Source organism: Saimiri boliviensis, chromosome 16 (assembly GCF_048565385.1).
Source record: "Saimiri boliviensis isolate mSaiBol1 chromosome 16, mSaiBol1.pri, whole genome shotgun sequence".
Classification (NCBI taxonomy): Eukaryota; Metazoa; Chordata; class Mammalia; order Primates; family Cebidae; genus Saimiri; species Saimiri boliviensis.
This window is the reverse complement of record NC_133464.1, coordinates 34,100,029-34,172,117: the sequence shown is the minus strand read 5'-3', so window position 1 is coordinate 34,172,117 and position 72,089 is coordinate 34,100,029. Positions and strand designations below refer to the sequence as shown.

General features: G+C 37.7%; 1 long non-coding RNA gene across 7 annotated transcripts; it reads right to left on the bottom strand.

Annotated features, from left to right (window-relative positions):
* Positions 1 to 33,548: 33,548 nt before the first annotated feature.
* LOC141581609 (uncharacterized) lies at positions 33,549 to 67,312 on the bottom strand. 7 transcript variants are annotated; one of them, XR_012514334.1, is made up of 8 exons: positions 66,969 to 67,312; positions 59,219 to 59,402; positions 54,634 to 54,754; positions 52,609 to 52,700; positions 49,515 to 49,579; positions 41,950 to 42,030; positions 35,937 to 36,181; positions 33,549 to 35,605 (listed from the first exon to the last, which is right to left on the bottom strand). It is a non-coding gene; the product is annotated as an uncharacterized LOC141581609 (long non-coding RNA). The 7 variants fall into 7 exon arrangements; XR_012514335.1 differs by lacking the exon at positions 54,634 to 54,754; XR_012514338.1 differs by lacking the exon at positions 59,219 to 59,402.
* Positions 67,313 to 72,089: the final 4,777 nt, after the last annotated feature.

Here is a 72,089-nt window from a genome sequence, read left to right as displayed (position 1 = left end):
ATACCCTTAGACTTGAACTTCACCATATTCAGTTTAAAAAAAAAATCAATTCCTTTGAGGGCATTCAGAAGACTATTTTCCTATGGATTCTCCTTTCATTTGGTTAAGATGTCTCAACCCTACTCCAGGCACTGGCTGGAGGAGTTAGCCTCTGGTCCTTTGGACTTTTTGTTTTGACTCTCCTGGTGTGGAATGCTACCCAGAGATTGAGTTCACGTCAGGAAAATTGAAACCTCGATATTCTTGCCAGCCATGCACAGAGTAGATACTCGATCCTTAGTGGGAGCTCAGGGGAGGCAGATAGCCACCAACTCTTTGGCAACATGCATCTGTAATATATTCTCTTCAAGGAGTTGGAGAGAATGAAAAATGTTGGTGGCCTCCCCCTTCCAATAAATATGACAACTCTTGATCAGAAATTGAAAAGAGGAGCTCATCTTTTTGACAACTTGGATTGAAGTTTCTGTTAGGCTGAGCTTAGGGTAAAGAGGAGTGTAGAAAGTGGCTCAAATGTTACAGACTCTCATTGTTCTGAGTTTTATTAGATCTTCTTGAATAGATGTTTCTTCATTTGCTGTATGCCATTTGGACAATTTCCACAGGCTAGATTTGGGAAAAAAAAAAAAAAAAAGTAAAACTGTTGTTCACTGGCTTTGCTTGTCTTGTTGCTGGAGAGTGGGAAACAGACCTTGTAATGATGTCATCTCAGAAGTGGAACTCTGGTCCCTTTCAAGTTTTTTTCTTGAGTATTCCTCTTTCTTGTTTGAATGCTATGAATAACTAATGCCGAAGCCAATGGCAAAGAAAATTTGGTGTTTCTTTAAAGCCATTTAAGTTGCAATTAAGTTACTCTATTATTGCTATTTTATTGTTGGATAAAAACTATTACTAAAGAATTTTTTATAAATAGGTAAATAAGGAATTTGAAAAGAAAATACACATAAATAAAAATATACCCATGTAACAAATCTGCATATGTAACCCCTGAATCTAAATTCAAAAAAAAATAATTTCTAATTTTATTTTAGATTCAGGGGTTATACCTGCAGGCTTGTTAACATGCTGTAACAAACCTCTTCCTTTAATCTCTGAGAAAGAAAAAAGTGTGATCACTGCAACTATAATGGAAAGGAGCAAAATGTCAATGCTCCAGAGGGAAGTATCATGTTTGATTTTACCATGCAATGAAGAAATGGGGAGAGGAGTCAGATGGAAGTCGCTGAGGTCTGGCTTCTACTTAGACGTTCCTTCATGTGTGGGCTTCATCAGATGGCCTGAGCACAGTGTCAGAGATGTCTCAGCCTCAAGAGCAATTGTGGTCATAAGGATGATGTGGGAGACAAGAAATGACGTCTTCCACCCCTCTTTCACGTTGATGAGATAAACCCAGAAAACAAAACAATATGTTAAGCAATTTCTATTTCCCGTTACCAAGACTTCTACAAGTGCAGGTGGCCAATGTTGACGCCAATGGCAGGGGATATCAACGTGGCCTGTTCACGCTCCTCAGCCTCCTGCTTCCTGGGAGGCTGAAGGAGTCATAGCCTCAGCTCTGCCTGAGGAGTTTCCCTTTGCCTCTGCAGGATGCAGAGCAAGCTGGGCATAGGACCATGGGAGCAGCCTTAGCCAGTGGCAATGAGAGTCGGTGGGCAAACACCCAGCTTTGTCATGGGATTGAGCCTCTGTTGTCCACAGCTGTCACCTGCTGTTTAACGCGGGCTCTGCTGGCATCTTCTCCTTTCTCATTTCACTTCCCCTTTCCCTACTAGTGCTTCCTGGGATCACCTGCCAAATAAATCAGTGGCACCCAAATCCCTATCTGGGGTCACCTGGTGTGGGCAACATTAGAGGGCCTTTTCCCTCTCTACTCTTCACTAGGGGGTGGGTCCAAACATGCCCCAGAGCCATCTGTGTTCCTACTCCTGCACCTCAGCTTGGTGAGATCTGACTCTCAAAACCCTGCTCAAGTTTCTCATCTCTTTGAGACTTGCCATCTTTCCTTAGCAGGCAGTGGGAGCTCCTGCCTCTGAGTTTCTATTGCAACCACTGTAGACATGAAGTCCCAGCCACACACCCTACCTCAGGGGAGTGGAGGGAACCTATATGGCTCAGGTTGTACAGGATGTCCTCTTTGCCTATGACAAGCTTCCTTGTTCAGTGTCTTCAAGCATGCAAAGGGCTTAATACCTGCCTACATTTGTTTATTAGGAGCCTGCAATCTATTCTTTTTAGTGTCCAGTTCTAGTTTTGACAAATGTGCACTGACATGTACCCCCCCGACAGTCAAATAGAGAAGTTTCATTACCCCCCAAATTCCCACATGCCCATTGTAGTCAACCCCTGGCCCATCTGTAATCTGCAGCAACCACTGCCTTGTTCTCTGCCTTTATAGTTTTGCCTTTTCCAGAGTGTCCTGTGAATGGAATCACATAGAATGTAGCCTTTTGAGTATGACTTCACTTCTCCCTTCAGCACAGTGCCTTTGACGTTCATCCAGGTTGTTGTGTGCCTGAAGTTCGTTTTTATTGTTGAGTAGTGTGTCACAGCATGGATCCAGTGGTATGCTTCATCAGTTGAAGGACATTTCAACAACTGAAAGGTTGTTTTTACTTTGAGGTGATTATGAACAAAACTTCAATGAACCAAAGATGATATTAGTTAATTTTACCTATTAGGGCGTTGTTGTGAAGATTAGGTTAATTATATTTTATACATTAAATTTTAGCAAATCTGGAATCTTGCTCATAGTAGACATTTAATAAATGTTTCTCTTTTTAATACTCATAGTAGACATTTAATAAATGTTTTACTTTGGGGTGATTATGAATAAAACTGCTATGAACAAAAGATGATATTAGTTAATTTTGCCTATCAGGCTGTTGTGAAGATGAGGTTAAATGGTCACTAAACCACATAGATCATTCAATATGGTAATGATTTTTAAATTTCCTGTGAGGAAAATGTTTTCAATAAGAGCTTCCATGGTCTGAGACCACATCTGAGTGTTCATGATATGGGACCACATCTGAGTGTTCACCGCTGTATTTCTCAAATCCTACTCAATTTCAAGCCTACTGTGTAGTCTGGCTTTTATCATCACTGTAGCACCAAAAGTCCTCCTTTAGAAGTCACCAGTGACATGCATGTCACTAACTCCAAGTCCATGTTCTCATCCCCCTCTTACTTGATCCAGCTGGGGTACTGAGGCAGTTCACCACACCCTTAGTACTGAAACACTCTATCCTTGCCTTTCATAACCTTACACTCTTCTGGTTCTCCTCCTCCTTAACACTTTGGCCAGTTCATTTTTTTCCATGTGGCCTTAAGTAAGTTGAGATTTCTCAAAGTTTTATCTCAGGTCTTTTCTGCAATCTTTTTTCCCTAGTTAATTTCAACTATCGCCAAATCACCATGGCTTCAATCACTATCTATAACTGTGCTTTTTATGTTTACTCTAACTTTTCTCTGAGCTCCAGATCTGTAGAACCAACAGCTGTCTCCTTGTCATCAGTCTTGATGATCTCATGGGCATCCTATGCTTCACATCTTGAAACCCAAGCTCATAATATTCTTTCCACTCCTGGCTTTCCCCCAGTATTTCTGTGCATAGGGTATGGCTCAAGCCAGAAAGTTGGGAATTATCTTTGATATCTTTCCTTTATTGGGAACAGTATTCTACCAATCACCAAGACTTCTAATCTGTCTTCTAAGTATGCCTCAAATTGGCCTATTTCTCTTTATATCCATGGCTGTTCTCTCTTACATAAGCTACTTCAATATCCTTCATACTGGTCACTTACATCTGTTCTTGCACTCCTTTAATTTATGTACCTCATTGTGAACAAAATCATCTTTTAACAATGAAAGTCTGTTCATGAAATTCCTCTGCTTAACATACTTCAATGGCTTCTCTTTTAGACCAAGATAAAATCTCAGATTCTTATCATGGACCTTAAGGTCCTATATGATATGATGTCTATCTGTCTCATCAGTCATATCTAGAACCATTTAGTCCTCCGTTACTTCTACCTCTGCCACATCAGCTTCTGGTTCCTTAAATATACTTCTTTTCTTAGTGCCTTTGCCTACACTCTTCCCTTTGCCAGGAATGATCTGACCTTCAGTAAGAAGCTAACTCCTAGTAATTCACATGATGTTAATTGTTTATCTATTACCCCTGAATTTTCTGATCCTCTAAAAAATAATTGAGTTCCCCCATAACATGATTTATTAGCTCCACCATAGCACTTACTACAGCTGCAATTAGTTGGTGGTTTATTATTTGGATTCTCCACTCAAAAATATGGTTGAATGAATGACTTCAAAGGGAGTCTAGTTCTGTATCTCTGGTTCAGTCTCTCCCCTTAGGCTTTTTTTCCCTTCTTGAATATGACCTCTGAATGTGCCCACTCTTAAAACCACAATTGCAGCCAACAATAACCAACTGCATCATCATCAAAATCGGGGACAGGAGAGTCATCCCAGAGTCCTCTTTTCACCTCATCTCCATGTTTTATGAATCTCCAAGTCTTGTTGGTTTAGCTTACAAGGCAGTTTTTAGTGACTTTTTTTTCTTCAACTTTTAAGTTCTGGGGTACATGTGCAGGATATGCAGGTTTGTTACAAAGATAAACGTGTGCCATGGTTGTCTGCGGCACAGATCAACTCGTTATCTTAAGCCCAGCATTCATTAGCTATTCTTTGGGATGATCTGTTGTCCCCATCTATCCCCCTGACAGGCCCCAGTGTGTGTTGTTCCTTCCTGTGTGTCCATGTGTTCTCATCGTTCAGCTCCAACTTATAAATGAGAGTGTGTGGTATTTGATTTTCTGTTCCTGCATTAGTTTGGTGAGGATAACAGCTTCCAGCTCCATCCATGTCCCTACAAAGGACATATCTTGTCCTTTTTTTAAAAAACAACAAAATTTATTTCAAGTTCCAGAATACATGCGCATGGCATGCAGGTTTGTTACATAAGTAAATGTGTGCGGTGGTGGTTTGCCGCACCTATCAACGCATCACCTAGGTATTAAGCACCACATGCATTAGCTATTTATACTGATGCTCTCCCTTCCACCCCACAGGCCCCACTGTGTGTTGTTCCTGTCCCAGAGTGTCCATGTGTTCTCATTGTTCAGCTCCTCCTTGTAAGTAAGAACATGTGGTGTTTGGTTTTCTGTTCCTGCATTAGTTTGCTGTACCTCATTCCTTTATATGGCTGCATAGTATTCCATGGTGTGTATGTACCACATTTTCTTTATCTAGTCTATCATTGACATACATTTGGTTTGATTTTATGTCTTTGCTATAGTGCTGCAATGAACATAGGCATGGATTTATCTTTATAATAAAATGATTTATATTTCTTTGGGTATGTATCCAGTAATGGAATTGCTGGGTCAAATAGTATTTCTGCCTCTAGACCTTTGAGGAACTGCCATACTGTCTTCCACCATGATTGAACTAATTCACACTCCCACCAACAGTGTAAAAGTGTTCCTTTTTCTCTGCAACCTCTTTACAAGGCCTTTGTTATATGTGTGCTGCTGTCCACTATCTTAACAACCTTTAAGTCTTTGCTTGTCTCTTACTCATAAGTTCTTATATGTATGTTTGTTTGTTTTTCAATAAATATTTGGTTGAAATATTGACCTATCAAACCACTTATCCTTTTATATTTTGAAACGGAATCAACAAAAACAGACACTGTTTGAGCAGTTTTTATTTCCAGCTCATAATCCAAGAATTTTACTCAATGGAAAATTTTGATGCTATTTTGATGAAACTTGTGCCAAGATAATGAGTTCTTTGGGGGTAAAAACTAGTGCTTCCCTTTATAATATAAATAGTTTTAGAATTAATATCCAGAGATACGTTTCTAGTTTCCACTTAACTTTTTAATAATTTCCTGAATATTATTTTCAAATAATTAAAAAGTGAACAATAGAAATCCTGTGAGAGCCCAGTATGCAAACAGACAGTGACCAGACCATGTATAAAATAGAACATTGACCCACCACCTTGACAGCAACCAGCCTAGGAAGCCAGACCACAGCCTCTGCAGCAATCAGCCCAAAACAGTCAGCACTTGCTCGATAACAGCCAGCTCCCCTAATTTTTACCCCTGCTTTCAACTCAAGCTCAATCAGAGAAAGCCAAATGTGCCCTTAAGCTAATCATATAGGATGCTGTGTTTCTAGTTAGGTCACCTCCAGGTTCCTCATTCTGATATGGGACAAGGACAGGGAAGTGCTGGGTAGAGAAGGGTGGGGTCCCTGGTGAGGGCTCCACCTTCCAGCCTGTCCCCATGGACCTAAGTGAGAACAGGCACTCCTGTTGGCAACAAATGTTGCATTTTCCAAGACCACTCTTGCACGCTACATGCCCTATCCTGTGACCATATAAACCCAAGACCTTAGCAGGGATAGACACAAGCAACTGAACACTGGGAGGAGCAAAGGAATAGACCAACAGACAACAGCAGGCCCCAGCAGACTTGCAGACCAGCAAAGGCAGAACAACGAAGCAGAGAAAGAGTAAGAGAAGGAACGTCTGGACGCTCAGGGGCGTCAGCTGGGGGCAGTCAGAGAGGAGTCTGGCTCCTGGGTGGCCCAACTCCAGGGAAGGACCACCTTCCCACTCCATCCCTCATTCTGGCTTCCCATCCGTCTATCTGAGAGCCACCTCCACCACTCAATAAAACTTTGCACTCATCCTTTGAGCCCAAGTGTGATCCAATTTTTCTGGTACACTGGACAAGCAGTCAGGATACAGAAAGCTGTCACACTGGCCCTCTGCCCTTGCAGTAAGGCAGAGGGTCTGTTGAGCTGATTAACACAAGCCATCTGCAGCTGGCAAAGCTGAAAGAGCACACTGTAATGCAAGCTCACTTGAGCTTTAGGAGTCTCAGACACCTACCCCAGACACTGCCATAGGGCTGGAGCCCAAAATATGCTCCCCATGGCTGCTGCACCTGCCCGTCTGCATGCTTCCCTAGGGGTCAGAAGGAGTGAGCCGTGTCCCTGTCACATGTCCTGTGTCCCTGTCACATGTCCCGTGAGGTGGATAAGGGAAGTCTTCTGTTTCATTTCCAAAAACTGACCATTAGAACATACCTGAAGCCTTGTGTTTTTTTTTTGTTTTAACTGTAAAATTTTTCCACTTTCCTGCCTGCCCTCGAGTTTCTGCCAAGTGCAAGCCATGGTGCTAACTCCCCTGCTATGGCAAGCTCCCAGTGAATAGTCTCTGCTTTTTCTTATTTGGGTAGTCTTTGTTTCCAAACCTTAGTTTTTGTTTTCTTTAAGGCTAATCAAGTTCACACCTTAATAATGCAATGTTCTTAAATCTACCTAATCTACTTATGTGACTCTTATTTTAGTGATATATATATAAAATTGTAACTTCAAAAAGAAGGAGAATTTTACCTGAAACAATGAATTTTATTTAGAATCTAGATGGACTGGCTGAGGTCAAAGGGGCTGGGACCCTGAAAATCTGGCTATTTCCTAGAAGATTTGTGAGGCTTAAAGTCCCGGTGTAAATTTCCTCTTCTCTAGCCTTCTCTAATGAACTGAAGGAAACAGCCATCCTCAGATAAGGCAAGTAAATAGTCCATTGTTTGCTCAAAATTTAAGAGTATCTTAAGACCTTTTATTGGTACTCTTATCTCCTTCATATTTCTGAGATGGCTTTAAGACTGGGAAATATAAACAATGGTCATTGTGCTTCCAAAAGGGCTAAAGGAGGAGGAGTTAGGGAAAGGGCAAGCTTTATTGGGAGGTAAGATTTTTCCAGGCTTAAGAGTAAGACAGAATGCTTTTGACAGTGGAGACTTTTCCATAGTATTGGAAAAGTCTTACTCTTAAGTAATACTCTTAAAAGACTCTTAAAAGTGTTACTTTTAAGTAATACTGTTACTCTTAAGAATACTCAAGTAATACACTTAAGTATTATTTAAGAGCAAGAGAATGCTTCTGACAGTGGAGATTTTTTTTTGGCTATGGTATTGCTTTTGGCTTAAGTGAATTCAAAGATAGTATTTAATTTCTGAATGGGAGATACTGTATAATTACTAAAGTAATCCAATATATAAAGATTTCAATAGAGGCAAGTCTCAGTGTGCAACTCAGATATTAATTATGTTAGGAACATTTGAAATCCTTGCAAGACCTCCTACATTCTGATAGGTTCTGAAAACATTAAGGCTGTTCAGATTGGCAGTGTTTCTTCAGGAAAGCAGGGCAGAGTAAGTGGTAAAAGCCAGCCTCAGAGGCTGGCAGCAACTGGTGAGTCCTTGCTAAAATACTTTGTCTTCCCTTTATTCACGAATTGAGTGTAAAGTTTGTAATATGTTTTTGAACTTAAAGGGAATGGTTTTTATTGAACCCTATAAATACTCTGATTTTTTAATTGTTTTATCGTATGCCTTTGTCTTCCAATATTAGCTTTGACCTTAATATTAGCTTTGCTTTGTCACTACAGATTTTTTTAATGCTTCTTTAATCATTTGAGTTGAATAAATGTCATTTTTCTTAGACCGTTAGCTATCAAACATGTCTATTTACATACTGAAACAGACACTGAGGTATTTTGAATATATTTATGAAGAAATGCTATTTTAACATTGAACCAAAATCTTTTAGAGTGTTAATATAGCCTCAGAGCTTTAATTCTGAATTGTCAAGTAAATTCAAGACAAAACCATTCAGAGCCTATTGTGAGGAACATACTCTAGAAGGTGGGAGGGGGCATAGAGATCACTGCCTAATACATATTGCAAATAATTACAAAGTTATGCAGAGTGGTCAGTGATGTCAGAGATACATGGATGAGCTACTATGGTAACCCCACGGATGGAGATATTAATTCTGGTGAGACAAGCTCAGGGAGGGAGGATTTCCAAAAGAGATAAAACTTAAATTGGGTCTTAAGATATTGGTAAATTTTGAAAGGCAATGATGCATTATTAAGGACATCCATATGATGGCAATGCAATGCTTTCACAGAAAGGCATTGTACGTCAGAAGGAAGAGTTTGAGCCAAATAACAGTTTGGAAACATCCTGGGCAAGTTTGGATGAGAAACAGTTGTCCAGTTCTCTAGGAAACATGAACCATAAGGCCAGGGTAGTAAGTTAGGTTCTGATTATAGCTAAGATTTAACTTAAACATGTTAAGATTTAACCTTAACATGATAGACATGAAGGAAAGTCACTGAGGATTTTCATGCAGAGAAGAAACATAAAAATCTGTATCACAGAAATATTTTTCTGTGTTTTAGAAAGTTATTTTATATTAGACTAGATTTATTATGGATATGCATGATAGTTTTGATAGAGATACAGTGATTTATGAGGAGTGATAACTATGGGATCACCTGAAAATGTGGCAAATGAGGAAAAATGCAAAGCACTTTCAGGCCTTGGAGGCACACTAATTTTATTTAGTTTTTAGAACTTATCACAAGATTATTTATAGCAACTGTGCTTTTAAAAAGTAGAAGTATTTGAAATTAATCTTAGGATTTCTGCATGATCCTATTTAAGAAAGAAAACAAAGTGTAACATCTCATATTTTCTAGTTCATTTCCTGAAACATTTATGACTCTAGAGCATGTAGAGCTTTCAGTGCTCAGATTTCCTACTTCTGATGTCTTTTCACGTGCCTGAGAAGCTGAGAGAAAAAGGGAGATGTTTTCTCTTATCCAGGTAAAATGAAGAGAAAAATTGGTCTACTAATCAGTCCTATTTTAGTAATTTTAAAATCCAATGTAAGGAAGTGCTTTGAGTTGAGATTGTGGGAATATTACAAGGGGAAAAAAGCAATGAAAGGGAGTTCATATAAATAGCTACAGTGTCAATCACCAAACACCAAGGTTCTCTGATTCACCAGGGAAGGTTGTGATGACCCATGGATGGTTTATCTAGGTTTTCTCTCTGGTCAAACTAATTTCTGTTTAAGTGAAAATGGAGTCTTGGATTAAATGGATCTGTTCTCAGGTTCAGCGTCCTAAGGGAGTTATAATTAAAGGCCTCAAGCTTTTCACAGATTACTTCATTTAGGCTGCTGAGATGTCTGCTATTAGCAAGGTAGTTGGAATGTCAGAACTTCAGAATGACTTATAAAACATTTATTGAAATGTCCCTGGCTTGAATAATCTGGAGATAGTGATTCTGATGTTGGATTTTCACAGCTCTGAAGACTTTGCTTCTTTTCATTGACTTCCTCTCATGTAACTAACTCCAGGTACAGTCAGCCACATGCCTCAAACGTAGGCTAGCTACTTGATGTATTCAAACTGCTAAACAGGGTTAACTTTCCTTGGTGTGCACATAGATGAGGATGCCTCCAGCCGTTGCTGCTGTCAGTTGCATCTACTTTTACCCTTTTCTTTGCCATTTAATAAGTTTACTAAATGTAGTGCAATTATTGTACAAAAGCAACTTTGCTTTCATGTTTTTACAGTCCCAGTCTCAGTTGATAAAATTATTAATGCCAAATCTGTGTACCTTCCACTCAATTTTGCTGTGACCCTAACACTGACTGCTCTAAAAAATTAGTCTACTAAAAATTATTAACAAACATGATAGCATTTTAAATCCTCCATGTAAACAGTTTTCTTTTTATGACTTCAATGGAAATTGTCCAGTAAACTATTATTTATGGCTGTATATATAACCATATCACCATCTGTCCGGGTTGTTCTGGGAACCAGATTTTATGAACGGCATTTGTCTTGTGCAATATTTCAGTAATTAAAAGACATTTGGGCCCTCTTCAAAGATTTTTCATATCATTCAGCAATCTGAATTTTTTTCCTCCTTGTTAATGTATGGAACATCAGACCAAAAAAGTAAATGTTATTTTTAATTTTTTTATTTTTTTACTAAATATGTAGTAAGGATTTCTTAAACTGCTTGGAAAATATTAACAAAATTCAACTGCAGGCAGGAAAGTTTTACTCAAATGAGTCAAGATCTGTTGTGTTTCTAATTATATTGTTGCTGTTAATAATTATAAATATTTTTAAGATATAAAGTGCTAGGTATAACTAAACTCTGATAATGAAAAAACAGCATATTATTCATGTACCATATGTAGTAAAAAAAAGTGGGGTTGATGTATTAAAACAAAAGACACTGGATGATTTACTGACTATAGAATTGATTTTGAATGAGTTAAAAGATTTGATAAAAATAAATACAACTTAAAAGAGGAGGAACATGTGTTCTTGGTCTTGTATTTTTATTGCCTACACAAGGAAAACTCAAATAATTAGTTTATTATTAATTATATCAATTAAAATGTATAGATATCAACAAATTTGATTTCACCTTATGATCAAAAGACTACAAAAGATTTTGAAAGGTGTTGAAAGATGTTCGTCTGCTTTCTAACTTCAGTTTTTAGTTTAATCAGAAAGCGACATTGTGTCTCAAAAGCAAAAAGAAGGAAGACTTAGATGAAATATTCATTATTTCATATAAAGGCCTATTATGCTATAAAGAGATTCCATACTGTAAGATATCATAGAAGTTAGAAACTGAAAAGACACATTAGGTCATCTGGTTGGTCTCTGTACTAAGAACAGCATTGTTCGGTACAATCTACTCTTCAGTGTTTTGTAATGTCAAAGTATTCTAAAACACTAAGTTGAGGCAAAAATATCTTGTAACTCTGAAGTTGTGAAGTAAATCAAAGTGACGGGGGACTAGATTACTATTCAAAGCACCATCTATGCCCCAGAAGTCTACTAATGCTTGAAGAAGTCACTGAGAAAAGCAGTTTTTAAAAGAATAAGAAATATAAAACACTGACACCAGAGAATTGAACTGGAGAAGGCAATGTCTAAATGACCTGGAGTCCAGAGAAACTCAGATATACATACTCAAGATGTAGAAGACATCCCCTAGGAGTAAACACTATAGGTTCTTCCAAGTGATTAAAATGAAGGAGTGACACTGAAATGGGAAATGCCTTCTATAGATAGTGTATGTGGGGGAGTAATAAGAGGAGCAAAGACATCAAAAGGTCGAGGAGAAACAGCCAGGCCAAGCCATGTCCTTTCTGTCATGTCAGCTTCTGAAAAGACATAGCCTTAATGAAGCTCTACTGTGAAGATTAGAAAACTATCAGCCTCTGAGTCAACCCAGTCTAAACATAGATATACTGAACTATTTCTCACACATCATGGGTAACCCCCTTTCCCGTAATTTTTCAATTTTAATGAGAAAAAATGAAACAACACATATTGGAGACTCACACACGTAATCAATCAATCTTCACAGTAAGTTTCTGAGGAAGATTCATCCCATTTAACATGAGATAAAATTAGAGCTTCCAGACATGGAGCAATTTGGTCAAGGTAGACAGTTGCAGGTCTATTTGATTCCAAAATTATCTTATATCACTGTATTCGTCCATTCTTGCATTGCGGTAAAGAAATACCTGAGACTAGGAAATTCATAAAGAAAAGAGGTTTAACTGATTCATGATTCCACAGGCTGTTCAGGAAGCATGATGCTGGTCATCTGCTTGGCTTCTGGGGAGGCCTCAGGAAACTTACAATTATGGCAGAAGGTGAAGGGGAAACATGCTCATCTTAAATGGCCAGAGTAGGAGCAAGAGAGAGAGATGAGGGAGATGTACACTACATACTTTCAAATAGCCAGATCTCACTATAACTCACTCACATACTGTCTCAAGAATAGCACAGAGGGGATGGTGCTAAGCCATTTATTAAGGGCCACCCCCATGATCCAATCACGTGCCACCAGGCCCCACTTCCAACACTGGAGATTACAACTCGACATGAGATTCGGTGGGGATACACTGTCAAGCCATATCAATCACCAAATGCATCTACATGCCTCCTAACATGCTTTTATTATTAACTCAGGCATGTGTATCAACATCTATGCATGAAGTAGTTAAGTATTATTTTCTACTCTTGTCTGGATATTCCATGTTTTAGACTGCCTGTCTTACGTGATGACTTATTCTAAGACCTTGGCATCATCTCATATTACCTGCTGTTTCACTAGGGACATACTATCAGGCTATTAGACAGCATGTTCCTTTCCTCTATCCAACCTGTAAACATTGGAGTTCCTAAAAGGCAATGCTTAGGACTGTTTTGATTTCTCTCTAAATTATCTTCCAAGAAGATTTTGTTTGTTTCCATAGTGATATGGAATTGTAATAATCTCCAGGTGTCAAGGGTGGGACCAGGTGGAGATAGGGACTTGTGATAATCTCCATGTGTCAAGGGCAGGACCAACTGTCATGATGGCAGTTTCCCCCGTGCTGTTCTTGTGATAGTGAGTGCATACTCATGAGATCTGCTGGTTTTATGAGCAGCTTCCCTCTTCGCTTGGCTAGCATTCTCTCTCCTGCCACCCTCCAAAGAGGTGTCTTCTGTCATAATTGTGAGTTTCCTGAGGCCTCCCCAGCCATGTAGAACTGTGAGTTAAACATGTTTCTTTACATCAATTAAACCAGTTTCTTAATAAATTACCCAGTCTCGGGCATTTCTTCATAGCAGCACGAGAATGGACTAATACACATAGCTCTATATTTAATCTATAAACACATAGCTCCATATCTCATCTATAAAATAGAAAATGAAGATGAATCCCATATTTATATCTGTAGCCTAAAACAAGACACTAGACTAAATCCAGCCTGAATCTGATCCTACTATTGAATTTCAGGGCTAGTCAATAATTCCTCTAATTGTATATCTGTTTCCATTGAGTTTATCACTACATGCAACACAAAGCATACTACCACAGTTGTTTATATGAAGTCTAAAGTTACAAAAATAAAAGGGGCACTAGAAAGTGATTACATCAGTGGAGAGAATGAAGTCTGAAAATGGATCCATGTATATATGGAAATCTAGTGTGTCATCAAGGTGAATTTTTTAAAAATCTGGATAGAAAGCATGCACAATTCAATGAACAGTTTTGAAACAACGAAATTTCCACTTGAAAAATGACTTTTATTTACTGTAGCCTTATAACATAGTTTGAAGTCAGGTAGCATGATGCCTCTAGCTTTGTTCTTTTTGCTTAGGATTGTCTTGGCCATGCAGGCTATTTTTTTTTTCATATTAAATTTAAAGTAGTTTTTTCTAGTTCTAAGAAAGTCAGTGGTAGCTTAATGGGAATAGCATTAAATCTATAAATGACTTTGAGCAATATGGCAATTTTCTCAATTTGATTATTCCTATCCATGAGCATGGAATATGTTTTCATTTGTTTGCATCCTCTCTTACTTCCTTGAGTAGTGGTTTGTAGTTCTCCTTGAAGAGGTCCTTCATGTTCCTTGTAAGTTGCATTCCTAGGTATTTTATTTTTTTTTGTAGCAATTGTGAATGGGAGTTCACACATGATTTGGCTCACTGTTTGACTATTATTGGTGTATAAGAATGCTTGTAATTTTGCACACTGATTTTGTTTCCTGAGACTTTGCTGTAGTTGCTTATCAGCTTAAGGAATTTTGGGGCTAAGATGATTGGTTTTTCTAAATATGCAGTCATGTCATCTGCAAACAGAGACAATTTGACTTTCTCTTTTTTTATTTGAATACCTTTATTTCTTTCTCTTGCCTGATTGCCCTGGCCAGAACTTCCAATACTATGTTGAATAGGAGCAGTGAGAGAGGGATAGCCTTCTGCTAGTTTTCAAAGGGAGTGCTTCTAGCTTTCGCTCATTCAACAAGATACTGGCTATGGGTTTGTCACATAGCTCTTATTATTTTGAGATATTTTCCACCAACACCTAGTTTATTGAGTGTTTTTAGCATGAAGCGGTGTTGAATTTTATCAAAGGCCTTTTCTGCATCTATTGAGATAATCTTGTGGTTTTTGTCATTGGATCTGTTTATGTGATGGATTACATTTATTGGTTTGCATATGTTTAGTCAGCCTTGCATCCCAGGGATGATGCTGACTTTATCGTGGTGGGTAAGCTTTTCAATGTGCTGCTGGATTCAGTTTGCCAGGATTTTATTGAGGATCTTCATCAGAGATATTGGTGTGAAATTTTCTTTTTTTGTGGTGTGTGTGCGAGGTTTTGAAATCAGGATGATGCTGGCCTCATAAAATGAGTGCTGGAGGAGTCCTTCTTTTTCTATTGTTTGCAAGAGTTTCAGAAGCAATGGTACCAACTCCACAGATATATAGACCAATAGAACAGAACAGATGCCTGAGAAATAACATCACACATCTACAACCATCTGATCTTCGACAAAACTGGCAAAACCAGCAATGGGGAAAATATTCCAATTTAATAAATGGTGCTGGGAAAACTTGCTAGCCATATGCAGAAAACTGAAAGTAGACCCCTTCCTTATACCTTATACAAAGATTAACTCAAGATGGATTAAAGACTTCAACCTAAAACCTAAAACCATAAAAACCCTAGAAGAAAACCTTGGTAATATCATTTATTAAACTAAAGAGCTTCTGCTCAGAAAAAGAAACTATTATCAGAGTGAAAAGTCAACCTACAGAATGGGAGAAAATTTTTGCAAGCTATCCGTCTGACAAAGGTCTAATATCCATAATCTATAAGGAACTTAATCAAATTTACAAAGATAGAACAAGGAACCCCATCAAAAAGTGGGCAAGGATATGAACAGACACTTCTCAAAAGAAGACATTTATATGGCCAACAAACATATGAAAAAAAGCTCATCATCACTGGTCATTAGAGAAATGCAAATTAAAACCATAGTGAGATACCATTTCAGGCCATTTAGAATGGTGATCATTAAAAAGTTAGGAAACAATAGATGCTGGTGAGGGTGTGGAGAACCAGGAACACTTTTACACTGTTAGTGGGAGTGTAAATTAATTCAACAATTGTGAAAGAGTGTGGTGATTCCTCAGGAATCTAGAACTAGAAATACCATTTGACCCCACAAGCCCGTTGATGGGTATATGCCCAAAGAATTATAAATCATTCTACTATAAAGACACATGCACACGTATGTTTATTGCAGCTCTATTTACAATAGAAAAGACTCGGATCCAACCCAAATACCATCAGTGATAAACTGGATAAAGAAAATGTGACACACATACCCCATGGAATACCATGCAGCCATAAAAAAGGATGAGTTCATGTATTTTTCAGGGACATGGAAAAGCTGGAAACCATCATCCTCAGCAAACTAACACAGAAACAGAAAACCAACCACTGCATGTTCTCACTCATATGTGGGAGTTGAACAATGAAACATGAGAACACATGGACACAGGGAGGGGAACATCACACACCAGGGCCTGTGGGGGATGGGGACAAGGGGAGGGAGAGCATTAGGAAAAATACCTAAGGCATGTGGGGCTTAAAACCTAAATGACAAGTTGATAGGTGCAGCAACCCACCATGGCACATATATCTATGTAACAAACCCGCGCATGTATCAGAGAACTTAAAGTAAAATTTAAAAATTAATTAATTAATTAAAAAAAGAATATGACTTTTATATCCTCACTCTTCACTATTAATAAAAATACATGAAAATGGCTTAAATATCTAAATGTAAGCAGGTAAATAAACTGACAAATCTAAGAAGCAAATCTAGAAACATGTACATATTAATTGGGCTAGGGATTGCCTATTAAAATAAGAAGCAAAAAACAAAGTTACAAGGGGAGAGCCACAAAAAGGGAAAGGTAAATTTGACAATATCAAAATTTAAAGTTTTATATGGCAAAAGATACACTAAAACCGTTGAAAAGAAACAGCAACCAGCAGAATATATGAGACAAAGAATTTTCAAAATATAGATGACTTCTACAAATTTATAAGAAAAAAGTCAGTAACAGTAGAAAAAATGCTTATATAATTAAACATATAATTGGCAGAAATGAAATTATCAATGGTCAATAAAAATATAGAAAGCTAGTCAAGTTTTCTAGGAATAGGAAACTACTTAATCCAAAAGTAAGAGCACTTTTTAGCAATGAGAAATGAGCTCTTTTCATCAACACATTTAGCACTTTTCATCATTTTTCACCTTCTGGAATGGCAAAACAACAGCAATAATAATCAAGCTTTGGTCATTGTATAGGTAAGTACTCTGTTGATAAGACCATAAACGAATTCTACCTTGTGATAAATTTGACACTATCCAGTTAAATTTAAAATGCAAATAGCATATGACCTAGTAGTTATATTTGGCTGTCTCTTCTGGAGCAATACATGTGATGTTTCCAAGTAAAGAAGGAAGTATATAAAAGATGTTTATTGTAGGCTTAGCTTTAATTAAAAAAAAAGAAAAACTTTAATTGCTATCACAATGGGAATTGTTAAACAAGTTTTGATGTATTGTATTCATGCTGCAGAATGCACTGCAGCAGTTAAAAGAAATATACCATGGAATACTATGCAGCCATAAAAAACGATGAATTCATGTTCTTTGTAGGGACATGGATGAACCTGGAAACCATCATTCTCAGCAAACTGACACAAGAACAGAAAATCAAACACCGCATGTTCTCACTCACAGGCAAGTGTTGAACAATGAGAACACGTGGACACAGGGAGGGGAGCATCACACAGCAGGGTCTGTGAGGGGGAACAAGGGGAAGGACAGCCGGGGGTGGGGAGGGATAACATAGAAAGAAATGTCAGATATAGGTGATGGGGAGGAAGGCAGTAAACCACACTGCCATGTATGTACCTATGCAACAATCTTGCATGTTCTTCACATGTACCCTAATACCTAAAACACAATAAAATATATATCTTTAAAAAAATAACATAATAGCTAAAATAAGATTGCTAGATCCTATATTTGTATTTTAAATGTAATCAGACTGTGTCAAATTCATCACAAAGTATAACCAATTTATGATCTTACCAGTATTTGCCTATGTTAATTTTTCCCAGAAAGTTCCAGATGAGTTGTTAGAACTACAATGCAATTTGCAGCATGACACAGAGTAATACTTTTATATAAATATTCAAAAGAAAAAATCCACACAAGTATAAAATAAATGTAAATGTATAAAACAAAAAATAAATGCTAAATTGTACCAAGTGGACTAATATGTACAGGTAGAAAAATTTCTGAAAGGATGCACACCAAATTCTTATTTTTGGTAAATCCAGAAGAAAGACAAAGATTAGGAGAGGTGATCAGAAGGAACTGTCTAATCTGTTATATTTTTATTTTAGCTTAAAAGCAATTTCTGTGTTTCCTATAGAATTGAAATTATTAGTTTCTAAAACAATCTCTCTTGGGATTATTAACATATTTGAGCAACACTTACAGAAACTGGAAAATGGAGTAAAGAATTTGTTGTTAAAACAGGTAAAATAATATGCAGTATCCCTTACAATGTTTTGTCTTAACAAAGCTAATTCTTTTCTGGTTCTGTCATATGTTTCACTTGAGTGTTGCGGAAGCAAGTTTTGACCAAATATTAAGCCTAGCGAGAAGCAGATGGCAGAATTTTCAGGGATAGTACTCACTAACAATAACCATTTAGAGTCATTTTCTGGCAGGGATCAGGCAGAGTGCTGCCAAGGTTATAAGACCAGCCTACAAGAGGTATTTAACATCTTCTTTGGATAAGCTACTGAAACCCAAGGCTAAAAAGTTCCTGGGACAGCATTGTAAAAGAGAATACATACAAGTGTTTGATGACATCTAACTTCACTGACACTAACTTCACTTTACTTCATTTCTTGCTTCAACCTATACTTTACCTTTAGCGCTAACAAATTTTAGATTGACAGGAAGTAGGCAGTGCATCTCTACGTGTTTTGTTTTATAAATTCCTACCCCTTGTTTCCAGTGTGGACTCCAACAGTCCACTCTCCCCACAGAGTTCAAAGTGATCTTTTACTAAAGGTCACTCTAATTCCATCATAGTTGAAATAAATCCAAATTTCTGACATCGCCCTATAGTCCAACTTGAACCGACACCAGATCCACTCTCCAGTCTCATGCCTGTATACAACCCTCCACTCTACCTCATCACACAAGACTTCTTGCTTTTTCTTAAAGTGGTTGCATATTCTGCAATTATCTGTTCCTAAAATATTATTCCCCTAGCTATTCCTCTCTTTACTTCCTAAGTTCTTTCAGGACTCAGAAAAGCTTCTATTTATCACCCTACCCAAAAATATCACCTTCAACAACACTAGACTCCTTACATTGCTATATTTTCTCTCTCTTTTTTTTTTTAACATAAACTCAGGATTTTATTGTCTTCATAAAAGAAAAGATAACACTTAGAACTGGATCACTTGGCCCTTTCTCTTCTTATCTCTTCCATTTGAAAATGCTTGCATCTTTTACTAGCCAGCATTCTCTTAGATCTGCAGTTGGGCTTAACACACTCAAGCCTTAGCATAATATTCATTGTAGTTGCAGCCTTTTTCTGGAAAATTGGCTTAGTATGCCCACCATAGCCACTCTGCCTCCTGTAGTAACACCCCTTTCCCTGGGCATATGGACAATCCTTGCCCTTCTTACACTGTGTCACTTTGTGGGGTTGGTGCTTGCCACACTTCTTACAGAAAGTCTGGTGGGTTTTAGGAACGTTCACCGTGTTTGCATAAGCACTATTGGCATTAAAACTCATTGCTTTATTTTAATTTTATTTTTAAAGTGTACAGTGTGGGTTCTTTTCAAATAAAAATGGTATATTATAGTGACAGCGTAATGTTTTGAAATATGTACAATAGACATCTTGAACTTGTTCCTTCTAGCTAACTGAAATTTTGTATTTTATTTTATTTATTTTATTTATTTATTTTTATTTTTTGAGACGGAGTTTCGCTCTTGTTACCCAGGCTGGAGTGCAATGGCGCGATCTCGGCTCACCGCAACCTCCGCCTCCTGGGTTCAGGCAATTCTCCTGCCTCAGCCTCCTGAGTAGCTGAGATTACAGGCACATGCCACGATGCCCAGCTAATTTTTTGTATTTTTAGTAGTGATGGGGTTTCACCATGTTGACCAGGATGGTCTCGATCTCTTGACCTTGTGATCCACCTGCCTCGGCCTCCCAAAGTGCTGGGATTACAGGCTTGAGCCACTGTGCCTGGCTGTATTTTAAATAAACACTTCCCTAACCCTGCTCCCTCTCTTCAATCCTTGGTAACCACTATTTTACTCTCTACTTTTAGAGGTTCAACTTTTTTAGATTCTACATGTAAGTGAGATCCTACTAGTATTTGTCTTTCTATGCCTGGCTTATTTCACTTAATATAATGTTCTCCAGTTTCATCCATGCTGTCAAAAATTAGAGTATTTCTTTTATTTTGAGGCTCAATAGTATTTCATCGTGTATATATACCACATTTTATCTCCTTATTGATAGATGTACATTTAAGTTGATTACATGTCTTGGTTATTATGAATAATGCTGCAATGACATGAGAGTGAAGATTCATTTTCTTTGAATATATACCAGGTAATAGGATTTCTAGATCATATGGTAGTTCTAGTTTTAGTTTTTTGAAGAACTTCAATACCGTTTTCCATAAAGACTTTACTAATTTACATTTCCACCAACAATGCTCAAGGGTTTCCTCTTCCTCACATTTTCTCCAACACTTGTTATTTTTTGTCTTTTTGATGATAGCCATTCTAACAAGTATGAGGTGATATCTCATTGTGATTTACTTTGCATTTCTCTGATGATTAGTGATGTTTAGTATTTTTTTTAATATACCTGTTGGCCATTTGTATGTCTTCTTTTGAGAAACGTCTATTCAGATCTTTTGTCCATTTTAAAATCAGGTTATTTGCTTTATTACTATTGAGTTGTTTGAGTGTCTTAAATAATTTGGATATTTCTTGCTATGTTGCCCAGGCTAGATTACAGTGGCTATTGACAGGTGTAATCATGATGTACTAAAGCCTTAATATCTGGGCTCAAGAGATTCTCCTGCCTCATTCTCCCAAATAGCTAGAATTATAGGGATGTACCACTGTGCTTGGCTATTCCCCTGTGTTTTCATCTGGTAGTTTCTTTTAGTAGTTTCAAGACTTACATTTAATTCTGTAATCCATTTTGATTTAATTTCTGCACATTATGTAAAATAAGGATCCAATTAATTTAAGTCAAATCCATTTTGATTTGATATCTGTATATTATGTAAAATAAGAATCCAATTTCATTCTTCTACAAATGAATATCCAGTGTTTTTAATCTATTTATTAAAGAGATTTTCCTGTCCACATCACATGTTCTTGGCACCTTTGCCAAAGATTTGTCAACCATATATGCTTGGGTTTCTTTCTGGGATCTCTATTCTTTTCTATTGGTCTATGTGCCCATTTCTTTACAAAAATCATGCTGTTTTGGTTACTATAGCTTTGTAGTATATTTTGACATCAGGTCCTGTGCTTTTCTTTAGTGGGAGTCTTTTTATTACTGATTCTATCTCTTTATGCATTATTGGTCTGTCCAGGTTTCCCATTTCTTCTTGATTCAGTCTTCATAGGTCTTATGTGTCTAGGAATGTATTGATTGCTTCTAGGTTGTTCAATTTGTTGGCATGCAATTGTTTAGAGTAATTTCATGATTCTTTGTATCTCTGCGATATCAGTTGCAATATCTCCTTTTGAATTTCTGATTTGTCTTTTATTTTTTTTATTAGTCTAAAGATTTGTCAACTTTAGCTTTCTAAAAATATGACCTCTTAGTTATCCTTTCTATTGCTTTTCTAGTCTATTTAATTCATTTCTTCTCTGGTCTTTATTTTTTCCTTTCTTCTGCTAACTTTGGGCTTAGTTTGTCCTTTTTTTTCTAGTTCCTTGAGGGTGACATTACATTTGGGATGTTTTTTCTTTTTTGATGTAGGCATGTATTTTTATAAACTTCCCTTTAAGAACTGTTTTTGCTGCATCTCATAAGTTTTGGCATTCTTCTATTTTCATTTGATTGAGATATCTTAAATTTTTCTTTTAACTTCTTCATTGATCCACTGGTTGTTTAGGAACATGTTGATTTTCCTATACTGTATTTGAGAACTTTTCAAATTTCATTCTGTTATTAATTTTAAGTTTTATCTCATTGTGATTGGAAAAGATAATTCATATGATTTCAACTTTCTTAGATTTGTTAAGCTTGTTTTGTGGCCTAACATAACCCATCCTGGAGATGCCTTATGTACACTTGAGAAGAATGTATATCCTATTGTTGAATAGAATATTCTGCATATGTGTGTTAGGTTAATTTGGTCTAAATAAAATTTAAGTCCAATGTTTCACTATCTTATTTTTACTCATGAAATTTATTACAACTTTTTTTTTTTTGAGACAGAGGTTCACTCTTGTTGCCCTGGCTGGAGTGCAATGACACGATCTCAGCTCACTGCAACCTCCACCTCCCAGTTTCAAGCGATTCTCCTGTCTCAGCTTCCCAAGTAGTTGGCATTACAGGCATGCACCACCATGCCTGGCTAATTGTGTATTTTCAGTAGAAATAGGGTTTCTCCATGTTGGTCAGGCTGGTCTCAAATTCCTGACCTCAGGTGATCTGCCTGCCTTGGCCTTCCAAAGTGCTGGGATTACAGGCATGAGCCACTATGTTCAGCCTGTCACAACTTTATGTTGTATTTCTTAGCTGTCTTCCTTGTCTTTGGGTTTGTAAGCTCCAAAAGAGTAAGAACTTGTTTCTTTACTTCTCTTCTATACCGCTTAGAGCAGTCATCAGAATGTATTAAACATTCAACGAATAAATGTGTTAATCAAAGAACTAAAACTAAAAGCTTAACCCAAGGTTACAAATCCTGTGATGGCTAAAAGCAGAATTTGATCCAGTGTATTTAACTCAAACCTAGTGTTTATTCTATTATATCAGTAATGTCACAGTACTTATTTGTATAAACCTATAATATCTTTCTTGGGGAAAGGAAGCAAGTGCTTGGTTAGGGAATGGTAGAGACCCATAATCAGCAATACTATTGAGATTTGAAACCCAAAGCTGGTATGTTTCAGGTTACTGCAATGCTTATATCCTGAATGTCTATTAAATAGTGAGGTTGAAAAGGTCTGTGGGATGTGAGTATTATTTGATCCAAATAATTCTAACACATATGATTTTGGAGCTGAAGCTATAGGAACAATATCTTCTCATGCTGAGGTAACCTAAAACGGTAGTAAGCAAGTGGCACTACTAGAAGATGTCACTTGGTGGCTACTGGTTTTCAGACTTAATGCATAGGAAAGCATCTTACTTTGAAACCCCAATCCTAAATATAGAAGGCTTTTCCTGGTATTGAATAAGTTATCAAAGAATTTCCTAGTATCTAGCTTTTTATTATGAAAACGTGCCATTTATCCTGAAACAGTTGATGCTTTGCCCACATGAAAAACAAAAGCAGTAGTATCAATAACCAATACTACTCAGCCAAATAACCTGATTCCTAGAAACAATTGCTTAACACTATTGTGTACAGAGTTCTGGACATACTATAACTTTTCTTATTATCGCAGTGCACTAAAAATATATCATCTACTAATGCACTGTATAAACCCAAACATGCTTATTCCAAGGAGAACTTCTCTCTCTCCCTGATTTTACTTTGGTAGATTTATTTCCTTTTTGGGAAAACGCATTTCCTCCCTTTCCAAATATTTAGGTCAATGAACTCATTTCTGGAATTCAGAAGTCTGTCTGGAGACTTTAAGATTTGGCAGAGAAGTTTTGAGACTGTCAGTTAGATAAAATGAGTTTTGCATGTTCTAATGAAATCAAAACATAAGCTTATATATCCAGCCTTACTTCAACATTGTGTACTACCACTTAAAGAGAGAGATTTGTGTCATATCTAAGAGTCAGAAACTTTATGTTACACTGGTTTATGACTAAGCCAAATCCATATCTGCCCTCTAAATAATATATCTTATTATATCATTACTTGAGAAGGTATGAAGACCAGAAGGATGTATATCAAGTGAGTTCACTGGCATATTATAATAAAGCACACTGGCAGTTAAATAATATGTAAGAGAAAACTTTCAGAACTCATTCTGAAAAACTAATTTGCTTTTCTTTGGATAATACAGAGAAAATAGAACAATCAAAAGACAAAATATAAATTCAGCAAGTAATTCTACTGCAACTGATAGTTCTCTGTACCCAAGAAGAAAGGTAAGGCATTTGACTTTATACATATTTTATATATATAATATTTTATTTTGCTTTATATATATTTCAAAATATAATGCATATAATAATTATCACAAAACACTTATATTTTTATTGAGAACCTATTAGGTGCCAGATCCTCAGGAAACTGAGATTTAGCAGGTTAATTTGCCTAGCTAGGATATAGATCCCATGGTACATGAAGGTGACTACAGAGTGCAGAACAGTTAATATTTATTGCATGTTAGCTAATTATGAAGTACTCTACCAAGCTCTTAATCCTCAGAACTACATGAGGCAAGTACTACTGATACAAACATCTCTGCTTTGCAGATGATTAGATCCAGTCTTAAAATGTATAACAAACTGTGCCAAAAAAGCTGCACAGCCAGCCTGTTGTGGACTTCAGACAGGAGCCCAGTTCTGTCAACCAGAATCTCTGAGTTTCGGAACCCCTTTGTGTAGAGAACAGGCTATTTACTTGCAGTGGCCAAGGAAGCCTCAAAGGTTGGGAGGCGGGGGTGAGAATGGAAATGGTGGATTGTAGGCCAAGTGAGACTTCCACACAGAACTTCCTATGTGATCCCCCTGTAGCAGCTCCCTGGAATGACCTCTGATTCTTCCTAGGGAGGAGGCTTAGTTGAAAGCCTTGAATGATAATTCCTTCAAATTATCATTTTCCTTTCCTTCTCTGTCTCTCTCTCCTCCCCTCCACTTTTCCTTAAGGTGGACCTGTAAGCTTATTTTTCAATTTTATTAAAGCATGTAACACTTACTTTGAACAGGTAAGAATGTTAAGAGTGAGAAAAACAATTAACTACAGCAAATAGAATGCATAAATTTTCTCCTTTTTATGTTTAATTCCACCTGAGTTGGCCACTGAAAACCTGCTAACTCACCCTCATTTTCCTTTCTTTTCTGTCATTGCTTAAAAGTATACTCCAAAACTAACTAGCACCCAGTTCACATAGACAATTTGTGGGAATGCCGGCTGTCATATTCCATGAAGAAATTCTCATCTCTGATGCCATCTTTGGGGGCAAGAGGTATAATTTGTTTAGACAAAGGCCAATGTCAGGCTCTGTGACTTCTCTATTTTCTATGCCTGTAAGATAGCACACTCTTTTGTTTGCATGAGCATGTGTTAGAATGTTCTCACATAAGAAAGAAAGAATTGAATCTAGTATTTTCTTTTCTCAATCTTTCATTTTATCTTTGGTTAACATAATTCTCATCAAAATCATGATACAGAATGCCAATTGCCAATCCAGTACCCCTTATCTTCCACCTTACTAATAGAATGCCAATTTTTAGCTGACCATAGGACCACTTGGAATAAAGAGGACAATTTCCAGGTGGCTCAGGGCTGATGTACCTAATCATTTAGACCTAACCATTTAGAGGGTAGATGTGTTGTGAGAGACTTCCAAGAAGGTCCTTTAAAGGACCCTTAGAGACAAATTCATTTTGACTTCTTCTATTTTTTTGCTCTCTGGAATGTAGAAGAGATGGTTGGAACTCCAGCATCCACCCTAGAACATGTGATTACCTTGAGTATGGAAAAAACACACCAAAAATGGCAGAGCAGAAACATAGAGGATTCTGGGCATCTAGTGACTTCATGAAGCTGCCATACCCATCCTGGACTTCCTAACCCTTGTTTTCTTTTCGATAAGAAAATGGTCATTTGAGTGTTTCAGCCACTTCTGAGATTATTTTTATTTCTAACTTATGTAAGACCATTTTTAAAATAAAAATGATTATAAATTTGGGGAAGGAGCCAACTGTATTATGCTACACTTGGTTGGTTATAAATAATTAACTATGTAAGCCTCATGATAGCCGTATACAATGGTGAATGTAGCCACCACTTAAAATTAAAGATTAAAGCTACCATTTCTCATGGCTTCCCTTGGCTAGGAGAGGAAATTCCTTGACCTCTTATGCTTCCTGGGTGAGGTGACTTGCCACCCTGCTTCTGCTTACCCTCCGTGGGCTGCCACCTACAGTCTAATCAGTCCCAATGAGATGAGCCGGGTACCTCAGCTGGAAATGCAGAAATCACTCGCCTTCTGCATTGACCTCGCTGGGAGCTGCAACCTAGAATAGATCCTATTTGGTCATCTTGCCCAGGTTCCCTGTTTATTTTTTTATGGGACCCACAGCTCACTATTAACCAATAGCAGATGGCTATATATAACCCAGACACACACAAGGTCACTCCTGAGGAAATGTTCCCCTTGGTGGGCTAGATAAAAGCCACTGTAAAGTGTTAATTCTGAGAATGTGGACTTCCCAAATCCACTATGAATAACAGAAGAAGCGGCTGATACGCTTTGTATGCAAGCCATATGGTATTGGCAGTATGATGATTGGGATTCTCACTTAAAATTGCACATTCCCCATGTTATGGAAAATGCTGTGAATAAGGGACCCTATTGCATGGGCACTTCATATAAATGTACTCATTTGAAATAAAAGAATAGTCTGCTATGGTATGAATGTTATGTATTCTTCTCTCCCCTAAAAAATTATGGTGTAATCTTAATCACTGAGGTGATTAGAAGCTAGGGCATTTTGGAGATAATTAGGTCATGAGAGAAGAACCCTCATGAATGGGATTAGCACTTTCATAAAAGAGCCTGACAGGGAGCTCATTTTTCCCTCATACTATATTGGGACGCAGCAAGAAGGTGCCATCTATAAGCTAGCTATAACGCGGGTGGTCAATAGACTCCAAATCTGCCTACATCTTGGACTTCTCAGCATCTAGAACTGTGAGAAATGAATTTCCATTGGCTATAAGCCCACCAAGTTTATGGTATTTTGTTATAGCAACCCTAATAGATTAAAACATTGTCCAAAAAAATCTTATCAGGTTTACTGTTTCAATGTCACTGTGTGGGTTTTACTGATACCAAAAAACACTAAAACCAGTAAAAAGAGAATGGATCTAGATAGAAGGGAGAGTCAAGGAACTCATCACAGTAGGATGAAAATCTTGAGATGGTTATTTAAAAAATAGGATGAATATCTTGGACATTGTTCATGTTGATGCGTCACTACTAAAGGATGGTGGACCAATGGGAGACCCTGCTAGTCCCTCAATATTAAAAGACCTCAAACAATTCTATTCCATTTACCCCAGTTTGGAAGAGTTTCAAAAGGTGAAAGCCTAAGATTATAATGAGAAACAACTTTGAATCGCCTGGGGTTAGGCAGTTAGGCAAATTAATCAAAGTAAAGATTGAGGGAGAGGCTTGAGTCTCTCCAACCCCCTCCTGGAGACCTGAAGCAATATGCACATATGATATGAGAACAAAATGTCTGGAGTGGGGAGAGGACTAATCTGGGATTTCTTGACAAGAGCTCAATGTGCTATATTCCAAACCCTTTGGTGAAGGAATAATAGGGATTAAGGTTAGATTGGAAGAATGTAGAGATGCAACAGTTGATGGGATTAAGGTGAAGTATGGATGAAAATTGGGACTCTTGAACAAAATTTATTGAGGTGGTCTCTTTTACCTGAATGTATTATTGGAGTGGATATTATGTCTAACAGAATTGCTTCCCCTGTCTAATATTGTAAAACAGAAGATTTGCAAGTCTGCCCTCAAGCTGGTCTTAATTGGACAAATGAAATGGGAACCACTATAACTACCTGAGCCCATGCAGGACATTAATTTAAAATAATATAAGATACCTGGTAGGCAAAAAGAGATTACCACTTTAATTAATGACCTCCTGGAAACTAGAGTGCTGGTACCAACAAATTCTCTGTATAATAGTCCTATATGGCTCATGATAAAGGGCAAAGGGCTCATTGATACTAAGGGTAGACTACAGAGGCTTTAGTAATGTTCTGCCTCTCATATGTACCCTCAGCAGTCCTGGACATGGTTTCAACCACAAAAAATACATAACAGGCTAAAGAAGATTGATCTTGTATGTGCTTTCTTGTCTTTCTCAATTTTGAAAAAGAGCCAACTGCAATTCACTTTTTACATGGGAAGGTACTGCTACAGAGTTATCTACACTCACCAACTTACTGTCACAATTTGTTAGAAGAGACTTGGACTTGATACAGATCTCAGGTGTATCACTATACTGATGATGCTATTATAATATGAAAAACTGAAGAGAAAGTTAAGACTGATGTGAGGGCAATGGTGGCTCATCTGGCCTACTGAGGCTGTTTAATCCAGCAAAAGTCCAAAGGCCACCCCCCTTCACCCCTGCACCACCCCCCCAAGGCCCCCCCCCCCCACAATGGTGAAATTCTTAGCAATCATCTGGACATGAGCCACCTGGAATATGCCACAAGTGACTAAAACTAAACTGTTACTACTGCTCAGCCCTAGGACTGAGCAAGAAGCCTGACATTTGTTTGATTTATTTAGATGTTAGAGAATGCATATTCTACATTTGGGAATGTACACATAACTACCCAAAAGAAAGCCATATTTGAGTAGAGACTTTAGCAAAATCAGTGCAGGTCTAAATTACAAAAAGTGGTAGCTGTCTCAACACTTTTGGGTCCTTATAATCCCCACTCAGTTACAATTTTGGAAGTGCTGGCCTCTCACACTCATACAGACTGAAGCTTATGATGAAAGTCCTGAGCCCATTTCAGTAGTGACCATTGATATTTTGAATCAGAAAATTTCCAGATACTGCTGCCGAGCACACACCATTTGAGAAACAATTACTAATTTGTTACTGGGCATTAATTGAGACTGCCTCAATGATTGAAGAACATAAAATTATCCTGAAACCTGAGATATCCATAATATCTTGGGTGATTTCAAAGAAACACTGTAATAAGACAGACTAGTTTTCATAATAAAATAAAAATGGTTTATGTAGGAGCACACTACAGGGGAAATGCAAGGATGCACCTAACATTTCTATGAGCAGGTAGCCTCTTTCCCCCTAAGACTGATTTTGGAACCACATGAGGAGCTGCCAGAATCTATTGCCAGGTGGACAGTGCCTTATGAACAGCTCTTGATCGACTAACAAAGATCTGTTTGGTTTATAGGTGGCAATTCCAAGATGAATGGACAGTATCCTGTATAGAAAGCCACTGCATTAAGACCAGAAGATGAAAAGGCTTTGATTTAAAAAGGTAAGAATAAATGTTGCAAATCCTCCTCAGAGTCAGAGTTTAATAAATAATATGAATGGGCAGTGGAAACATTTGCTGTCTAAGATGGGAACAGGTGAAAGCATAAAGGGCTGGTTTATATACCTTCAGGAGTGTGTGCTCACATTCACCATGAGGGACACTAAGGGAGCGCCTTCACTGCATAGATTTCTTTGCTTTTTCGGGGGAATCTAGGAAAGAGGTTTGGGGAGGATGCTGGTGCAACTCTACGGTTCTTCCCCACGTCACCTAAATTCTCCTTCTCCCTACCTAATGCAGTCATCTCAGGGCCAGGAATGCAACTGTGGGTGCCAGAAGGTGGGTTGCCTTTAAGCAAGAAGCTGTAATGTATCTTTAGACCATTTTGTCAAAATTCCTAAGGGCCTAATAGAGCAGATTGTGCCTTCACCCCATCTGGCAATGTTGGGGTTAACAGTGAATGCTACTGTGATGCCAAATGGTCAGGTATATCTCACTAATTCCATATCTATGTAACCTTACCCTATATGGTTGGGCGTAGACTGCTGGAGAGGCCCTTGCTACACTGCTACTAGCAATCTGGGTCAGCACAGTGGCCAAATCTCATGTCCTCTCCCAAGGACATTAGAAAAAGTGTGGATAAAGATAAATAACAAATGAGGAGATGAAGAAATAATGGTTTAGAGTAAAAGAATAAATAAGTGGGTTATGCAACCAGAGAAATCCAACATTTTGAAGCTTGGAGCAAGATAACAATATTGTATTTCAACACAATTATACCAGATGTCCAAAAGGGTGAGAGCTATATGGTTGCCAAGGCCTAGTTTTTGGAAACTGGCAAGGTTGAACAGCAGTCTACAAACCTGGCTGACATCACTAAAAGTCATTCTGGTTATATGCTAGGATGGCAAACTGGACAAGCTGTTAATAAGTAAATGAAACTTCAATAATATGCCCGTGCCTTTGGACTCCGATTTCTTGGGTTACCTCTACCCCAAAGGGTAGGTAGTATTTGGGAAGGAATTTCTGAGAGCTGCTTCCTACTGGGGCTTCAAACTGTGTGATATTGTAGCTCCCAAGACACTGTATACCAATAAACTCTGGTGATCAAATGCCTAGAAAGGTATCTGGTTAAAATGGGCAAATCATAATAGCCAGCCCAACATGTCACTGTGTGCTATGCATAAATGTATATCATCTTGTTTTGTGGATGTAAAGCTATTAAGTACAATAGAGATACAATGGGTCACTGATGAGATTACAACAGTGAGCACCTGGTGGATCCCCTAGGGAACAGTCCCACCATGAGACAAGAAATGCTAAGGGAGGCCTCATGGCACTCTCAAAGCAAATTACATCAAGGATTGACTACCTCTCATCTAACTCTAGTACAGAAGACACATTTATATTGCACTGGTGTGATAAGTGTCAGTCTAGTTATCCTGTGATAAGCTGTGTTTGCTTTTAATGAGGAGTGGAAGTCAGAGGAAAAAGATTTAATAACTAGAATACAGAGGGTTCTCTTCTATGAGGAAGGCAAAGGATGGGAGTCAGCCCTGGAAATACAATGAGGCTTTAGCAAAGTGGGTCATGAAGACAGTAAATAATGCAGAGTACTGCTAAAACCCAATACTGGGAAAGGGTTCGTGCCTGGACCCAATAGGGACTCAATTATTTTAATACACATGGAAGCTGAAGTGGGCATAGGTCAACATCCCTCTATTTTAGCTACTGAAGCTCAAGGGGTGCACCTATGGGAATTTTATGACTCTCCAAACATGTGAAAGTTCTCTGGAAGCACTTTTGATTTACAGTGATGTCCTGTGACAGTTCTGGCTCCTGGAATAGTTTGCTAAATGCCACCTGTGACTTCCCCATTTGGAGGCAAGCGAGCCCTGCTGTAGAATAACAACACACAATGAACACTAGTCTAGATATGAACCTGTGAGATGAGATGAGATGACTGGCTTTGTTCTCAACTGCAGATTCTGTTGGGAAGGCAAAGCAAATACCTCTGTAATTCTTACTACTTTGTTCTCTAATGAAACTGAATTATGCCATGATCATACTATAATATTGTGCAATACTGGCATTTTTGGTAAGATTCAACTACGCTAAGCAGTAAGACTTATGACAATACTAATATTGATTATAAAACATATTGGAAGATTGACTTAAAGCTCCTTCAGGACATACAACTTATGCAATTACCATTTTTATTTTATGGGCAATAACTACTAGCCTGAGGAAGAACTGGATCTAGCTAATCATCTCGATTTCTGTGTTAAATCATTCTTCACAAGCTTATCATAGGCAAAAATAACAGTAGGTTAAGGGGGAAAAGAAAAATAAAATTAGCACAGGCTGTAAAAATGTGCATAATGGCTTCACAGGACAAATCAATTGTTTCTTTAAATCTATCCCTATACTGGCTTCTTCAAATGTTAGGCATATTTGTGTTGGTGCTATTGCTGTATACATGCTATAAATGCCTTACCCAAACTGTAAATGTTACAACAGATATCATTTTTTTTTCTGTAGGGGGTTCTTGGCCAGACACCAGAGGGTAGAATTTTCCATTGTTTTCTGAAATTTAATGTTAGCATTAAGAAACCAAACCTCAGCCTATTTTGTTTTTATCCTTAGATGTGGCTTTGCTTTTCTATTGCCTGAAAATTGGCTTCTCTATTCTTGAAGTTCAACAAGTTAAATGTGACATTTTTCAGTGTTGGTTACTTGATGATGGTGGTGATGATGATGTGTTTTGTAAAACACACTACCCTTCATTAAAAACTCTAGATGTCAATTTATGTTTAAGAAAAACAGTGTTACTCCATTATTCCTTTCAATACTTTTTCTCTTTTACTTACTGAATTTCCTATTTCATGGATAACTTGTTTTTGTTTAGTTTTCATTTTCGTGGATACATGGAAAGTCTATATATTTATGAGCTACGTGAGATACTTTGATAAAGGTAAACAATGCGTAAAATCACATCAGAGTAAATGGGGTGGGGTATCCATTACCTCAAGCATTTATCCTTTGTGTTACAAACTATCTAATTATACCTTCTTGGTTATTTTTAAATGCTCAATTACGTTTTTACTGATTTATTTTGGATTATCTTTGAAATAAAATTTTATTGTTATCTCCATAATTTTAATTGACATTTCCTTAGAAATTCCTCTGATTATCTCAAGCCTCTCTGGAAAAGTAATTTTATATTCAACTGTTTATTCTTTTCCTGGGTGTTATTTTTTAGATATTGTTTCTGTAATAATGTTGCTTGCATTCTTAATTCATCAATAACTTCTTGTATTAGTCAACTTATAATATTATTAAACTCTTTTATTTTGGGCTGAATTTGAATGGAAATTTTATTTCTTCCTTGGGGTATGTTTTCTTCCAGAATTAGTCTTATGGGATATTTATTTTTAAATGTGACATATTTTCACAATTGCCATCCAATTCTTTGTGTTTTCTTTCTGGTTGAGATGAGTAACTCTCCCCAAATCTATTTGTTTCAGCTACTTGGCCACATTGAAGGCTCAGATTAGCTGTTTCATTCACTTGACTGTAACCTGCTGGCAATAGTTAAGTGTTTGTAGGAGAAAATGTAAGTGGGGAGAAGCTCATTAGGGTCGATGTGCATCCCTCAGAGGAGATCACCAGCTCTTCTTTTAAATGTTCTGTATCACTTCACTTACTTGGGAAAGAACTTTAGTCCTAAAAGAGAGTTTACTGGGACTTGGAATTTTTTTCTGAAATTCATCAGGAAGTTGTAGAAAATGTCAGACCTTCCCAGAGCTTTTTCTCTGGTCCATTTCTATTGGCTCTACTGGTGTGGTATTTTCTCTACTGAATTTTTCCTTGACTCATCCTGGAAGAACTCTCTTATCCTCTTTCAGCATCAGCTTCCTTACTCCTTTCTAACCTGGTAGTGGTGGGTACAATTCTAAATAAGAACACTGAGAATTTTGTCTCTCCAATTTTGCTACTGTAATATGGAAGTAAAGACAAACATCTCTGTATTCAGCTCCATGTCAGAAGTGTTTGCCTCGATCATCACATTTTGAACTCAGTGACGTGGTTCCTTCTCTTTTCTTGTTTTGTTGTTGGGTAACCTTTTTAACACTTTTACTTATTTATATAATATTTGATTTACTCTGTTACCTACTGGGTAAGAGGACTTCTGTGTTCTGGTTTATTCTGTCCTTTTACCCTAAAATCTATGATATTTAATATAACACTATTATTATGACACAGCAATACATATTCATAAACAAACACACACCACATGTTAGAAAAAAAATCTGTAATTCTACCGTGAAGTGATCATCATTGTTAACGTAGAGATAGTATTTTTCTATGATAATAGAGATAACTTTGAATATATATATGATTACAGTTTAATAAACTTTCTATGTATGCATGTTATTTTACCAAATTAACATATAGTTTTAATTTGCTATTATTGTCCTCCTTTAGAGTGCTTTTAAAATATTATATCATGTCAGTAAATATTATTTCAAATTGATCCATTGCATCCCATTTTATGAAACTAATTCTTTTAACCAGTATTACATTGTAGGGTATTTAGATGTTTTTCCAATGAGTCTTATTATAATGTTGAGACTCACATGTTTGTACATCATATTTTTGTGATATTGCTTTTATTTCCTTCAGACGAAGTCCAAGAGGTAAGCTCAAATGATTGAGAAGGAATCCACATTTACACTGAGGCTGCAAGCAATATTATCTTTCTTCATTTACAGTTAGTATAGGTGATTTTGACACTCCAGGAACAACTATCTTTGATTTCCATATCAACTAAATTTTGGAGCTAAAAAGATATACTAGAATATGATGCATGTGTAGTTATAGCACTGAATAAATTTCCAAAAGGATGTATTTAGCAATTGATTTGCATCCTAAGCCCTCATAACCAAGATCCTGAATTTTTAAAAAAGTTACTATGGAGCTGGTATTTGACTAATGTATTCTGCTAGATCAGACGACATCAAACTTCAGTCTTATGATAAGCAATTTAAAGTGTTACTAAAAATTCTAAAACTGCATTTAAGTGATGAAAAATTGCTGTGTCATACTGAGACTACTAAGGACAATGTGTGATGCAGCAATAACTCATCAAAAAATATCAGACTCATGACTTGTTTCTCCTTTTGCCCTTATCATAAAAACTTCTCTTTCTCCGCAGCACCATCAGCTACCAGGCCTGGGGAGGGGAGAGGCAGAGCGAGAAACTCATTAGCGCACAAATTTGCCCTGATGCAGCCATCTGCAAGGTCATACCCTATACAGTTACATCTGCTGGGACTTGGGTGCGGCTGCTCTGAAGGGAAGTTGGGAGAGAAAAGGAAGGGGGCTGTTGCTCAATCTTTATTTTCTTTGGCTGCTGGTGCTGGTTCATCTTCCGCAAAGCACCAGCAATGGAACAAGCTTCTATTGACCAAGATATTATCATGTTGAGAGCACTCCAGCAATCCCAGAGTCCCCAGTGAGAATGCAGAATTCACCCCACTCAGGTTGGACTGAGTCATTACTAGAAACAGTCCTATGGCCACTTTCTTATAGTCTAGGTGCCTCATAGAGACAGCTCATGTACTCCACTTTCTAAAGACAGGGAGTTCTGTTCCCAAACCACAATGGGGCTGAACAGGATCCCAAATTTGCACCTCTTAAGAAAAGATCCACTTCTGACTTTTACCAAAGGTTGTTTTTGTCATTTTTTTTTCATATTGGAACTCAATTTTGCCCATTCCATGTGTGCTGAGGTCTTATTTTTTTTCTTATTCCAAAATTCCACTCCCACACAGGAATGCTCCAAAAAGTGGCTTTTGAAGAGATTTTTCAGTGAAATTACAAAAAGGGGAGGTACATTGGTGACTCTCCTGAGAATGTTGTGTGCACTGATACATCTTTGTACTCCTGTCCTCTCAGATGAAGCCAGGCCTGTTGAATGAACAAAGCAGAAATCAAGGGACATAGATGAGCAGATAAGTTGGCTTCCAAGAAGAAAGAGTAGTGATTCCTCAGAAATACTTGCCTTTTCCAACCTATTGTCTTCCTCTGTTACCCAGGAGAATGTCTTACTTCAGCTGTGGCAGGTGTGAGTAGAGTAGACTTTGCTCAATTAATCTGTGAACTCACATTTTATTGAGTTCAGCCAGCCTTGTGCTAGGTGACTTAGGAAAGTCTCAAACACATGCGTGCCTCTGTTGTCATCAAGACATTTGAAAAGTACTAAACAAATTTTGGAGGTAGTGTTTGGTGTTTGAGATGCTCTTACATAAAGCAGAGGCTAGGCAGCAAATGCCACTTTTCCTCGGAAGAGTCCTGGGGTAAGCCAAAAAAGACAGATGGTCATATTTAATAGAATTAAAACTAAGATATAGCTAGAATCCACTAAGATCACTAAGCAGGAGGGCTTGCCATGCATATAGAAATGTCATAGATAGAGCAAACAAACAGGGTCTATATGTAAGGCCTAAAATAGAGGGCAAATGGACAAATACCCCAAGATAGAGGCATTTACTTGCATTGAGCTGATTTTCACTACACAATTTTTAAAGCTCTCCACCATAACAGCAGGGGTGTATACACTACTTATAGCAGACCCAAGGTATGCATTATGGATCTTATGCAACAGTAGTTTATTTCTTGCAACCTGACACAGCTAATCGGGTAGCCAAACAGCTTGGGGCAGTGGCCAGGTTGACAGAGTTTCTGCCATCTTTCACATGTGGCTTCCGTGTTCTCTGTCATCTGCATTCCAGCTGGCCAGGAACGTGGAGGAGCACATGTGGGAGGATTTTAATGAGTCAGGCCTGAAACAGCACATGTCACTCCGTCTCACGTTTTATTGGCCAACGCAGTCTCAGACAGAATTGGAAGATAGAGTTCAGCTGAGGCCTAAAGAGAAAAGGAGAACATATGTTTTGGTGAACAGCCTCTGTCTCTAGGGCATTCGTTTAATTATATAAATGTTGATAAAGATTCTCCCACACAGTGCTGACTAATACAGACAAGAGATGATGACGGAAAACACTGAATGTCCATGATGTACTTGGCACTGTTTTGTGTGATACATATGCGTCAATTACTTCAATTTTCACCAACTTCTGAAATATATAATGCAATTATTTCCACATCCATACAGATGAGTCAACAAAGACTCAAAAAATTAAACAAGTTTTTCAAGATTGCATAGCCAACAAGTGGCAGAGCCAGGAATGCAGTTAGATCCACTCTGGGACCTGCACCTCTAGGCAGAGAGGTAGATCAGGATGTCCACCTGACTGCAGAGATTGGCATGGAATGTTTAAATGTGAGTTCAAGTTTACAACCAGAGAGCCTGAGTCTGTGACGTGGTCCAGATCCTCTTTTACTCTATCTACAATGCCAAAAATTCCCTGGACCAGAACTTGATGTGGTGGGTTTATCATTTATTTAAGGCTTTTTAGTTTTAGGAAATTGTTTTTAAGTTTATTTTGATTATATATATTTAAGGTATATAACATAGTATTTGGCTATATATACATATATGTATCAATATTTTGTTTTTGTTCTGGTTTTGCTTCTTATTTTTTGACCAGCCACATGGTTTACAATATGCAGTTTTTACAAAAAGACATTTGTAAAAAATTAATTTTATTTTTGAAGATCACTAGTTAAGAGCCACAGAGTAAATTGTTCTCAGAATTTAGTCTCAGCATAAACTCTTTGTCCTAATGATCTACTACTAGTATTCACTTTTATTTCACAGTAAAAGTTAATATAATCCATCACAGTGCCATTTTTGCTAACTATACAAGAAAGCTGAGATTTTTTTTTCAATTTTACCAACAACCTCTCCCTCAAAACTTTGATTTTTAAAATGCAATACCTTCTTTCCTGTTTTTCTCTGCCTTCATTATACAACTTTTGTTTTTTATCTTTATTTCAATGCGCTGATTCTGTGTGGACTCTTTATAGATGAGCTCAATCTATTTCCAAAAGCAAATAGGTTAAGATAGTAGGGAATGAACAACTGAGACCTCAGATTTGAAGGCATTTAAGAGTTTGGCTGAATCATATTCCACAAATCTTAAAGGAAACTGAAGGGTAGTTCCTAGGTTTCCTTCAAGGGTTATTGCAGCTTTAGGTATTGCATTTAAGTCTTAATCTATCTTGAGTTGATTTTTATATATGGTGTTAGGAAGGGGTTCAGTTTCAGTCTTCTGCATATGGCTAGCCAGTTATCCCAGCAATGTTTATTGAATAGAAAGTCCTTTCCGCATTGCTTGTTTTTGTCAAATTTGCCGAAGATCAGATGGTTGTAGGTGTACAGCTTTATTTCTGGGCTCTCTATTCTGTTCCACTCATCCATGTGTTTGTTTTTGTGTCAGTACCATGCTGTTTTGGTTACTATAGCCTTGTATAGTAATGCCTCCAGCTTTTTTCCTCTTGCTTAGGATTGATTTGACTATTAAGGGATCTTTTTTGGTTCTATATAACTTTTAGAATAGTTTTTTTCTAATTATATGAAGAATGTCATTGGTAGTTTGAAATGAATAGCATTGAATCTGTAAATTGCTTTGGGCAGTATGGCCATTTTAACAATATTGATTCTTTCTATTCATGAGCATGAAATATTTTTCCGCTTGTTTATGTCATCTCTGATTTCTTTCAGCAGTGTCGTGTAATTCTCATTGTAGAGATCTTTCATATCCTTGGTTAGTGTATTCCTAGGTATTTTTTATTGTTGTGGCTGTTGTGGATGGGATTGTATTCTTGATTTGGCACTAGCTTAGATGCTGTTGATGTATAGAAATACTACTGATTTGTGTACATTTATTTTATATCCCGAAACTTTGCTAAAGTTATTTATCAGATCAAGCAGCCTTCGGACAGAGAGTATGGGATTTTCTAGGTATAAAATCATATCATCTGCAAACAGAGATAATTTTATTTCCTCTCTTCCTATTTGGATGTTTTTTATTTCTTTCTCTTTCCTGATTGCTCTGGCTAGGACTATGTTGAATAGGAGTGGTGAGAGAGGGCATCCTTGTCCTGTTCCAGTTCTCAAGGGAAGTGCTTGCAGCTTGTGCCTATTCAGCATAACGTTGGCTTTGGGTTTTTCATAAATGCCTCTTATTATTTTTAGGGTTGTTCATTCAATGCCTAGTTTGCTGATTCACGGTTTTTTGGTTCTATATGAATTTTAGAAGTTTTTTCTGATACTGAACATTATCAAAAGTGTTTTTGCATTTATTGAGACAATTAGTTGGCTTTTGTTTTTAGTTCTGTTTATGAGACAAGTCACGTTTATTTAATATTTGCATACATTAAATCAAACTTGCATCCAAGGGATAAAGTCTGTTTATCATGGTAGATTCGCTTTTTGATGTGCTGCTCGATTTGGTTTGCTAGAATTTTGTTGAGGATTTTTTATCCATGTTCATCAAGAATATCAGCCTGAAGTTTGCTTTTGTTGTTGTGTCTCTGCCACGTTTTGATATTATAATGATGCTGGCCTCATAGAATGAGTTATGAATGAGTCCCTCCTCTTCAATGTTTTGGAATAATTTCATTAGGAATGGTACCAGCCCTCTTCAGTCTGGTAGAATTTTGCCATGAATTCTTCTGGTCCTGGGCTTTTTCTGGTTGCTAAGGTTTTTAATACTGATTCAATTTCAAGAACACATTATTGGGCTGTTCAGGGTTTCAGTTTCTTCTGGATTTAATCTTAGGAGATTTATGTTACCATAAATTCATCCACTTCTTGTACATTTTCTAGTTTGTATGCATAGAGGTATTCATAATAGTCTCTGAGGGTGTTTTGTATTGCTGTATGATCAGTGGTAGTATCCTTTTTGTCATTACTTTTCGTGCTTATTTTGATCTTTTTAAAATTTATTTCTCTAGGTAGTGATCTATCAATCTTATTTACTCTTTTATAGAACAAAGTTCTGGTTTCATTGATCTTTTGTGTGATTTTTTATATCTTAATTTTATTCAGTTCAACTGTGATTTTGGTTATTTTTTTGTCTTCTGCTAGCTTTGGGGCTGGTTCTTGTTTTTCTAGTTCCTCTAGGTGTAATGTTAGGTTGTTAATTAGAAATATTTCTAACTTTTTGATGTGGGCATTTAGTACCATAGTTTCCTTTTAACACTGCTTTAGCTGTGTCCTAGAGAATCTGGTATGTTGTATCTTTGCTCTCATTCATTTTAAAGAATTTTCAGATTCTGCGTTAATTTTGTTGTCTACTCAGAAGTCTTGTTCAATTTCCATGTAATTGTATGATTTTGAGAAGTCTCCTTACTATTGATTTCTATCTTTATTGTATGGTATGAATGTATGGTTGGTATGATTTCAGTGTTTTTGAATTTGCTGAAAATTATTTTATGGCAAATTGTATGGATGCTTTTAGAATATATGCCATGTGCAGAAGAGAAGACTGTATATTCTATTGGTTTTGGGGGAGAGTTCTGTAGATGTCTGTTAGGTCCACTTGGTCAAATGTCAAGTTCTGTTCCTGCATATCTTTGTTAGTTTTCTACCTTGATGATCTGTCTTATACCATGTCTGACAGTTTTTTTAATTACACTTTTAAATTTTAGTATAAGTCTAGATTTACATACAATTGTAAGAAATGACATAGAAAGATCCCCTGAGCCCTTTACCCTGTTTTTTCCAAAAGTAAGAAATTGTAAAACTGTATTACAATATTACAACCAGAGTATTATTAACACTGATACAAGCAAGTACAGAACATTTTCATCACCACAAAGATCTTTCATTGTATTATTCAAGATCTCCAGAGAAGCAGAACCAATGTGATAAATAGATAGACAAGTGATAGATAGAAAAACAGAGAGATAATGAAAGATTTACGTTAGAAATTGGCTCAGGTCATTATGGAGGCTGAGACGTCCCACAATATGCCATCTGCAAGCTGGAGAACCAGGAAAGCTGGTGGGGCAATTCAATTAAAAGCAAGAAAGCCTGTGCTTGTAGGATACTACTCAAGAAATCTTTGCCTAGTCCAATATCCTGGAGAGATTCCCCAACGTTTCTTTTTAGTGGTTTTATAGTTTTAGATCATAGATGAATGTCTCTAATCCATTTTGATTTAGTTTGTGTCTAGAGTGAGAGATAGCAGTTTTGTTTCTTTCTTCTGCATATGTATATCCAGTTTTCCCACTACAATATTTTGAAGAGACTCCCCTTTCCCCAATGCATGTTCTTAGTGCCCTTAATAAAAGTAAGTTTTTTATGGATGTGTGGAATTATTTCTGGGTTCTCTATTCTATTCCACTGGTATATGTGTCTGTTTTTATGCCAGTACCATGTTGTTTTGGTTACTATAGCTCTGTAGTATAATTGAAAGTCAGGTAATATGACTCATCCAGTTTTGTTCTTTTTGTTTAGAATATCTTTGGCTACTCTGGGTCTTGTGTGGTTCTATATAAATTTAAGGACTTTTTTCTATTTCTGTGAAGTATGTCATGGGTATTTTGATAGGGATTACATTAAATCTGTAGATTGATTCTTCCAATTCATGAGTATAGAATGTCTTGATAGTTTCTGTGGGTCCTCTTCAATTTCTTTCATCAATGTTTTATAGTTTTCATTGTAGAGATATTTCATTTATTTTGTTGCTTTTAAGGTATTTTATTTTATTTGTAGCTATTTGAAATGGAATTACATTTTGATCTCTGTTTTAGATTGTTCACTCTTAGAATATAGATAGGCTACTGATTTTTATGTGTTGATTTTGTATCATGCAACTTTACTGAATTTGTTTTATTAGTTCTAATAGGTTTTTGGTTTTTTGTGTGTGAAGTCTTTAGGTTTTTCCAATTGTAAAATTGTATCATATGGAAACAAGGATAATTTAACTTCTTTCTTTCCAATTCGAATGCCCTTTATTTCTTCTCTTGTCTGATTGCTCTAGCTAGGACTTCCAATACTATGTTGAGTAACAGTAGTGACAGTGGGCATCCTTGTCATGTTCCAGATCTTAGAGAAAAAGCTTTTAGTTTTTCCTAATTCAGTATTATACTATCTGTGGATGAAGAAATTTTAGGAAATGTAATATTGTCACCTGGTTTTATAAAACTAGAATGGCATAATTACATTGAAGGTAATGAAAAAAATAACCTATTGGATAATCTTCAATTGGTTAATCAGTGATTGTTAAAAATGGGATAAGGAAACTATATTTAAGTAGTACCTATAGTAAGCATAGTAGTTATACATAGTATTATATATACTTACATATGGTATTTATATTTCTGTAAGCATACATTTAGAACATGTATGTATATATGGTACTTATATATACACTTATACATTATGTTAAGAAGAAACATGGAAGATATGTAAGTTGTATTTCCAGAGAAACATGAAACAGTTTTTGCATCTCAGAATGTTTTATAAATTAATGCTTATATGGCTGAATCTCATTAGCTAAAGATTAACTTAAGATTAAAGAAATGACTGATAAATGACCTCTGTTTCATTCAGGCAAATTGTATTCTTCAGACTTAACTGTTAATCTGGATCATGAAAATGACCACCAAATATACCTAAATAAGCATAAAAATAAAGTTTAAAAAAACCATCAAGCAAAGTAAGTCCCACAAGACTGCTTTCCAAGTAAGTAAAATTCGACTAACATTTATAGAGCACTTACCAAGTGCAAAGCATTGTTCAAAATTTACAGAGGACACAGAGATAACAAAAGTATGTTTTCTGCCACCAAGACCCTTAGAATCTATTAAATAAAACAGGTATATAAATTATTAACTCTAATACAGTATAAATATAATAAAATTACACAACAAAATTACTTATTGAGAACATTATATGTATAAGCTATTTTAATAAGCATTTCTCATTAACATACTTGAGTTCTCCAAAACGATAAGAAATATGCACTCTTAATAATCCTATTTTGCAGATGGAATACTGAAGCTTAGAGTTAAATGAACCAAGGTCAGAAAAGTCAGAGGCAGGATCTGAATTAAAGAGAGTTCATTGTGATATGAACAAACTGCCACAGGAAGCAAGAACAGTAAGAAAAGAAAATAATAGGATCCGGAATCTAACTACACAGATTTTAGTTTAAATTGTGTCCCTGCTTTTCTTTTTTTAATACTTTAAGTTCTGGGGTAAATGTGCAGATCATGCAAGTTTGTTACATAGGCATACACATGCCACAGTTGTTTGCTGCATCCATTCCCCCCCCACCCCCCGTCATCTACATTAGGTATTTTTCCTAATGTTATCCCTCCTCTATCTCTCCACTCCCTGCTATCCTTCCCCTAGCTACAGGAATTTTTTTTTCAGAGCCCAGTGGTGCCTGGAATGCCAGTGAGACAGAACTGTTCATTTCCTGGGAAAAGGGGCTGAAGCCAGGGAGCCAACTGGTCTAGCTCAGGGGATCACATCCCCAGGGAGCCAAGAAAGCGAAGATCCACTGGCTTGAAATTTTTGCTGCGAGCACAGCAGCCTGAAGTTGACCTGGGATGCTTGAGCTTGGTGGGGTGAGGAGAGTCCATCATTACTGAGGCTTGAGTAGGCGGTTTTTCCCCTCATAGTGTGAACAAAGCCACCAGGAAGTTTCAAACTGGTGGAGGAGCTCACCCCAGCTTGGCAAAGCTGCTGTAGCCAGATTGCCTCCTAGATTCTTCCTCTCTTGGCAGGGCATCTCTAAAAAGAAGGTAGCAGCCCCACTCAGGAGCTTATAGATTAAACTCCCATCTCCCTGAGACAGATCACCTGGGAGAAGAGGCAGCTGTGGGCTCAGCTTCAGCAGACTTAAACATTCCTACCTGCTGGCTCTCAAGAGAACATTGGATCTCCCAGCACAATGCTTGAGCTCTGCTAAAAGACACACTGTCTCCTCAAGTGGATCCCTGAACCCTGTGCCTCTTGACTGGGAAATACCTCCCAGCAAAGGTTGACAGACACCTCATACAGGAGAGGTCTGGCTACCATCTGGCAGGTGCCCTTCCTAGACAAAGCTTCCAGAGGAAGGAACAGGCAACAACCTTTGCTGTTCTGCAGCCTCTGCTGGTGATATTCAGGCAAAGAGGGCCTGGAGTTGACCTCCAGAAAATGCCAGCAGAGCTGCAGCAGAGGGGCCTGATTTTTAGAAGGAAAATTAACAGAGAGCAATAGCATTAACATTAACAAAAAGATGTCCACACAAAAACTCCATCTGCAGGTCACCAATGTCAAAGGCCAAAGGAAGATAAGTACATGAAGATGACGAATAACCAGTGCAAAAAGGCTGAAAATTCTAAAAAGCAGAATGCCTCTTCTCCTACAAAGGATAAAAATTCCTTGCCAGCAAGGGAAGAAAACTGGATGGAGAATGAATTAGACAAATTGACAGAAGTAGGCTTCAGAAGGTGGATAATAACAGACTCCTCTGAGCTAAAGGACCATGTTCTAACCCAATGCAAGGAAGCTAAGAACCTTGAAAAAAGGTTACAGGAATTGCTACCTAGAATAACCAGTTTAGAGAAGAATGTAAATGACCTGATGGAACTGAAAAACACAGCTCAAGAACTTCGTGAAGCATACACAAGTATCAATAGCTGAATCCATCAAGCAGAAAAAGGATATCAGAGATTGAAGATCAACTTAATGAAATAAAGTTTGAAGACAAGATCAGAGAAGAAAGAATGAAAAGCAATGAACACAGCCTCCAAGAAATTTGGGACTATGTGAAAAGACAAAACCTACATTTGACTCGTGTACCTGAAAGTGACGGGGAAGACGGAACCATGTTGGAAAACCCTCTTCAGGGTACTATATAGAGAACTTCCCAAACCTAGAAAGACAGGCCAACATTCAGATTAAGGAAATACAGAGAACACCATAATGATATTCCTCAAGAAGAACAAGCCCAAGACATAATCCTCAGATTCACCAAGGTTGAAATGAAGGAAAAATGTTAAAGGCAGCCAGAGAGAAAGGTTGGGTTTCCCACAAAGGGAAACACATCAGACTAACAGTGGATCTCTCTGCAGAAACCCTACAAGCCAGAAGAGAGTGGGGGCCAATATACAACATTTTTAAAGAAAATAATTTTTAATACAGAATTTAGTATTCAGCCAAACTTCATAAGAGAATAAGAAATAAAATCCTTTACAGACAAGCAAATGCTGAGAGCTTTTGTCAGCAGTAGGCCTGCCTTACAAGAGTTCCTGAAGAAAGCACTAAATATGGAAAGGAAAAACTGGTACTAGCCATTGAAAAGACATACCAAATTGTAAAGACCATAGACACTATGAAGAAATGTCATCAACTAGTTGGCAAAATAACCAGCTAGCATCATAATGACAAGATTGAATTTATGCATAAAAATATTAAATGTAAATGTGCTAAATGCCCCGATTAAAAGACATAGACTGGCAAATTGTATAAATAGTCAAGACCCATAGGTGTGCTGTATTCAGGATACCCATCTCATGTGCACAGACACACATAGGCTCAAAATAAAAAAAAAAGCAGGGGTTGCAATCCTAGTCTCTGATAAAACAGACTTTAAACCAACAAAGATCAAAAAAGACAAAGAAGGGCATTACATAATGGTAAAGGGATCAGCACAACAAGAAGAACTAACTATTCTAAATATACATGCACCCAGTACAGGAGCACGCAGATACGTAAAGCAAGTTCCTTAAGACCTACAAAGAGACTTAGGCTCCCATACAATAATAGTGGGAGACTTTAACACCCCCACTGTCAATATTAGATCAATGAGACAGCAAACTAACAAGGACATTCAGGACTTGAATTCAGCTCTGGACAAAACAAACCTAATAGACATCTATAGAACTCTGCACCCCAAATCAACAAAACATACATTCTTCTCAGCACCACATTTCACTTATTCTAACATTGACCACAGAATTGAAAGTAAAACACTCCTCAGCAAATGTAAAGAATGAAAACCATAAAAAGCAGTCTCTCAGACCACAGAGCAATCGAATTAGAACTCGGGATTAAGAAATTCACTTGAAACCACACAATTACATGGAAACTGAACCGCTTGCTCCTGAATGACTACTGGGTAAATAATGAAATCCAGGCAGAAATAAGTAAGTTATTTGAAACCAATGAGAACAAAGACACAATGTACTAGAATCTCTAGTACACAGCCAGAGCAGTATTTAGAAAGAAATTTATAGCACTAAATGCCCACATCAGACAATGGGAAAGATCTAAAATTAACACCCTATCATCACAATTAAGAGAACTAGAGAAGCAAGAGCAAACAAAGTTAAAAGCTAGAAGAAGACAAGAAGTAACTAAGATCAGAGCAGAATTGAAGGAGCTAGAGACATGAAAAACCCTTCAAAAAATCAATGAATCCAGGAGCTGTTTTTTTGAAAAGATTTATAAAGTATGTAGACTGCTAGCCAGACTAATAAAGAAGAGAGACAAATAAAATAGACACAATAAAAAATGATAAAGGAGAGATGACCACTGATCCCACAGGAACACTAACTACCTTCAGAGAATAACATAAATATCTCTATGCAAATAAAGTAAAAAATTTAGAAGAAATGGATAAATTCCTTGACACATACACCCTCCCAAGTCTAACCCAGGAAGATGTTGAATCCCTGAATAGACCAATAACAAGTTCTGAAATTGAGGCAGTAATTAATAGCCTACCAACCCCAAAAAAGCCCAGGACCTGATGGATTCACAGCCGAATTGTATCAGAGGTACAAAGATGAGCTGGTACCATTCCTTCTGAAACTATTCCAAACAATAGAAAAAGGGGCCTCCTCTCTAACTCATTTTATGAGGCCAGCATCATCCTGATACCAAAGCCTGTCAGAGACACAACAAAAAAAGAGAATTTGAGGTCATTATCCCTGATGAACATCGATGTGAAAATCCTCAATAAAATTCTGGCAAACCGAATCAAAAAGCTTATCCACTACGATCAAATCAGCTTCATCCTTGGGATGCAAGCCTGTTTCAACATATGCAAATCAATAATCATAATGCATCACATAAACAGAACCAATGACAAAACCCACATGATTGTCTCAATAGATGGAGAAAAGATACTTCTCTAAAGAAGACATTTACATGGCCAACAAACATATTTTAAAAAGTTCATCATCACTGGTCATTAGAGAAATGCAAATCAAAACCACAATGAGATACCATCTCATACCAGTTAGAAGGGTGATCATGCAGAAGTCAGGAAACAGTAGATGCTGGCGAGGATATGGAAAAACAGGAATACTTTTATGGTGTTGGTGGGAGTGTAAATTAGTTCAACCATTGTGGAAAACGCTGTGATTATTCCTCAAGGATCTGGAACCAGAATTACCATTTGACCCACCAGTCCCATTACTGGGTATACACTCAAAGGTTTATAAATTATTTTATAAAGACACATGCACATGTGCATTTATTGCAACACTATTTACAATAGCAAGACTTGGAACTAACCCAAATGCCCATAATTGATAGACTGGATAAAGAAAATATGACACATATATACTATAAAATACTATGCAGCCATAAAAAAATGATGAGTTCATGCCCTTGGCAGGGACAAGGATAAAGCTGGAAACCATCATTCTCAACAGACTAACATGGGAACAGACAACCGAACACTTGATGTTCTCATTTGCAAGTTGGAGTTTAATAATGAGAACACATGGATACAGGCAAGGGAACATCACACACCAGGCCCTGTCAGGGGGTGGGGGTCTAGGAAAGGGATAGCATTAGGAGAAATACCTAACGTAGATGATGGGTTGATGGCTGCAGCAAACCACCATGGCACATGTTCCTATGTAACAAATCTGCACGTTCTGTACATGTATGCCTGACCTTAAAGTATAATTGTAAAAAAAAGAAACAAACATCCTCTTTCTCTTTGTCACATACAAAACTAAAAATACAGCAGCCAATTAATTCCTCTCATAATCCATTTTAGTAAAAGTTCTTCAGGAAGCTGATGATACCAATCCACAAAATGAAACAACTCCTTAACCCTGTATACCTGGTTTTACTAGTTTCTTGTTTTTTTCTCCCTACAATATTGACTATTTTCTTGGTGACCAGAGGTCTCAAAGGTACTTTATATTGCCCTACATAATTTTTTCCTTGGGGGACAGCTTTGAGACAAATAGACAAAGATTAGCCTCAGTGAAATATGAGCTTGCTCTAGCATTAAGGTCCAACTCAGCATTGTATTTTAATTTCATTTTAGCTGTTACAGACAACAGGAACAAAAGGATTGAATAATTTACCTTTTTCTTATTAGTTTGCATTTTCAAATGCAGCCAGTAAGCCAACTTGCAAGATTTGGATCCATCTCTACCTTCCACTGGTAACTTTTAACTTTAGTAACTGGGTGCAGCACAGCTGCAACTCCAAACCATGGGCAACAACGTGGCCACCCAGGAATCAAACGTTCTTTGCCCTTTCAGTCTTTTTCTTCTCAAACTACACATTTCTGTGAGTCAGGGATATTCTAGCAAATCCTACTCCTGACACCAACTAAAAAAAGAATTTTTTTTTTCTCTACTCTTAAAACACTTCAGACACCAGATGTGTGGGTTATCTTTCCACAGCAACGAATTCTTCAACTCTCTAGACACCAACTGCGTGCCCTACAATTCAATTCAATTTTGACACTATATACCTGGAATTAGTGCAGACTCCACAGATAAAGGGCTCAGTCCCAAAGACTGCGCCCCACTTCAGATGCCAGCTGCATGTTTTAGATCCCTAAGTTACTCACACTTGTGCCCAACTGGGCTACACAATTAGGGTTCCTAGCCCCTTCTTTATGTTTGATAATTTGCTATCATGGCTTATAGATCTCAGGGAAACATTTACTTCTATTCGACAGTGTATTATAAAGGATATGATAAAGCATGCAGATGAATAACCAGAAGAAGAGGTGCACAGGTGATTTCCTGAAGGATCCTGAGTTCAGGAACTTCTTTCCTATGAAAGTGCACTAGACTGTTAGCATGTGTTCACCAGCCTGGAAGCTCTCTGAATGCTACACTTAGGGATTTCTGTGGGGGCTTCATCACATAGGCATGATTGATTATTAACTCAACCTCTAGCTCCCTTTCTCTTCTTAAAGGATAGAGGTAGGAGGTCAAAAGTTCCAAGCTTCTCACTATGGCTGAGTCCTTCTGGTGAGCAGCCTCAATCCAGGAGCCCACCAAGAATCACTTTATGAGAAAAAAAGACATTCCTGCTACCCAGGAAATTCCAAAGAATTTAAGGCCTTATGCCAGGAGCTGGGCTCAAAGACCAAATATTAGAACAAAAGTTGTTTCCAGTACCTCATCACTTAGAAGATTATAAAGACTTTTTAAACTCTGGTCAAATGAATGATGCTGATTCTGATAAACTCTTGACTCTTTATAAACTGCGTTAGACTTTATTAGCATCCACACCCTTCATTTGCAAGAAAGAATTATCTCAAGGAATGAGATGTGTGTGAGCCTTTCTAAAAAAAAAAAAAAAAAAAAAGAAAAAAAAGAAAACAACTGATGATGGAATCAAGTCCGCCAAGAAGTAAATATCTTTAAAAAATCAAAATGGAGGCCGGGTGCAGTGGCTCGCTCCTGTAATCCCAGCACTTTGGGAGCTAAGGTAGGTGGGTCACCTGAGGTTGGTAGTTCAAGACCAGCCTAGCAACATGATGTGGGAGAGGGTAGCACAAGCTCTGCCTTGGTTGCCTCAGCTGGTGTCTCACTAGTTTCCATGCCCCTCAAGTCCACTGGCTCCACGCCTGGCACAGCACCAGGACGTGCACAGTAATTACTATCATTGTGTACCAAACTGCTTTTCAAGTTTGTTTAGGATCTCAGATTCCTTATCCTGAGGTGGTGGGGTTTGCTGAAACTCAGGTTCCCACCACTGGCATGGATAATTCCCTCTGGCTACAACTGATCTAAATGCTCCCTTTGTCAGCAACAGCTGAGTTCTCCCAGTGCTGTTTTCTGCTGTGACAGGGCAGCACTAAGTTATGATGCAAAGTCCCACAGTCACTACATTTCTCCCTCCCTCAAGTGCACAGATTCTTTCTCTGTGCCACATGGCCACTGTCAGGAAATGGGGGAGATGTGGTGTATCAGCCAATTTTTATACTGCTATAAAGAACTGCCCAAGACTGGGTAATTTAAAAAGGAAATAGCTTTAATTAACTCACAGTTCAGCATTGCTAGGGAGCCTCAGGAAACTTACAATCATGGTGGATGGTGAAGAGGAAGCAAGTCATCTTCTTCACAAGGCGGCAGGAAGGAGAAGTGCTAAATGAAGGGGGAAGAGCCCCATTTAAAACCATCAGATCTCCTGAAAACTCACTCACTTGCATAAGAATAGCATGGGACAACAGTCCCCATTATCCAGTTATCTTCACCTGGTCTTTCCCTTGACATGTGGGGATTATGGAGATTATAACTCAAGATGAGATTTGGGTGGGGACACAGCCTAGCCACATCAGGTGGTTATGGCAATTCAAGACTGTCTTTCCTATGTCTTCAGTGTTTTTTCAGTGATATTTACAACCAGGTACTGGTTTCAATGCCATTTAAATCCAGGTACTGTGATTGCTCACCTGATTGTTATTTTTTATGAAGGTGTGTTTTTGTGTGTGTGGAGTTGTTTGATTTAGGTTTCCTGAGGGAAGGAACAATGGTGAAAGCTTATTTTTCACCATCTTGCTCCATTCTCCATCCAGAAAGGTTTTACTTGATCATTCAAAACAAAAAGCATCCAACTTTTATTCTCTATCTTTATCCTATATATTTATTTCATAAAATATACCACTACTTGCTACAATTTATATGTTACATTTAATATGTTTATGTTTCTTTTTTCTAAGTATATATTGTACAAATTACATTTTTATATACATCTATATGTAAGTGACATATTTGGTTACTTATCTGTTATGTGTACACACACACAAACACGCACATACATAGGCTAGAATGCAAATTATGAGAAGAGAAACTTCTTCAGTGCTATAATACCTATACTTAGCACAGTGCCTGGTGCATAGTGAGTATTTTCACTAAGTATTTATTTAAAGAATATTCAATTAAAGGAAACCAAATATATCCATTGAACATTCAAACAGCTGATAAAATCCATTCTTAAGCTAATAGCAACTATTTTAAATTAAAAGAATAACAACAGATATACAGTTCATCCTTATAGTTTTGTGGATGTGAAAAATGAGGCCCGGAGACATTGAGTAATTTACCAAGGGCATTAATGAGGTGTAGTGGGGAGCATGGACTTCCATGGACTTTGGAATCAGGCAGAACTAGAGTTAACTGCTTTTCATCTGGGTGACCTTAGGAAAGTTATTTATCATCAGTGGCCCTTTATTTTCTAAAGTGAATATTTTATATTTTAAACCTTGAAGAACGATAAAAATAACAGCGATAACTAATGTAAAATAGGGTGCTGAATAGGATTTTTCAGTTGCCATAGAATTGGAACAGGAATCCACAAATGAAAACAGAGAAGGGTTAGGACTCCATTGTAAAGAGAGAAAGCAATATATTTCTTCCTCCCAGCCCCAACCAGCACTTTCTAAATGGCAGAGCCAGCCCAGCTATCACTGACATAAGCATCCTTTACTTCCCAGAGTGATAGAGAGGACTCAGAAAAGAGAAGGTCATTCAGGGCATGGGTATGGAGGGAAATTTAGTGTTACTAATGAAAGACTTTTACCTCACTGCCCTGTGAAGGATGAGAAGATGTTCTCCTACCCAAGTGATAGAAAAGACCTCTCCCAAATCATAGACGTTGGAGATGTCTGCAGGGAGAGGGAAACTGACATCCTAGCTGGGTGCTTGTTGAGCTGTGAAATCTTAAGGCCAATTATTTTGCCTTGGTTAAGCTACGTAGACTATGGTGAAGGAGTTCTGCATTATCTGGAGTTCTCAGTTTTGCATTTAAGTTACTGGTGACTGCTGTTCTTCCAGATATTTTAGGAGATTCAAAACTTGCTGGTGTAGAGCACACTAGCATGGGAAGGAGGGCATGCCTTTTCTGTTCTTCACAACACAGGGGAGACCTCGGGTTCCCTTGGCTCCATATGAACAAGAACACAGTTCATAGGCAATTTCAAGTTAACCAAGTGGCCATCACACAACAGAAATAGTGTTTACCAGGAGAGAAGGGCAGAAGGAAGCATGCTGCTTTCTGAAATGGTCAAGAAGCAATGAGCTGTATGCCGTCGCAGAAAAACCACAGACACAATCTATTTTGAGACAGCATGTCAGCAGAGACCACCAGCATCAATGGAACCAGACCTAATCATAGAATACTGGAGATGCCGCCACACCACTGCTATGGGTGGTTACAACTGAAGATTCCTTTGGTGCTGCTTCTTGCTTGATTTCTGCCTCCTCTTCTCACCCTTCTCCTTTTCCTCCCTTTCTGCTTCCTACTCTCTGCCTCTTCCTTTCTCCTTCTCCTTTCCCTACTCTTCCTCCTTTCCTATTACTATTACTACCATTCTTCTTCCTCTTCTCCTCCTTGTCTCCCTCTTCTGTCTCCCTCCTCTTACTCTCAACCCTCCTTGTCCTCCTCCTCCCTACCTTCTCCTTCTCTTACTCTTTCTTCTTCTCATCTTTAATACAGATATATTAGAAAGAGGGAATGTCAAAGAATGATGTATAAAGAGTTGAGTAAAGGTTTATGTGGGAATGTGTGTTGGGGCTAAGGAGCAAGACCTGACATGGAGGAAGGTGGTAAGAAGGCAGAATAGGCACTGCTAATACGTAGCAAGTCTTACAGTGGAAACTGTCCAAATATTTTAGACTCCAGCTGTATGAACAGGTGTTCTCACATTGGTGAATTGTTTACATCTAACAGAGGACATTTAAACTTTCTAGAGACTCTGATCTAAGGTTCTCTTCTTTTTAAAGATAGTATGTCTATCATAAGACTTCATTCCTAGCAGTAAATATTTAAGGCAATGCTTTTTAAAGAAAGTAGAAACTGTTATGATGGCGTGTACCTGCAGTGCTGGCTACTCAGGAGCCTGATGAGGGAGGATCACTTGAGCCTAAGATTTTGAGTCTACCCTGGGTAACACAGTGGTACCTCATCTCTTAAACAAACAAAAAATGAAAGAAAGTTGTGGAAAATTGCAATTTAAAATTATAATTTCTTAGTAAACATGTTAGATACTGAAGTTATTTTGGTAATATTTTTTCCAAAATCATACATGTTAGATGTGTCAGTCTAGTTTCACACTGCTATAAAGAACTTCCTGAGACTGGGTAATTTATAAAGAAAAGAGGTTTAATTGACTCACAGTTCCACATGGCTGGGGAGGCCTCAGAAAACTTATAATCTTGGTAGAAGAGGAAGCAGGCGCGTCTCACATGGTGACAGGCAAGAGAGAGCCTGTGAAGGAGGAAGTGTCAAACACGTATAAAACTATCACATCGTATCAGAACTCATTTACTATCATGAGAACAGCAAGGGGGAAAACATCCTCATGGTCCAGTCACCTCCCAGGTCCCTCCCTCGACATGTGGGGATTATAGGGATTACAATATGAGATGAGATTTGGGTGGGGGCACAGAGCCCAACCCTATCAATAGAATACAGAGTTATATAGTAGACCTAATTTTTTTGAAGTAAGTTTTTAAAATTCTGACTAATGCAGCATAACTCTTTGTAACTCTAGCATAAAGATATCTCTGTATGTATTTATGCAACAAATAATCTTATAATCCATTGAAAGCAAAAGATGGGCAATATGCCACATTCTAGATCATCTACATAGCCATGGCTATATAGACAAAATCAGACAGAGAGTTTAGAAGAAGGTTTGCATCAAAATGCCAAAGAGTTAACTAAGTACCATATTATATGAGGATCAAAGGAAGATATAGTTTTCTGACCTGAATTATTTGGATTGATTGTACAAATTGACAAACAGTAAAAAAAAAAAAAAAAAGAAAAGAAAAAGAAAAACTAATTATTCTTAGGTGTAAATTTTATTAGCTTCTCTTTCCTCTACTCCAGTTTAATCTTTTTTTCATTTTACACACACTTTCAAATTTAACTCACAAGAAAATATAGGATTGACTTATAATTCAGATACCTTTTCTTATGAGACAGGCCAAAGAAACAAACCAACCAACCAAAAACAATCCCTTCCATTAATCTCCTGAGTAAAAGTCAGGAAGTTGACCATATGCAATGATGTGTCACCTCCTAACCACGGAGAAAGGACACTGATGAATAATCAGAAGGACAGCAAAGCTGTAGTGCAGTCACTGATAGGACGTCATCAGATACTCCTGGGAAAGTGTAAGAACATTTGAAGAATAAGAGAAAAGAGCGAAGGACTCAGCTCCCTAAAATAATCAGAACATTCATAGGCTCAGGTAAGGTGACTTGTTTTTGTATTTCTATGTCAGAAATATAAAGGAGCTCATCCCCTGCAAAGGTGAAGCAGTTTATAGTCACAAATTTTATTTAAAAAACAAAAACAAAACAGAGTAAACTTATGGCCTCTTTACACAACAGTTTTTTTAAAGTGTTTTTTTTGTTATTCTAATTGAGTATATTCAAAACATTCCAAGATAATCAGGGTCCTTCTGCAGGAAACCCTGCTGATTTTAGGGAAGAAATGAATAATCCATAACTTTCTCTGTCCTCTTTTAGGTTTTCTTAACAGTTTAGTGAGGAAGCTTAAAGAATTCTTACACCTCCCCCTGCTGGCAGCAAACAAGAAGTGCAGCTTTAGTACTTAAAACAGGATCATGCTGAAAATAATGGCTAAGATCAACTTTTGATTCTAAAAACAAGATTCTTTCCATCTCTAATCTCTGAAAAAGTCTAAAACATGAATTAAAAACATGAAACGTAGAAATAAAATTTCTTGGAGATATTTCTTTTTAGAAGTAATGAATATTAAATTAAAATGTTTAATTCAACAGCATACTTTCAAAAATGTGTATTTCTGAAACATGACCCCAAAAATGACTTTGTTATGATTCTTAGAACTTTTCAATTGTATCTCTGCTTGCTTTCATTCTCACTATAGATCCCATTATTATCCATGGCAGAGACAGTAGGTTCATCAATCACTTAATCTGCTCCCCTTTTAGGCTCCAGCTGTATGAACAGGTGTTCCCACATTGGTGAACTGTTTACATCTACCAGAGGACATTTAATCTTTCAAGAGGCTCTGATCTAAGGTTCTCTTCTTTTAAAAGTTAATATGTATATTAACTTTCCAACTCCCTTGCTGTTCTCGCTACTGGGCAGTAGTGATGGGTCACTTACAGGTCCACACACAGAGGATCCATCCTTTGACCCTCACCTGTCTCTGCTGTGGTGGGTACTGCAGATGTTCCAGAGAGTGGAGTGTCCATCAGCCTAGATACTTGAGAGCCTATATTGAGCAGGGGCTTCTGGGTATTCCTCCCCTCATTGACCTACAGCTGAATTTGAGTGAGTGATACCTGTTAGGTGTCCAGCAATTGAAAGTTCATTTGTCCTGAAAATAACAAAGTTGCTGATGACTTTAGAATACAAACCAAAACATATCTGATACAAGTCTAAATCAATTAACGAGTTTTTTTTTTTCCAAGGTTAATGAGGAATCCCTGACACAGCCTCAGAAGGTCCTCACTACATGTGCCCAAGGGGTTCTGGCACAGGTTGGTTTTATACATTTTAGGGGAAAATGAGACATCAGTCTGTCTAAGACGTACATTGGTTTGGTCTGGAAGGACAGGGCAGCTCAAAGTGGGGTGGAGGCTTCCAGGTCATAGGTAAATAAGAGACAAATGATTGCATTCTAAGTTTCTCATTAGTCTCTTACTGAATATACAATTTACAGGAATAGTCACTTATGCCTTACTCTGGCTTCATGAAACAATAGCGCAAAGGAAGAAATCAGATATGCATTTGTCTCATGTAAACAGAAGGATGACTTTGAGTTCTGTCTGTCCTTTATCCACAAGGAATTTATTTGCAGACAAAGTAAGAGAGAGGTATGTAGCTTTTTGATCTTTGTAGCTATTTTATTTAGGGGTAGAATGGGAATTTTGTCCGTAATTCTTAGCTTGACTTTTCCCTTTGACATAGTGATTTGGTGGACACAAGATTAATTTTCCTTTCACAAGAGCACTAAGAACAATCCTGAGTATTTTACATGCCTCATTTGATCCTCACCACTGCCTTCTGCAGTACTTTATATAGATGTTATTAGCCACATTTTATACATGACAAAACTCTGTCAAAGGTGATTATATACGTTGTTCCAGGTCACATGGACAGGAAGTGATGGAACCAGAAATCAACTCCAAATTTTCTAAATTTTTGTTTCTACTTTACATTGTCTAATAAACCCAAATTCACAATTACATAAGATTAATTACATCAAGTTGAATATCATCACTTTGTTTAAAAAGTTCTAAGGGCAAATACATTTAACAAAAAAAAAATTCTGAAGTCCACTTTGTTGAAAGCACTATTGTAAGCCTTGCAAGGTATACAAACAAGTATGAGATGTGGTCCTTATCTTCACAGAAATTACATTCATGCTAGGAAGCCTAATCAAAGAAACGTGGAAAGCTCAGTAGCAATATAGAAAACTGTACAAATAGTTCTTGACTAGTTGTCAAGTTAGCTTTTCACACATTAGGTAATCAGTAAATATTTGCTGGGGAGAAGGCAGAGGACAGATCATAAAAGAAGGGTGGAGAAGAACTGGTTAAGAAGTTGAGTGCAGACTCCCATCCTGTTAGCCAGGCAAGGCTCCATGGGGGAGGTGTGGCTTTAGCATAAACTTGATGGATAGGTAGGGTTGTATTGAATTGTACTGAATGATGGGCAGGTATTGATAATTGCTACCAAATTATGAAGGACCCTTTGATGGTTCATTTTATGTGTTAACTTGGCTGGGCCATGAAATGCCCAGATTATATGTGATTTCTGGGGTATGTCTATGAGGATGCTTCTGAGATTAACATTTGAATGAATGGCCTCCAAAGATTGCTACCTCCAGTGTGGGTGGGAATCATCAACCCCTTAAGAGCCCAAATAGAGCAAAAGGTGGAGAAAGGAAGAATTCATCCCTTTTGTTCTGCCTCACTACTTGAGCTAGGACATCCTATCTTCTCTTCTACCCTTGGAATGATATTTACACCATTGACTCCTTTGGTTCTCAGGTCTTTAGACTAAAACTGAATTACACCACTAACTTTCCTGAGTCTCCAGCTTGAGGAATGCTGATTGTGGCACTTCTCAGCTTCCATATCACATAAGCCAATGCCTCATAATAAATCTCCTTTTTATGGGTAGGTAAGTAGGTAGATGATAAATAAAGATAGGAACATAAATATACATATAGATATAGGTATAGATGTCTGATTTGTTAGGTTTCTCTAGAGAATTCTGACTAATGTATTTCCTATTAAAGAATTTGTATTTATCTTATAGACACAAAGACTTCCTTAATGTTTGTAGACTGTTGTGCTGTCAGTAAAATACCTTAGGTAATGCATAAAGGAGGTGTAAACAGAGACCAGCAAGAGAGATCATTAATGTACACACAGATATACATACTTAAATTGTTTTCTCCCTCCCTCCGTCCCTTCCTCCCTTCCTCCCTCCCTCCCTCTCTCTCTCTCTCTCTCTCTCTCTCTCTCTCTCTCTCTCTCTCTCAGATGGAATTTCACTCTTGTTGCCCAGACTGGAGTGCAGTGGTGTGACCTCAGCTCACTGTAAACTCCACCTCCCAGGTTCAAGTTGTTCTCCTGCCTCAGCCTCCCGAGTAGCTGGAATTACAGGCATGTGCCACCACGCCAGGCTTATTTTGTATTTTTGGTAGAGATGGGGTTTCTCCATTTGGTCTCGATTTCCCGACCTCAGGTGATCCGCCTGCCTCAGCCTTCCAAAGGGCTGGGATTACACATGAGCCGCCATGCCTGGCCAATAACCATCACGCTTTATGATGTCTACAGATACTGTTTTTCTCATTTTGTCTGAATCAACTATTCACCAGTACAAGACATGACATCTGTTAACAGTTTCATTCTAGTCAGTTAATTTCCATATTCTTCAAAACAAATGAAGTACCATAGATGAAGTATAGTGAACATTATTTTTGTTGGAGGAATAGGTACTTAATGGGTTTGTCTTAGTCTATTCAGGCTGTTTTAACAGAATACTATCAATTGGGTAGCTTATAAACAACAGGAATTTGTTTCCCACAGCTATGGAGGCCAGCAGTCCAAGATCAAGGCAACAGCAAATTCATTGATTCAGGAGGGTCTCATTCCTCATAGATGGTGCTTTCTTGCTGTGTCCTCACTTGGCAGAAGTGAAAAATGGCCCCCCTGAAGCAACATTGTTGTCTGGGGTAAATGCCCGGGGTTTGTCATCTTGCACCAAGACGATTTAGGACAGGGACACGCACAATGACTGGGTTTAGGAGCAGAGGTTTAATAGGCAAAAGAAGGAGAAAGAGAGAGAGAGATCTGAAAGGGAAAAGCTGGCATGATGCAGCGAACTGCTTCAGATTTTTTTTTTTTGAGACAGTTTTGATCTTTTTGACCAGGATCGAGTGCGGTGGCGTGATCTTGACTCACCACAACCTCCGCCTCCCATGTTCAAGCGATTCTCCTGCCTCAGCCTCCCGAGGAGCTGGGATTACAGGCACCCACCACCACGACTGGCTAATTTTGTTTTGTATTTTTGGTAGAGATGGGGTTTCACCATGTTGACCAGGCTGGTCTTGAACTCATGGCCTCAAGTGATCCACCAACCTCAGCCTCCCAAAGTGCTGGGATTATAGGTGTGGGTCACCATGCTGGCCTGCTCCAGATTTTATAGGCAGGCTTGAGGAGGCGATGTCTGATTTATGTAGGACCCACAGATTGGTTCTGTCAGGTGTGACATTTACCTGGTGCTGCAGGAAAGGCTGGTCGCCTCACCCTAATTTCCTTATGCATATGGGCTTTCTAATTGACCAGTGCCATCTTGTCTGCTCTTTACTGTGCATGTGGTTGGCAAAGCAAAGAGAAGAGGGAGCCACTATTTTGAATATGCTTATTCCCAGGTAGCCTTTTCCTATTGGCACAACTGCTGGCATTCGCCTGTGCAGTCTTCCAGCGTGCTTGTCTATGTCTGCGGCTCGATTTTACAGACTACTCTATATTAGAAAAGCAAATTATTTGGGGGCTGCTTTTCCTTAAAAGGAAAACCTTACCAAGGACTTTCTTACCCTTACTATCTGCCTAAATAATTTATTTTTAACTCCTATATCAGCCTCAAGCTCCTTTATGAGAACACTAATCCCATTCATGAGGGTGGAGCCCTCATGACCTAACCACCTCCCAAGGGCTTCACCTCTTAATAACATCACTATGGGGGTTAGTCTTCAACATATGAGTTTTGGGAGGATACAGACTCTTTGACCTTAGTGGGGTTATATCAAATACAGCAAAAGAACTTCTAGCCACCATCCCTGGTTCTACTCCTCAAAGGTAAGCTCCATTAACTGTCTCTTTTAGTTTGGGGTGAGAATTGCCTTCACAGTTCTGAATGATATGCTTGTACCTCTATTTCTTGATTTAAAAAATTCTAAACTACATCTTGTCTTTATAATTCTGTACAGGAGGACTTATCTCATATTATTCTACCATCCCTCAATTAGATATTTTCAGTATCCTTACTTTAAAGGTTTTAAAACTACTTTTTAAACTCTCAAAAGTATTCTTAACCTCTTTTTTTCCCATCAACTTCTGGCAATACTTCTTTACTCCATCTTTGTGAGATGAAGAAGCCACGTTTGCAGAAGGGCCACAAAGTGGCTTCTGCCCTTTCCTCCATAGGTTCTGTTCCACCTGAAAGTCCAATATGTTTACTTTGATCTTGTGAAGATTACTAACATTTACCTCTCTGGAAAGTTAATCAAGTCTCTTCTTCATCAAGTCTTCATGTTTTGACAATAGATTGATGATAAAATTTGAAAATCAGTAACTAATATTTACACTGGTCTGATTATACTCATTCAGTGCTGAGCCAAGTCATTTGTTCAGATCTTTCCATGGGCCCATTTGCTTTCACCTCTTGGTCACCCTAAAAAATATTTTTGGAGTTAAAGTCAGTTTGATTCTTCTCTTAAACACATCATCAATTATTGAGTTCATGTTATATTTAATTTGCTTTTTATCTAGATAATGAATTTCATGACCAGGGCTATTTGTTTATGTTCTTTGAGGTTTTTAGTTGCCTTTCTTTCTAACTTGTATTGGTCATATTCATTATATTTTGTGTGCCTAATATGTCCTGTATTCCTCTAAAAATTTTACCAGCCTACGAAATACATTTTCTCCAGGGTCTAGATTTCTTCTAGTTGTTATTCTTTTTCCTGCTACTGGTTTTTCTCATTTGCCTGGTGATACTTGGTTATCCATTCAGGGATTGCATAGAAGAAAAGAGTACCTGGTGTGAATTTCCCCTGCTATTGGATTTTCAACTGAAGTTCTGCCTTTCCTTGGAACTATACTTGGCTTTTCTGTGTGTGACCAAGTCAGACCAAGGGAGTGGTGTAATTTCTGCTCAACTCTGCAAATCAACAGAGCTCCATTGTTTATGGTTGTAGGTGGAGGGGATAGTCTGCAATTTCTACCACCCGCCCCCCCTCACCTGGACAAGCCTACTTCAAAAGCCCTAGGGCTAAGAAGTTGCCCTTTAGGGGAAGTGGATACAGAATTGGTTGTCTGTCTCCAGCCCTCCAAATTCCAGGATGAGGAGGTCATTTAGTGGTCGGGGAAGTAACAAGAAGCTATTCCTGGAGGAAATGCCAATGGCATGGCCTCTGTGGAGCTAAGGCAGTGGGATGGGCACGTAGACTGTGCAATGGCCCATCAAAGATATTTTATTGACTCCTCTATTTCAATTTCACTTCTCTTTCCTACATTTGGCCATCTGCTGATTCTGAACTCAGAATTTCTACAGGATTCTACAAGACAGGTATTCCTCACTTCCTGGCAAAATATTCCAGGCTGACTTTGTTAATTATTTCATTTAAATATTTACTTCTATCCTCCCTGGCTCTGAGAAAATTTTTGGAATGTTTGTACCTTGATGACTTTTCTCAGCCATTATATTATTCACTCAGACATTTGGGAATATATTCTATTTGTACCTGATACCTACTTCATCTCACACCTGCTCTCATTAGTGATTCAAAAAAGATGAGAGGCAAACATGGACGTTGTTCATATTGACTTCTGTTTCTCAGAGCCATCACATAGTTTAGAAGCCTTAATGAAATAATCTCTGTGTTCCAAGAGAAATATCAATTGAAAGAATAAGAAACAGAGGCTGCTACTTGAGGAGTCAAGTGGTACAAAGGAAATGAAAACATAGTGACAATGGGCTACTGATCATATTTCTCAACCTCATGAAATAATAAGTGGAATAAGCTGACTTTTGATTAGGAAATTATATTAATCCATTTTCACACTGCTATGAAGAAATACCTGAGGCTGGGTAGTTTATAAAGAAAAGAGGTTTAATTTGCTTATGGTTCTGCAGGCTGTACAGAAAGCACAGTGGCTTCTGCTTGGCTTCTGGGGAGGCCTCAGGAAACTTACTGTTGTGGCAGAAGAAGGAAAAGCAGGCGCATATTACATGGCCAGAACAGGAGCAAGGTGGGGAGGGTGCTGCTCACTTTTAAAACAACCAGATCTTGTGATAACTCACTCACTGTCCAGTATCAACACAGGATGATGCCAACACTTTCATAAGAACTCATGATCCAATCCCACCGGTAATCCAAACACATCCTACCAGGATCCTCCTCCAACAATGGGGATTATGATTCAATGTGAGCTTTGGGCAGGGACACAGATCCAAATCATATCAGAAATACACTTGTATTTTTAGAATTCATTATTCCCATCTTTTCAACTCCATTTGTTTCAGCAGTTGCTCTCTTTCAAGCTTGCTTCTGCACATTAGATTTCTTGACTACATGTCTTGAAGAATGTTTTCTTTTGCATGTCTCTATGTGATACCTACACAAAAATATTATCCAGAATTTTTGTTGTGTCACCATCATCATCGTTATTATTACTTAAAGGATTATATTTCACTGTTTTCTATTTTTAACCTATTAAGATCCTTTTGGATTTTTAATTTGCAATTCCCAGTGTTTGCCAGTGTAGTGCCATCTGCAAATTAGTTAATGTGCAGTTTAGCCTTTCTTTGAAATCAGTAATTAAGATGTAAAGTAAGACTGAGCCCAAGACTAATTCACTGGGCTTCCCACTGGGACCTCTCCTGAGCTCTCAAACTCTTTTATGACCACCTCTGGTTTATCATCTTCCAGCCAAATCTCAAGCTATTTTACTAGGTATATAATTATATTGATTTATAACAGTCACTAGATTAATTCTATTTTGTAAAATGTCTGATATATTTATCTTACTTAGCTTCATATTTGCATATGCTGAAACATTACAGCCAAAGAGGAAAAATTGTTTTTAGTCAGGATAACCCTGACATTTTCTGTTAAATGATCACTTGGCATGGAGACATACAGAGATAGCTCTTAATATTAGTTCTATCATTTGATTGCAGCGAAAGTTTATCACCTAGAATATAATTACAATCCAATGATTCTTTTTCTTCTTTCTTATTTATAGGTTTTAAATAATGTTTTAGTTTTCTAGTATCTTTCCAATTCTTTAGGATAAAAACAACAAAAAAATTTATCTTCATTTTAGTAAGTCTGTTCACTTATTCCCTGATCAGCCATAGAAGCAGCTTTTGTTTTCAGGTTTTAGGCATTTTCTATTAGCTGCCAATTATCTGTGTCTCAGACTGACATTCAAATAATTAACTATTCAGGTGCACTGATCTCACCACCAAGGGTTTTATGAGCATTTGAGAAATTTGTTTAAGTTTAATTGGGAAACTAAGCCATGGGGCAATGTTATTGCAAAGCTATACTGCTGTGTTCTGAGTAACTAGACTAATCTAGGTCAGAAAATCACAATAGGACAAACACCCCAAGAACGCAAAATTGTGCTTTTAATGACTGCCAAATTCTAAAATACTTCAATCTTACGATTCTGAGACTCTTTCTTTTTTTGGTGTATAGATTGGGCTCTGGTTTATAACCTCAATCTTCTGAATGATTTTTAGCCCCTGTCTCTTCCCTCCAGCTCTCCTTTCTCTTTTTAGAACTTACTCAAGTATTTAATTACCTGTGTGTTTGCAAAACATATTGCTCTTTTCTCTGTAGTATCAGATAACATTCCTAGCACTCTGAGTTAGTGTCCCGACCTGCAGGACAACAACAGGAGCTCGAAGGGAAGGAGTGGGGATGAATGGGCAGGAGACACGAAGAATGGAGACAAGACAGGAGTCTGATCAAGTCTCCTTTATTGTTGCTGAGCTCACAGCTTAAATAGGCCAGGCAGGGAGGCGGGGCAAAGGAAGCTTGCAGTTGGGAAATTCCGGCCTTCCTAAGTTTCAAAAACTGAAACTTACTAGCAGGAAACAGAAACTGAAACATTCAGCAGAGAAACAGAAACTGAAACATTCAGCGGAGAAACAGAAACTGAAACATTCAGCGGAGAAACAGAAACTGAAACATTCAGTGGAGAAACAGAAACTGAAACATTACTGAAACTTATCAGCGAGGAAACAAAGACTGAAACTTGTCAACAGGAAACATTAAACTGAAACTTATCTTGTGCAAACCTCAACAGATCACAAAATGGCGGCTATTGCTGCCCACAGGTCCCCCTTTTTTATTTTATTTAGAAATTAGGCTGAGTGGTAGTTATGCCCACAGGAACCGTGCCTGTCTTAGGTCAGAGGACCCCACATGAGAGAACATTGACTCCTTATCCGTCATGGGGAGGGGAAAAACGTTTTCCTCCCTATCTTAGGCGGAGTGTCCTTACTCATGCTCCTCAGTTGCCCGTCATTGGCTAACTGGTTCAGCTCGCCGGGTGACCTGAGAGGAAAGGTATCAAGCTCCATCTCTAGGTCTGCCATCTCCAGCCTGTGGTAATGGACCTGAATGGGCTGCATCTTTATGGCCTCAATTTGTGATCTTGAGAAGCTCCTGAGTTTGCTGAGTATAACAGGACCGATAGACAGTAAGACAAGGAGGGAAAGCAATCAGGATAAATAATACCATGTTGTTGACTCCTAAAAAGGGAAAAGATAGAAGACCCTCAGGGCTCGGTGTCATCCCTGGGTGGAGTTGGTTTTTCGGATTTTTTGGTATCTACTTGCTTTACAAGTCTCTCGGGAAGCCACCTGGCCGAATCGGCTTCCTTGGCATAAATGCACACCCATCCTCGACCCCAAATCAGGACCGGGTCTGGGCCATGCCATGCGCCTGTCATGGGATCTTTCCACATTACCGATGCATAATGGCTTTTGGATTCAAAATGCCAGTGTCGATCGGCAGCAGAGTGTCCTTCTTGATCCAGTGTTAAAAAATTTAAAATAAATGAGTGTGATAAAAGATTTTTTTTGGTGATCCCTTATGGGGGTACCATTCCCCGTTTTTTATTTTATTTAGAGTGGTTTTTATCGTGAGATGAGCTCTTTCTACTATGCCTTGTCCCTGGGGGTTGTACGGGATGCCTGTAACATGTTGAATGTTTAGGTGAGTACAGAACTGAGTGAAGGCTGTACTGACATAACCAGGCCCGTTGTCAGTTTTGATTTTACGTGGACACCCCAGGGATGCAAAGGCAGTTAAAAGATGAGCAATAACATGTTTTGTGGCTTCTCCGGTTTGTAAAGTGGCAAAGATATATCCACTACAAGTATCAATGCAGACATGAACGTATTTAAGATTTCCAAATTCTGGGATGAGTGACATCCATTTGCCAAAGGGCATTAGGTAGGAGGCCTCGAGGGTTAACTCCAAGATGTGGGACCGGTAAGTGAGGTGCACATTGTGTGCAGGACTTTACTATTTGTCGGGCTTGTTCTCTAGTTATGTGATGAAGTAGTCTCAAGGATTGAGCATTAAGATGATGCAAGTTGTGCGAATGTTGTGCTTGAGCTAGAGGGGTGTTAGGGAGTTGGACTAATAGAACACACGGGTGGCTAGGTCTGCCTTGGCATTTCCAGAGGCTAATGGACCGGGTAAGCCTGAATGAGCACGTAAATGTCCAATGTAGAAAGGTTGTGTTCTGGAAATTAATAGCTTTTGTAGTTGAGAAAATAGTTTTGCAGCAGTTGAGGTATGTTTTATGAATGGGGCTGTTTCTAACTTTGGGACAGAGGTAGCAATGTATGCACTGTCTGTATAAACATTGAGAGGATCATTGGGAAACATGGAAAATGCAGCTATAACTGCATGTAGCTCTGCTAATTGGGCAGACGAAGATTGGGATTGAAAGCTGATAGTTTGGTTTGGGGTAACAAAGGCTGCAAGCCCTGTGGATGACCCGTCAGTGAAAATGGTAATTCCATTTGGAAGGGGATGAAGTCTGGTATTTTTAGGAAAAACGAAATCATGTCTGTTGGCAAAATCTAGAAGCTTATTGGGAGGATAATGATTATCGAGGTTGCCAGTATATGAGGCAAGTGCAATGGGCCATGCTTCAGTATTTTGCATGAGCCAATGGATCTGCTGTTTGGTATAAGGTTGGACAATGTTGTTAGGTTCCTGTCCGAAATATTCCTTGCCTAGGGTTCTTCCTTTGGTAATTAGACTGGCTACCATAAGGTAGTAAGGTTCAATGACTTTAGTGGGCATATTAGGAAGATGGATCCACATAAGTGGAGCAGTTTGTGAGAACACAGCTGTGGGAGATAATGAGGTATGATATATAATAAATTGGAGTGGTTTGTCAATATCGAAAAAGGTGATGGTTTGGTTATTGATAGCTTGGTTAACTAAATTGATAGCTGATTTTGCTTCAGGGGTGAGTTGTCTTAAAGAAGTAGGACTGGGATCCCCTACCAATGTATCGTATAGGGGCTTGAGATCAGCTTTGCATAATTTTAGATAAGGTAACAGCCAGTTTATGTCTCCTAATAATTTTTGAAAATCATTGAGGGTTTTTAAACAGTCTAGCCTGAGTTGCACCTTTTGAGTCGTTAGGCGAGTTCCACTTAACTGAAATCCTAGGTAAGTGTAGGGATCAGTAAGTTGCACCTTCTCTGGGGTGATGACTAATCCACTAGCATTAAGGGCAGTTTGTAGACTTTTGAAACAAGACAAGACCACTTCCTCTTTTGCTGCTGCTAAAAGTATGTCATCCATATAATGGATTATGTACACATCCTTCCAATCTTTTCTAACTTTGGCAATGGCGATGGCCACATATGACTGACATAAGGTAGGACTGTTGGCCATGCCCTGAGGCAAAACCTTCCATTGATATCTCTTCATAGGCTCTTTAAAGTTAATTGCGGGAAGGCTGAAAGCGAAATGCTTATAATCCTCTGGATGGAGAGGAATAGTAAAGAAACAGTCTTTTAAGTCTACAGTAACTTTGTAGAATCCCATAGGTATAGCTACAGGGGAAGGGAGGCCGGGTTGTACACAAATATACACCACCCTGTTCCAGGGTGCCCAGGGATATTAAATCCAGCCAAACTTGGTTATACTCATTTTTTTTATACCACAAACATATTTATAAACGAAAATGTAGCATCACCATAAACAGCTGAAGCTAGACTATCTACAGACAAAATTAGCAACAAATCTGATGCACTGTAAATTCAAGTTCTCAGGACGACAAAAGTGATTAAGCAAGACCTCAAGTAACAATGTTAATGCCATTTACAAAGGAAAAAACTGATACAAAAACATTCAAAACCTGAACATCACTTGGCATGTAAGGGAAAAAAAAGCAAATTAGCTGAAAGGTTCATAAACACAGGTCTTATTTACACTACACAAAGCCCAGGTGTTAGCCTTGAACGTAACTTTCAAAATACCTTCAAATATATCCAACTCAGATCACAGAATTTTGGTATCGAGCCGCTTCATCCTCAAGATCATCCCAATCAATACCCTCATCAATGCCTTCGTCCTCTGAATTATTGGCTCGACTGGCTAGCCATACAATCCTCTCGATATTTTGGATTAGCTAATTTTTGTTTAAGGCCTGCGGCTACACGTTCAGCAAATTTCTCTAAGGAACACACAGGCCCACCGCTCTCCACGGGTTTCTGTTCCTCTTTACCAGAGTTGCTGTTAAATGACATTAAGTCAGCTTCCCCTGACTTTTTCTCCTTGCCCTCTTTGGGTTCTGTTTTTTCCAAAACTAACGAATTTTCTTTAAAGGGGGGGCTTTTATCGGACAAATTTTTACATGAGTCTCTCAGGCAAGTTTCCCCCTGGGTTATGAGATTAGCAATGACTGGATCGTCATGTTTTTGGGTAATGATCTCATTTATTAGATTCCAGTATGAGAAAGCAATTACAGGGACCTTTGAAGCCCAAAAGCATCATAATAATCTTTTAGGGCATCCCCTACTCTTTTCCAACATCTTTGATCTATGGTTCCTTCTTGAGGGAACCAGGGACAAACGTCCTTAATATAATCAAAATATTTAATTAACCGGTTTACTTTCACCTATCTCCTCGTGCCTTTAATGCTATGCTGAGTTCTTCTACAAACAACTCATGCTTACTAATTTCCTGACCCATAATATCGTCGTCCACTTATCAGAGAGCAAGGCCGCAGCAGGTTCCCGCGGTGACTCTTCCTCTGGATTTCTTCCTTCAATCCGGCCAGCTTTGACGACGTCCCTCACTGTGTCCCTCTTACTTCGAGCCCCACGTTGGGCGCCAGACTGTCCCGACCTGCAGGACAACAACAGGAGCTCGAAGGGAAGGAGTGGGGATGGATGGGCAGGAGACGCGAAGAATGGAGACAAGACAGGAGTCTGATCAAGTCTCCTTTATTGTTGCTGAGCTCACAGCTTAAATAGGCCAGGCAGGGAGGTGGGGCAAAGGAAGCTTGCAGTTGGGAAATTCCGGCCTTCCTAAGTTTCAAAAACTAAAACTTACCAGCAGGAAACAGAAACTGAAACATTCAGCGGAGAAACAGAAGCTGAAACATTCAGAGGAGAAACAGAAACTGAAACATTCAGTGGAGAAACAGAAACTGAAACATTACTGAAACTTATCAGCGAGGAAACAAAGACTGAAACTTGTCAATAGGAAACATTAAACTGAAACTTGTGGCAGGAAACATTAAACTGAAACTTATCTTGTGCAAACTTCAACAGATCACAAAATGGCGGCTATTGCTGCCCACAAGTTAGATACTGGTTTCTCTTTTTCTGAGAAATACATCCAGACAGGTAGTAAACATTTTTATTTCACTATAAATATGTGAGAGTTTATGATGTGTAATGGAACTGTGGAGTGACTATTTCTTCTCAGCTGATATTTAGCTGTCAGAGAAGACTGAATGAATGGGCTTTTCTTAGTTTATATTTTCCTTAAGAACTTTTTAAATTTTTATTTCATATAACTAAAAATTTTCAAAAGGAAAAAGAAAAGAGGAAAAGACAAAATTGGACAGGAGAAAGAAAGGGACGGAAGAAGAGAGAAAAAGCATGAGACCGTGTGAACTTGTTCCTAATCTTGAACTCAAATTTTCCCAGCTTTTTTCTATTATCTTCACAGTAACTGGACTTTAAAAACTAACCCCCCCCCCAAAAAAAAATAAAAATTCTCCCTGTGTGAAAATTTTTGAAGCTACATAGTCACATTCCTCCTTTTTTGCCTTCTTGATAAGTAAAGGTATTAATTGAAGACATGTAAGTTACTTTAAGAAATAACTTTATGTGTTTGAGACTACTTACCCTTATAAGATGATACAGAAATATTAGGTTTATTTCTAAAATAAAAGTCTTTTAATAAGGAGCTTAAACAAAAGTAGAGAATGTTGTCAATGTTGTTCCAAATTTGGCTATTTCTTATGCATTATGCAGTTATCTGTGTCCCTCAGATTTAATGAGCTTGTACGATCCTGATTTTAGCTTATCATTATTATATTCTCGTTTTTATTCTGACTTGTCTTGACAGTATACTATTTTCTTTCTCCTGCTATTTTATATTGGTGATGACTTAACGATAAAGTGCTACTAGACCGGAAATAGAATGTGTGAGCATAATTAGGATGCCTTTTTGTTTCTTCACACAGATGATATGAACATAACATACCCCTACATATATGAAATACATAATCTTAAATATTATCTGAATCATATTAAATCATATTTATTCTGTGTATATTTTCTTCTTGGTTAAAAATGATTTTATAATTGCTTATTTTTTCAGGTAATATGATAGACTAACAACAGAAGGATAATAGTGTTCTTAATAGCTAGGAATAGTACTTATGAGGACTAAAATACTTAGTTAACTAGAGTAGACCTCTACTGTAGTGAATGTGTGTTTGCAAAACATATTGCTTTTCTCTGCAGTATCTGATAATCTTCCTTTTCTCTGTAGTATCAGATAACCTTGCCATTGTAATGGCAAGATTCCCAATGAGTAATGGCAAAAACCGTAATTACTTTTACACCAACCTAATAGAATTTATTTACCTAGTAAATTGTCACTATTTCCAACCTGTAGCTGTATCAATGGTGAAAAAGAGAGCTATGACTGTAAAAACATTTTGCCCATCACACGGAAATAAACTATGATACTATATGCGTCTTTGTTGGAGATGCCATTCAAATGACATACTTGGAAACTATATAGACACTTCAAAATCAGCTACTCTACTCTCTCAATCAAGAATTAGAAAACTGAAGTTCAGAGAAGTAAATATCTCTGCCAAGGCAGTACAGTGTGCTTGTAGCAGCTCCAGGACTAACACTGAGCAGTTCCATTTGCCTCCGTAAGATTATGGCTTCATACAAGTAATACAGCAAAACTGAAAAACACACGGATTTGTTCTTTAAGAGGAAACACCTAGGGGTCATAGCCAGCCCCTGTGTAAATCTCAGGAAATACACACAATAAAAAAGTAAATTTGTATGCTACTTGTGAGTTGTAAAATTAATGGTTAGATTGACCATTACTGAAAGTCTTTGTCTTTAGCTGAGGGAGAAATTATCAGACCATAAGTCATGAAACTAAATGGTCTGGGTTAACAGGACTGACATTAAAATCAGCTATAAAAAAATCCACTATTTAAATATGCCAGCAACTTAAAACACTGTTTTCAAATGTGTCCATCCTAATGTATTATATACATTTTTTTCTAAAACTTGTTAAAATCTGAGGATTATGTTTTAACTAATATCTTGTTCTTCTATTAAATGGGGATATTTAATTAAGTATGGAAGAGTCAGGCATCATAGGCACCATTAGATGGCAGCATTACACAAAACTATTGTTTGCACTTTGTACAAAATCACATTTTAAGTTGTCAAAAAACTTAGTTTACAATCTAGTGTACATACTCTACAGATTGCATTAATAGTAAGTTTTTAAATTAAAAAATGCAAATTGGAGATTCTGGTATAAGAGAATGAGACAAAATGTAGAGAGAAGGAAAATAGAAAAGATGAGAAAGAGACATGAGAACATGAAAACCAATGACAGGTAAAAGATGATCTCAGGAAGACAAATAGGACATCAGTCCATCATGGTGACTCTATCACTATCTGATGACTTACATGATATTGCAAAGTTCTGTAACTGTTTTCTTCAAAATTATTTTCTTAAAGAAGTACCAAGTAAGGTAATCACTCTGAGGTGTTTTCTCTCGATGTTAGAATAAAACGTAACATGCATTCTATCTATCAAGAAATGAGTAGAGATTGATAATTTTGAGTCTTAGGAGTTGGGTATTTAAGTATAATTTTGTATGATAATAATTAAGAATGGAAAATACTTTTTTGAAGAAAAGACCTAGTTTAATAAATCTCTTTTAGTAATAATCCAATTCCTTTTTGGAGACAGCTGTTATCTTATACATTGGATATAGTATATGGTATGTAATTTGCTCAAATACTTGACTTGCCTAGTAGACTTCCTATGTGATAGGTGTTAACAGGAAGAAAAAATGTAAGAGTAATGCCAATTTTTTTACATTCAAAAAGTATGCATAAGGTACAATGAAGTACAATAGACCCCATGCCTAGGTAATATTCTTTGCTGATAGAAATACTATATTTCTAGGTAGGAATGTAGAAGGTAGCAAGACTGAAAGGCTCTGCTCCTTTTATCTTTTTAATTGATCAATGGTCGATTTAAGTTTTGAAGGGCAAAACGTGATTACTCCATTTTAAGTTTTCACTCCTCCACACCTTCCTTTGTATGACCAGCCTCTGACATAATGAGAGAAAAAAGGCCTATTGGGACCAGCTTAATTCTGTGACATATTTGAACTAGGCAAGATCCTCATTCATACCAGGGACTTTTTGGAGTCCCAGTCATATCCCCTTATGAACATAGTTTATCCAGTGTGCAGCTCTGCAGAAGCATAGGATTTACCTCCAAGTTCTTCCTCAATTCATTCCCTACAGTAAAGGTCTACTCTAGTTGGTTGAATAGCTTAGTCCCTATCCATATACGTTGTTATATTGAGAGTATTTACTATTGTCTGCGTATGTGGAGATTTTCGAAGCTAAAATTGTTCCCTGTCCTTCCAGAAGAAGCACACTGAAGAGTTGCCCCTGTATTCAGAGTGCCTGATTGTTTCACGCTCCAGGGCATATTGTTATCACCAGCTGCAGTCAGGGGAAAGAAAAAAATCTCCATCCCTGTTATGTAATACAGTTCAATTAGGCACATAATGTAGATTTTATGCTTTTCTCTGAAACATCTGTCATGTACTACCTACTAAAAGCAAAGCTTGGAGAGCCAGACCTCCTGTAGCATTTTAATATCAATGTGCCTTTTTACATAGTAGTTATTTAATGTTTGTGCCAGTTTTTGAAAACACCACATCTTAAATACCACCTCTTGAATGAGTGTAAATTCAAAATGCCTGCCAGGAGGTTATCGGTCTGTGGGAGGAACTAATATCTCCCCTAATCTAAATACCAAATGAATTTTAGACTGTCATTCTAACCCAACATTAGCATTGGCCCTTGGGAAAATCATTGTTTATGTATTCTTTTCAGATACTCAGAATTAAGAGTCAATCTATTTGAACCTTGTTGCTAATATTAGATCTGCATTTCGGACATACTAGGAAAATGTGTACAGTTTTTACATTTGGCTACAGACAAAAAGTTACCAATACAAAGTTTTAACAAATTATCTTAAAAGTCTCTGGAAAAAAAAGACTAAGTCACTTGGGGGAAAAGGTAAAATATCCCGAGCCCTGTGAACAAAAACCTCTCTCACCAAGATCCATGATCTTCTTGTGACCAGGCAGTAGGGTTTAAAGTAACATTTCTAGTAAAATGTACTGCTCTAGCTTGTCAAGCCATATTCAAAAGATTCCCTGTTCCCATAAAATCCACATTGAAGCAAACAAAAGATAAAAAAAGAAACACGAGTGACATAAAAGTAAAACAAAGAATAAAATGAGGAAGAAAAATTTATGTGATTCATAGATTCACAGAACTTTTAACAACATACTAATATGTTGATAAAACACTTATACCTACAGCTGCAAAATGGCTTGTATTAGTTTACAAGACTGTTATTTGGCATTAATCAGGATTCCATTAATTACGTTGAAATTTAAAAAGTAAAGTATGGAATTGTTAGAACTGCAGGCAATGTGAGTGGACTCTAGAATATTACAAAATTAAAATGAAAAGTTTTATAAATTATATAGCCAA